The sequence below is a fragment of the Phacochoerus africanus genome, chromosome 2 (genome assembly GCF_016906955.1).
Source record: "Phacochoerus africanus isolate WHEZ1 chromosome 2, ROS_Pafr_v1, whole genome shotgun sequence".
In the NCBI taxonomy this organism is placed as follows: domain Eukaryota; kingdom Metazoa; phylum Chordata; class Mammalia; order Artiodactyla; family Suidae; genus Phacochoerus; species Phacochoerus africanus.
This window is the reverse complement of record NC_062545.1, coordinates 56,245,749-56,301,845: the sequence shown is the minus strand read 5'-3', so window position 1 is coordinate 56,301,845 and position 56,097 is coordinate 56,245,749. Positions and strand designations below refer to the sequence as shown.

Sequence of the window (56,097 nt, the reverse complement as noted above, 5' to 3'; positions counted from 1 at the left end):
CTAGTAAAGAAAAAAAGAGAGGACACAAATAACTAATATCAGAAAAGAAAGAGGGGCTATCACTATTGATCCCATAGGCATTAAAAAGATAAGAAAGGAATATTATGGACAACTCTATGCCAACAAATTGACAACCTCGGTGAAATGGACCAACTCCTTGAAAGACCCAAACTACCAAAATTTGCACAAGAAGAAATAGACAATCTGAACAGAGATTTATCTATTAATAGTTAAATGAATAGTTAATAACCTGCCAAATCCCAAAGCACCTGACTTAGATGGGTTTATTGGAGATTCCTACCAAACATTTAAGGAAGAAATTATATCAATTTGCTACAATCTCTTCCATAAAATAGAAGCAGAGAGAATAGTGCCTCTCATTCTATGAGACTGGAATTGCTATAATACTAAAATCAGACAAAGACATTACAAGAAAGGGAAACTACAGACCAATAACTTTCATTAATAGAGATGCAAAAACTTTCAACAAAATATTAATAAATCAAATCATGCAATGTATAAAGAGAATTATACACCACTGTGCTCAAATGGGATTTAATCCAGGAATGCAAGGTTAGTTCAGCATTCAAAAATCAATCAATATAATCTGTCATATCAATAGGGTAAAAAAGAAAAATCACAATCATATCAATAGATACAGAAAAGTCATGTGACAGTCCAACACCCATTCATGATAAAAACTCTGAGCAAACTAGGAATAGAGAGGAACTTCCTCAACTTGATATAGCACATCTATAAAAACTTCCTAGCTAATATATTACACTTAATGGTGAAACTCTAGATACTTTCTCCCTAAGATCAGGAAGAAGGTGAATGTATCTACTTTCACCACTCCTAGTCAACATTGTATTGAAACTCCTAGCTAATGCAACAAGACAGAAAAAGGAAATAAAAAGTATACAGACTGGGAAAGAAGAAATAAACTATTTTTGTTCACAGATGATGTGACTGTCTATATAAAAAATGTAAAAGAATCAACAATAAAAACTTTGGGGAGTAATGAGCAATTATAAGAAGATTGTTGGAGACAAAGTTAATACACAGAAGTCAATTGCTTTCTTATATACCAGCAATGAAAAACTGGGATTTGAAATAACACAGTATCATTTATATCAGCACCAAAAAAAAAAAAAAAAACCCACTTCAGTATAAATCTAACAAAATGTGAGATAAACTACAAAACTCTGATGAGAGAAATTAAGTAATATCTAAATATATGGAGAGATATTTCATGTACACAAATAGGAAGACTCAATATTTTCAAGTTGTCAGTTCTTCCCAGCTTGAGCTATAAATGTAGCACAATCCCAATCAAGATCTTAGTTTGTGGATGTTAACAATCTTAATCTCAAGTTTACATGGAAATGTAAAAGAATCAGAAAAGCCAAAAAAAAATATTTAAAGGAGAAGAAAAAATTCAGAACACTATCTGACTTTGAGATTTAATATAAAGCTACAGTGATCAAGGCAATGTGATATTGCATTGCCTTCCCCACTGCAAAAAAAAAAAAAAAAAAAGGATACGTAGTTCAGAGGAACAGCAGAGATCCCAGAAATAGACCCAGTCAACAGATCTCTGATATCGGAACAAAGGCAATCCAGTGGAGAAAGGATAATCTTTTCAACAGATGGTGCTATAATAACAGGTCTTCACATGCAAAAATATTAATTCAAAGAGTATCTTAGATTTATGTAAAATGCAAACTATAAAAGTGCTAGAGGATTAATAGGAGAAAATCTAGGGGAGCTTGGGATTGGCAATAATTTCTTAGATACAATGCTTAACCATTTTTTTTTCTTTCAGATCAATGAAAAAAAATAGGTAAGTAGGACTCCATTAAGATAAAAAAAAATTCTGATCTGTGAAAAGTATGTTAACAGAATGAAAAGACAAGCCACAGCCCGAGAGAAAATATTTGCCAAACACATATGTGATAAAGGGCCAGTATCCAAAATATACAAAGAACTCTTAAAACTCAACAGTAAGACAAGCAACCTGATTTTAAAAGGGGCAAAAGATTTGGAACAGACACCTTATCAAAGAAGTTACATAAGTGGCAAATAAGCTTAGGAAAATATGGTCAACATTAAATGTCATTAGAGAATTGTGAATTAAAATAATAATGATATACCACTACATACCTAAAATTCAAATGCCAAATACTGGTGAGGATGTGGAGCAACAGGAACTCTCACTTATTGGTGGTGGAGATACAAAGAAGATGATTTGGCAGTTTCTAAATCTAAATATACTCTTCCCCCTTGACAACCACAAGTCTGTTCTCCATGTCCATGATTTTCTTTTCTGTGGAAAAGTTCCTTTGTGCTGTATATTAGATTCCAGATATAAGTGATAGCATATGGTATTTGTCTTTTTCTTTCTGACTTACTTCACTTAGTATGAGAACCTGGCTGTACAGTAGAGAATTGACAGAACACTGTAACCCAGCTATAATGGAAAAAATAAAAATCATTATTAAAAAAATAAATAAGTAAAACACGGAAGCCTCATTAAATAAATAAATAAATAAATAAACTCTTCCCATTATTATCAAACAGGAGCAGTTGATCTCCTTGATATCTATTCAAAATGAGTTGAAAATCTAAGACCACACAGAAATATGCACACAAATCCTTAGAGTAGCTTTATTCATAAATTGCTAGAACTTGGAAGCAACAAAGAGGTAAATGGATAGGAGTTCTCTGGTGGCTTAGCGGGTTAAGGATCTGGCATTGTCACTGCTGTGGTGCAGGTTCCATCCCTGGTCCCAGAACTTCCTCATGCCATAGGCAAGGCCAGAAAAGCTCAAAAAAAAAAAAAAAAAAAAGATCAGAGAGGTGAATGGGTAAACAAATTATGGTGCATCTATACAACAGAATATTATTCAGCAGTTTTAAAGAAATGAGCTATCCAGCCATGAAAAAGCATCGAGGATCCTTAAATGCATATGGCTTAGTGAAAAAAGCCAACCTGAGAGGCTACATACTGTATGATTTCAACCAAATAACATTCTGGAAAAGGCAAAACTATGTATATAATAAAAATATTAATGATGCTAGAGGTTCAGGGGAAGGGGAAGATGAATAGGGAGAGCACAGGTGATTTTTTAGGGCAGGGGAACTGTTTTGTATGCTATTGTAACAGTAAATATTGTCAACTATTTGTCAAAACGAAGAACACCTCAAAGATTGAATCCTAATGTAAACTATGGGCTTTGGTTCATAATAATGTGTCAAGATTGGCTCCATCAGTTGTAACAAATGAACCACAGTGATGTAGGATGTTAATAATAGAAATAGGGGCAGGGGAAAGGGCAGAGGTTTTCATACTCTGTATAAGAATTCTCTACGTTCTACTCAGTTTTTCTATAAACCTAAAACTGCTCAAAAATAAAATATATTAATTTTTTAACTTAGAAAAAGGGTGAGAAAAAGAGTTCAAGCAGGGAAAATAGTGAGCATAAGACCACACTTACCAAACTTTTTTCAACCTGTTTCTGGTGTAGAGTGACCATCCTGCAGGGTTTAGCTACCTCCAGACCTACTCAGACAATTACAGAGCACAGCATATTAACACATCTGCAGCCCGTTTATGGCTTAGGCTGCAGAACACCTGTTGGGAAATTTTGCTCTAAGAAAACGAGAAAAAGCAAATTTTAATGATAGCTTGAATTATTTTCATTGTGAGAAATCATGAGCTGTATACCGACTAATTAGCAAATTGGAAATAATTATTTCTATTGCTGGCACAATGTGGTGAAATTGGAATGCTCTAACAATGCAGGTTTCAAAACAAATTGTTATAGACCTTTTCTAAAACTTTTAAGTTTTCAAAACCCAATAATATTACATATACTTGGATCAACAGTTCATTATTGGTGATTTATGCCATGGAAATGAATTTAATGAATTATTGTACAAGGCTGTTTATTATTACATTATTTATAATAACAAAACATGGAAACTATCTGAACAGCCATACAATAGGAGAATGATTAAATAATCGTTGTGCATCCACTCAATGGGGTATGATACAGCCATTATGAGTCATGATTAGGAAGTTTGATTATATTTTGAATTGTTAATAATCATGATTACAATTAGCTCAACATAGCACTGTACGAAAAAGAATGAATACAAAAGCTTAAAACACTACATTCTTTTAACCTGCACAAGTTTGTCCATGGGCTCTCCTGAACTAGGAATAAATGAGCCAGTGTTCAAAAACAACTATGTAAACATCATATGTGAATATACAGATTCTGGCAGGGCACTGAAATTAAAAAGCCACATGGTAAGATTTTGGACTTTCTTTTTTTAATCTTTACATTCCTACCATTGTTTGTATAATAAATAATTTCTCTTTCAGTGATGAGAACTCCTATGCTTCTTTTATTTCAATAGGGATTTAAGAGACTTGAGTGATCACTCTTGAACAGTCATTATGGCATTTCTTACACTGGCAGAAAAATTTGAGGATTGAGGTACTTATCCAGATAATTCAACATCCCAGCCATCCCCTTCTCTACTCCTCAAATAATAATTTTTTTAAAAAATCATACAGAAAATTTAAAACGGTCTTTTTCCTTTAGATAAAATGGTCTCCATTTAAATAAAGGAGGGTAATTCCCCCTGTGGCACATTGGGTTAAGAATCTGACTGCAGCTGCTTGGGTTGCTGCGAAGGTGTGGGTTCAACCCGAGGCCCAACACAGTGGGTTAAAGGATCTAGCATTGCCACAGCTGTGGCTCAGATTTAATCCCGTGACCTTCCATATGCTGTGGATACGGCCATAAAAATTAAAAAAAAAAAAATGGTCTCAACTCTCAATTCACTTTGCTGGTTACAGTCTATTACAGCAATGCTTCTGGAAGTTTAATTCTCTACAAATCACCTGGGGATCTTGTTAAAAGGCAGGCTTTGATTTGGTATATTTAGGGTGGGGCCTGAGATTCTTCATTTCTAACGAGCTTTCAGGTGATGCCTACGTGGCTGGTCCAAAGACCATACTTAAGTGACAAATCATATAGCACTTGAGTAATTTACTTATCTAGTGAATCTCAATAATTCTTGCACTTACGTATGTATGCATACATAGGCATACATATATACACATATTCAGTGTTCTGTCAAGTTTGGCCATCAACATCAAGTAGGTTTTAGAAATTGCCCAATTTACACTGTAATTCATGCTGTATAGACTGCCTAATGTCTTTAGTTTTCTGGTTTTGGAAACAAAGATAATAAACAATGGGTTACCTACTGTTCCTAAATTCTGTGGAAGAAAAAAAGAAATGTTGAGTTAGATCCTTCTTGGCAGAGGCTTGTTTGGTGATAAAAGCAAAATCCGGTTGTAAATGTTCAAAAACTATTGGTAGACTCTTGCAACTCTTGCCAATGAAATTGACATCTCGCACTCTTTCTTTCTCTTCTTTCTCATAGACCCAGTTCAATAAATATTTGTTCACCGAGTGCCACATGAACAAATTCATGAACACCTACAGCTCTATCTTTGTAATGCATCCTATGCAGCAATTTTCAGCTGCTGGCTGAAAAATATTATCTTTTTTTTTTATCATGGTGTTCTCAATGATAACCTGATCGGCTTCAACTATGATGAAAGTATTCATTTTGTGGAAAATCTTAAATCAGTGAGATGCTGTTTTCTATGACATAGTGCTTGAATTGATAATATCTTCCAGAGTCAGTGAGAACTAGCAACAAATTTTATTTTCCAGACACTGTCCTCAGCAAAAATAATGCTGAGAGGTCAGGGCACATCTGCAGGGTGTAAAAAGGCAGCATCTGAAATACTCTTCTCACTTCTTCTTTTGCATAGATAATGTACTGCTTTCCCCTACTGAATAGGAATTGTTGCCATAGTAATGTTTTAAAAACACTCCTAGATCAATATTAGAACTGCAGAAAGTATCTCAAATATGCTATGCAGTTGGTGCGTTTAAAGCTCTTGTTTATTTGCTCAACTGTGGAATAAAAATTTGAGCCTCTTATCATAACTGGTCAGTTCTGTGATGTGAAGAATTAGTAAGTTAACCAACAAGTGTCCTGTGAATGCTTCCCAAGCAGAGGACAACGAAAAGTGCCAAAAAACAACCAACAATGTCAAGTGCTCTGGCAATCAAGAAAAATGAAGTGCCGAGCGTACCAGGGGGCCAGGACCCCAGCTATTCCTTAAAATGCACTCTCTGATATTTACCTTATTATGTTTTTTAGAAGTCACCTAAGAAAATTAAATATCTTTCCTTTTTCCCTGTCCTAGTCTCTTCTAGCTTATCATCACAATTCCCAAACTGTCCACATAAATACCACAAAAGTACCACCACCTCCCTGCACAAAGTATGAGAGATGAGTTGCAATCCCTTGTATTACAGAACGTTTAGAAACTTTCACATGGTTTAGAATCAAGAGCTAGAAGAAAAAAATATACCAATGATGGGTCTACTTCCTTTTGTAACAAAGCTATACATACACAGGCAGTGCTTATTATGCCAAGATGTGGACATTTATTCCCAAAGAGCCCATTATCTTCAAGGGCTGTTCCACAAAGCCCCTCAAATTATCCCAATAATGAATGTGCTTCTGAAAGGCTTGGGTTCCAGCTACAGCCCCACCTCCAGCTGTGTGACCCTGAGCAAGTCATTTCACTTTTCCCGGGCCTGGCTTTCACATACGTAAAAAAGATAAAATTGTGTCTCACAATCTCTGAATCCCCATCTGACTATAAAACACTGGCTCCATGAGGCAGGGTAAAGTATGGGATGTGTTCATCATCCTTTGGTTTTTTGTTCCACTTTTATGTTCCCTGCTGACATAGTGGGGTACTAAGTATCTATTCTCATGGAGACTTGGCAGTACACACAACCTGTCTATCAAAAAGATTTAATTCAGTGTTTTCTCAGTCATGCATATTATAGGGATAAAATCAAAGATTCATTTTTGGAGCCACTACTTCAGAGAGGACATTTTTTTTTTAAATATATATTTGTGTGTGCATATGTACATGTATGTACATAAATATATATATAAAACACTATCGAGTGAACATTGTCAACTAATTGATCAAGTTGCCTTAATTTTTTATAGATCCAAATTCAGAAATAAAATAAAGTCCGGCTATATATGGCTTCTAGCCATTAGTCTTATATTATTCCCCCATTGTGGACATAACTGAAATTGTGTAGTTAGTCCATTAACCTGTAAAATAAGATTCAACCTTTAAAACGCAAGTTATTTTCAATATAAATCATTCTTTGACTAGTTTGACAGTTCTAGTTATGTGAAAAATGCTCAAAGTATGGGCTCAGAGTGCTAAATTGTAATTTAAACATTATTTGGCATAGAGTTGACTATGCCACTAAGTGAATTCTTTGTTATCTGCATTGTGGCAAAGTGCCTTCTGCCCAAGTAATTGAACATTGACTATTTTCATTAGTCTGAAATTTCTCTTGGCCTGTTCCTTTTCTCCCAGTCATCTCTGGCCACTTAATCTTAACCTTTCCTCACCAGGATCTATTTCTTTTCCTCTTCTTCTTTTTTTATTTTATTTTTATTTTTATTTTTTGCCTTTTTTTAGGGCCACACCTGAGGCCGTTCCTAGGCTAGGGTCGGATTGGAGCTACAGCCACCAGCCACAGCCACAGCAATTTGGGATCCAAGCCAAGCCTGTGATCCAACCAGATCCTTAACCCAACGAGCAAGGTCAGGGATCAAACCCTCATGCTCATAGGTACTAGTCGGGTTTGAAACCCACTGAGCCACAATGGGAACTTGTGGGATCTATTTCTTTAGATGGAAAAATTCAGAAACAATATTGTGTGGGACCCCCAGACATCTAGATTTAGAGATGTAGTGATATTACATAAGTAGCATATTCAGCATCTTCCTATTCTCTCAAACGAAATGAAATGAATAATCATGACCACTTCCAAAATTAAACGGAACTTCATATACTGCTCTGAGACCATCAGACAACATGGCAGAATGAGCTGGAGTGAGCAGGCTTCCCCCCAGCATCATTGTCCTTACACAAGGCTCCCAAAACACAGAGATACTAGATAACATAAGACAACACCACAATGCAAGCCTAGCACAAAAGAAAGGTAAAAATGTAGGAAGAAGACACAAAGAAACCAAAGCCAGAGCGGTATGCAGTGGCAGTGTGATGTAGCAGCAGCCCAAAGGGATTGGAAAGGATGCAAGCCTTAAGGACTGCCAGCTCAAGAACAGGAAGTTCAGCCTGGGCCCCATGATGTTGGGAACCTAACTCGACCTTGGTCGTGACAGAACTCTGAAGCACTGCCTGCTCCAGGGAAAGGGGGTCAGGAAAACTCCCCACTAGTCTAGATAAACCTTGAAGAAGCTTGCTGTCCTTCTGGATGTTGGGTTGGAAAACAGTCACCAGAAATCACAAGCCAAGTTCTGTGACACATTTGGGTGTGTCAGGTGTGTTTTATACTTCTCTGCATGGTGGGGAAGCCTCAGGCCAAGAAACAAGCTTAAAATTGGTCCAGGGCCATTGGAATCCTCGGGCCCAGAGGAAGGAGTTCTGACTGAGGGAATCTGGAAAGGTTTCTGAGTAAAGGTGTTTGAGTCAGGGCTTGAAAGCTGAACAATTTCAATCAGCAGAATTAGGAGAGAGCCATTCCAGGTGGGGACCTACCTGGGCAGAGGCACAGGAAGGGGTATGTGGCATAAGGTAGAGAGATGGTTGAAGATGGTTGAGTGAGGAAAAACCTGCTGCATGTGTACACTAGGGAGACCATAGGGTCAAAGTTTTTCAGTGTAAAAATAACTAGTGTTGTGTTCAAGTTGATTGCAGATGTCATAATATAGAATGCAAGTACACCACAGCGTGTTCCCTTCCACTGTATAATGAGCAGTGTGCATAGTGAATGATATGAATGAGGGAAATTTCGTGCTGGTTGACCTCCCTCTGAGGTTTTTTGGGCGGATTACTGCCTGTCATCAGGTAAATAAGTCCTTGGAGCTACAGCTCCCCACGCCTCTCTTCTTGCTGTGGAGAAGGCCAAAGGAAAAGCAGCTCAGTCTTCACATTAATTGGGAGCATTGATTCTTGGTATTTTCACTTGGGGGCTTGTATTTACAACCATTGTTTGTCTGGTGTGTCTCAATCATACATAATCTCTCACTGAGTCTTAGTTTTGGCTGCCTTGGGAGATCACTACCTAACTCCTGATATCATTCCCGGGATCTCCCTAAGGTGTATTTTATATAGTCTTCACAGCTCATACTTAAAGTCAAACTATACCAAAAACAGCCCTGGAAAGATATGACTTGTTTTCAGTGATGAGGTGGGTGTCACATAGAGAGAAACTTCATTAATCATATAGGTCAGGCATAGACAAGCTTTTTCAATTAAGAGCCTAGTAAATATGTTAGTTTCTGTGGCTACAGCCTCTCACATCTTCTGCTTTGTGTTTTGTTTGCTTTTACAATACTTAAAAAACGTAAAAATCAGTCTTAGCTTGCAGGCCATGCAAAAACAAGCCAAGACCAGATTTTGCCCACCAGCTGTAGTTTGCCAAGCCCTGATATAGATAAATCCAAGGAATGCAACATTTTTGGCACTTAATTACAAAGAAGTCTGGAGCTAGTATGAGTGAATGCCTGAGACCCTGAGGGATGATTGTTGGGAGTGCTGAGACCAGCTTAACAGAGAATCTTAAGAACACAAGACCATGCTTGCCTGAACAACAAGAGCATCCATCAAAAGGAAATCATTTTCAAAGTGAAATCATGCTTGCATGACGAACAGCAGAATATCAATCCAAACAGATGTGTAGGAGGCAATGGAAAGTCAAAACCACAGAAGAGTAGATTATTAAAAGCAAATGAAGTTAAGTACCAGAGAGGATGTATAAATGAGCCTAGAATGGAAGCTGACAAAAGCTTCTACATCAGAATGAAACTTCCTACTGCCTCACTCCCCAGCCTCAAGGCATTTAAGACCAGCTGACCACTTTTAGTCTATCTGTTGTAAATTTATCCCTAAAATATAAAGCTCTTCTTCTGGAGAAAGGGGGAAGAGCGATGGGAAAGAATAAGAGAGAGCCGGGAAAGGTAGGAAGGAAAAGGAAAGGAGAGGAAAGACAGCTAAACGGACAAAGGGAGGAACAAAAACATTCCATCTGGTAAAGCTTTCAATATGTACAACCATTGGCATTTGTCTGAAGCCTAAAGATAGTGATAACAACAATGAAATATTACCTGTTTTTCTTTCTCTTCATTAATTTCTCAAAGAAGGTGACAGCTTATTCTCCAGGGACTGGTCACAAGACCACACCCAGCTACAAGGAAGCTAAGCACATTGCCTCCTGTGTTGAATCGGATCAAAGGGACAGCGATGTTGGGGTAGGCTAAGACGGCCCTTGCCTCACACAGCTAATGTGACTTTCACCTCAGTGTGGTGAGCGAGTATTTTTCACCTAAGCCAGGGATCTGAAACCACAGGAAATTTAAGAAGCATTCACCACAAGTCGGTGACTGGCCAAAGTATTTTGGTAGATGGACATTGGTAAACACTAGTGCGTTAAATAGGAATGAATGTACATAAAATGCACTGCTCTTTTAAGAGACTCAAAAGAATGTGAGCATAACCTTGAAAGAATAGCGGTAGTCTTGACCTCAACAAAACAGAATTTATTAGAGGAGCTCTTTTGAAATGAAAACAACATAAAAAGTGCAGTTGGATTGGGAGAAGATACTCACAAGACATCCCTGACAAAGAAGTTGTACCCAGATTATCTAAAGAACTTTTGAACTCAATAATATAAAAGGCAAAAAAATCCAATTTAAAAATGGGCCAAAGAGGAATTCAATGCCCACCCTGACGCAGTGGGTTAAAGGATCCAGCATTGCCACAGCTGTGGCATAACAGCTGTGGCTTGGATTCAGTTCCTGGCTCGAGAAGTTCCATATGCCACCAGTGCAGCCATAAATTTTTTGTAAAATGTTGTTTTAAATGGGCAAAAGATTTGAACAGAGACCCATCCACAGAGTTATGTTTTACTTCCCTTCCCCACTGTATATCCTGCCCAAATTCCTTCAATTAGGACTTCATAGGACCATGACTTAGTTGCCTTTATCCAATAGAACTTCAATTTTCAAAGTCTTTCTCTCCCCAAAGTTTCCAAATGTACTCATGTGGGTATGAATGGCCTCCAGTCCCCCTTGGAGCAGGCAGACCTTGCTCTAGCCCCAAGCATCTTTCTTTTTAAAGCAGCTCAGTTCAGGATCAAAGGACAGGGAGGGCTTAGGGAGTGCAGATGGAGAAAGTGATTCTGAACCAGTAAATCAGGAAGTGCATTTACCTTCAGTTTCAAGCAGCCACCTGTGCAACCCAAATATATATTACCTTTGAATGGCTTTAGTCTATCTAAAACTCCCTGTCCTCATTGTTGATGCCATTTATTTCAGCTTCAGGGATTCATTAACTCAGTAGTTATATCCATGTTGTCCTTCAGTTCTGGCCACAGGACTTGCTGCCCCACTGTTACCACAATATTTCTTCTTCTTCCCACCCAAAGGCAGGAGAGTAACCAAAGCACCATTCATACAGCACTTAGCACACAGTAGAAGCTTAGTAAATGAATGTTGAACAAATAAATCTCTCACAATGGGGAGTTCCCACTGGGGTGCAGCAGAAATAAATCTGACTAGTTTCCTTCCATCCCTGGGTTCCATCCCTGGCCTTGCTGAGTGGATCTGGGATCCAGCGTTGCTGTGAGCTGTGGTGTAGGTTGTAGATGAGGCTCAGATCCCATGATGACATGGCTGTGACTTAGGCTGGCAGTTGTAGCTCCGATTCAACCCCCAGCCTGGAAACTTTCATATGCCATGGGTGTGGCCCTAAAAATCAAAAAGATAAAATACAAATAAAAATTAAAAATTAATCTCTCACAATCTAACTTGTCCTTCAAGACCTAGCTTAGACAACATGCCTTCAGAGATGTACCAGACCCCAGGAGTTGGGATTTAGTGTTTTGGCATGTGGGCTTTCATAATACTTCTTATCCTTTAAGCATGGCTCATGCAGTTGAAACTTTTCATGTTATAATTCTTTTTATTCATGTGTGTTTGACTAGACTGAAAACGTTTTGAAGGCAAAGATGGGGTCTCAGTTATAGGGCTTAGTCTGGGTTGAAGCAGTTCAAGCACTTCGGGTGGAAAACTTAAGGAGGCGCTCAATCTCGAGTTCATGCAAGTACCTCCAGGTACCTTGCCTCACCCTCATCCAGCCCTGATTATTTATCTTCATATCCTCAGAAGCCAATAGAGTGACTTTCACCTAGTGGATGAAATTTTTTTTTTCCATTGAAATGAGTAGAATTTAAAAGCTCACAGATAAGAAGTGTTTGAGACCTATGTGCTTAGGACCTGTACCTGATATTTGCCCTTGGCCCCTTCAGAGTCATGCTCCACCACTCTGTGTTTTACTTTTGTGCCACGGAAGCCTGACTTGTCTGAGCTGCACTGAAAGGCACTCCTGCCTCTGGCTTCCAGTTGGGCTTGGGCAGTGGGGACTCCCATTAGGAGTTGGAAGGGCAGGAGGGGAATGGCTTTGGGTATATACTCCCTGCAAGGTTGTCTTGGATTGACTTTGTCCCCAACAAAGACTACCTCTTGTCAGTCAGTCCTGTCGTAGTCAGTCAGTCATTCTCTTCAGGTTCCAAAGACTGCTTCCCCGCCTTGTTCCCTCCTGCCTAGGACTGTCTGGCTCTAGCTCAGAAGGCATTCCCATACTTTCCTGTTTGCTATGGCCCTGCCTGCACTCTTTTACGAGTCCATTTATTAAAACTCTTTGAATTACCTCATTTGAGTGTTATTCCCTCCTCCCCCCGGGGCCTCTAAAAGACTGCAGTATTGGATCTCAAGAGATATTTTATGATAACCATGGGGAAAAGCAAAGATATAAAAATATACCACTTGGGAGTTCTCTAATGGCACAGCAGGTTAAGGATCTAGCATTGTCACTGCAGCAGCTTGGGTCAGTGCTACGGCATGGGTTCGATCCCTGGCCCGGGAACCTCCACATGCTGCAGGCATGGCAAATGTGTGTGTGTGTGTGTGTGTGTGTGTGTGTGTGTATGTGTGTATAACAGTTAAAATTTTAATATAAAAGATGCCATTTTGAAAGAAAATCTGACAGCAGCTATATGACATTTTATTGATTTAAACCAAGTGGATTTAATTTCGATGGATCATGATACCTAAAATTGATGAAATAATGAAATTAGGCCAAAGGGGAACTTGTTTGCACTCCAGGAAGCTAGGTGATATATTATGGATGATGGATTCTGGGAGGGTAGGGGGATTTTTTTAATTCACCTTTATGTCATTAATAAGTTAATAGCAAATCTATATATCAAAATTAAAATGCTCATTTATAAGATTACATAGGGCTTTAGATGATGCCAAGAATTATTAGGCTATAAAGACTTTAAAGAGTCTGAAAACTGAAACATGCTATTCAAAAATTTTTAATTATTTTAATGATTAACATTATAAGCACAGATGGTCAATACAGAATGGCATAAAGAGTCCTGGCTAGTAAAAGGAAAGCTTTACTTGAATAGAAAAGGGTTAAAGTTGATATACTCTTTCATCTAGGAAACCCAATTACCAAAAAATAGAAGAGCAAATTGATTAGTAGATGGCTTTAACAATGGTTTTATGCTTTGGTCACTGCAAATAGAGTGAGAGGTGATAGAAATTCTACTAATTAAATTCATAACATCTTAATAAACCCAGAGAATTTTGGATAATAATAGCAGGTTTATTTTGATGTGGGGCTGACATGTTACTTTAGATTCTAATAGAGTCATTTAAAAAAAAAAATCTTTGGATAAAATAGGAAAGGCAGTCCTTAACCCCTTTTTCCCTGCAAGTATTTTCCTATGGAGAGAATGTGATTGCCCATTAAATTTTAAGCTTGTTTATAAGATAGAGAGCAGAATTGAATAATTATGCAGCTAATTGAATCCTGAGACTTTCTCTTCATGCAAGGAATCCAAATAATTGATTCAAGGATGAATTACCCAGATTATGATTTCATTTCTGGACTTCACTTTAATAATTGCAGATTAAATGCAACTGACATTTATTGAATAGCAACTGATCCCAAGGTATCCCAAATGCTGTCTCAGTTTGTCTTCCTAACACCTGTGTGACAGAGGTATTAGTTGCTCCTCACAGATGAGGAAACTCATGTTCAGAGAGGTTTATAACTCGCCATGGAGTTGGATTTGAACCCATACCCCATTACCTTACATTCTCACAGTTTTCTCTAAAGGATACAGACAAGTAAATGAGAAAAGAAACTTGAACATGGAGGTCAAAGCCACAAACTCCAGGGAAACACCAGCAGCCCAGGAATGCATTTGTGTCTCCAAAGTTCAAGCTGAAAATGCCTTGAACTTTGCAAGGAGCCTCTCCTTGGGCTCTTAGAGCAGAGAGGAGAGTAAGTTTACATAAAACCCCTTGATTTTCCTCATCTGCTACCTGTCAGTTTCTCTGGAAAGTATTTACCTTTTTTTCCTTGATTGTTTGAGAAATAGAGGAAATATTATGACATTCAATGGTCAGCAGTTAAAAAGTGATTCATCGTTTATCTAAGGAACATAGAAAATCTTTCCGGAAGGCTACATTTGCCTTTGCCAGTAGTACAGACAAACATTTTATTTTACATATAGAAGATCAAGAGTCTGAAAGGGAACAAACAACAATTTAAAATTCCAATGCCTGAGGGGGGAAAAAAATGTATCCGAAGAGCTAATTCCTCAGGCGTTTACTCTCTCCTATTCATAGAGAAAAGAATGCATACGATTGAAAATATATGAGAAAACTGAAAGAAGCAGGAGGTGGAGAGAGACTGAACAGAATAGCTGTTGTCTAGAAAAGAGCAGATGGTTCTCAGTCGGTAAGAATACCAATTGCATTCCAGTAGTGTGTGACTTAGTAGAACTAAAATAAATGACATATTGGTCCAGAGAGAAAACTGCCGTTTAAGTATAAGCTGGCCAGAGAAATGAAGAGCTATAGAATGTGTTCAAGGAAACGTGATCTTCATTTGCATTTTCCCCTTGGTTTGACTTGTCCCCCACATCCCTAGCCTCCTGCACACCAAACAGTTAGATGAGCTTCTTTCTAGACCCTCTCAGCAACCCTCCCGAATACTGTCTCATAAGTGCCCAAGAGACACCAATCTATATAAAAGCCCCCCACCCCAATCCCAGAAAGATTCATTATTTTCTTTTCATTATGGGTTATTTCTTATCCCACTGTCTTGCCTTTCTTGGTCCATAAATTGCCATGACCTTCATTAGAAATGGTCTGGAAGGAAACTCATACTTTTTTTCCCCTTTTTGCTTTTTCTCTAAGAAATGAGTAGAGTAAAACTCTTACAAAGAAGGACCAACTAGTCTTTCTGGGGAAATCTATTAGAAAGAAGGCAGTTTGTCTGTTTATTCATTGCTCAATTGTTTATCCAGTGCCTAGTCATTTCCATATACCCCATCAGGTGCTGGGGATTCCAAGGACTGGTGTGATCTGGCTCTCACCCCAGCTGGGAAGACAGGACACACAATACACTATAGTGAGGGGGCCTCACAGAACATCAGTGTAAGACAGCACAAGCGTGGAAGTTTGTAAACTTTATAATAACTTAAAATATGCTGTGTTCATGATTTGATGGTGGTGATGTTTCTTGCAAAGACATGTTGCAGATCCAAACTGGGCTCTGGCTACAGAGCATTGCCTGCAACCCTCCGCTGTCTATGATTCTGAGGTCACTTCTGGACAGAATGAAAGCCTTTGTCACGGGGGTGGCTTTGGTAAGCAGTGCCCCTTGGCAGTGAAGAGAAACTAGCCCTCATCTGAGCAGTTTCCAAGTAAGACAACACTTGACTCTGTTGTCACAGCCTCTTACTGAGTCTCTTTAAATGTAATGAGTTCTTTTTTTTTTTAATTTCCCCAATACATTATTTTTTTTCCTACTGTACAGCAAGGTGCCCCAGTTACTCATACATGTATACATTCTTTTTTCTTACATTATCATGCACCATCATAGGTGACTAGACATAGTTCCCAGTGCTACATAGCAGGATCTCATTGCTAATCCATTCCAAAGGCAATCGTCTGCATCTATTAACCCCAAGCTCCCCATCCATCCCACTCCCTCCCCCTCCCCCTTGGCAACCACAAGTCTATTCTCCAAGTCCATGATTTTCTTTTCTGTGGAAAGGTTCATTTGTGCCGTACATTAGAGTTCTTTTTTTATCTTTATTTTTTTTTTCTGGCAGAGTGGAGTGGATACTCTCATGAGAAAAATGCCCACAGTATTGAACACAAAATGTACCCTAACTGGTATCATGTCTGTGTCACAGAAGGTACCACAGGCAAGAACGAGGTCTGAGTCCTGAAAATGGCAACTCCTGAACCCAGAGGAGAGATTTGCCTTCTTTCCCTAAATGGTTTCTCCTTCTGTAAGCTCTCAAAGTGGATACAGTCCCTTGCTACTAGCACAGCCCCCAATTCCAGTGTCACCAACAGCTTCCCTGAAGGGAGGGAGCGGCCGTGAAGGGCTGGGAGGGGGAAGCAGGAGGAAGAGGGAGTCTTACTCAACATCTCCTTCCAGAACTTTCCTCCCACTGCAGGCATGGCAAATAGGAGTATCCCCCTCTGCCTATTTGCCACCCATCATTCTACTTTCCCTGCCCTGCAAAAAGTCCAGAAGGTCATCAAGTATATCATCCATCATGGCATTTTGACAGAATACCCTCCACCCTGCTGAGGGAAGACACAGGGTCACTAAGGGCTTTCAACACAGAGGAGATTATATATGAGCCAAATGACTCCTCCTGGCCATGAGGGAAATTGATATTGAAATGGATTTCCTAGAGTTTGTTGCAGGATCGTCCAGCCTGGATACCTTGAAGAAGAGAATTAATACCTCCATGTCTAAGGCTAGATGGGGGAGGCGAGGACAGAGGTAAACACCCAAGCCCCCAAAGTTTCTTTCCACTTTAGACCTCTATTAAACATCTCTTAGACATCAGTCACAAGGGCTTTTGAGAAAGTATTAGATATGAAGTGAAACAAACTGCTGATCATTTACCTGCACTTAGATCACCTTTGGGTATATATCATTTGTTGATAAGAAATAGCAAAATTAATGGAAACTGTCTACTGAAGAGAAATGGCTACATACCTCTCTGCTCCCTGTAGGCGTTTATGAGCAGGAGAATCAGTTACCAGAAAGCCTGCCAGGGAAAATAAAGTTAAGGGACAAAAATAAGAAGAAATGATCTCTAAGTCAGTGACCCCACTTTATCCCCTTCTAAACAACCACAGCCGCCCTCAACATTTCTATCGACTTCAGTGAAAATGTGAATTGGGCCCCTAGTTCCCATTGATTAATCACAGTGAGAGACAAATCAGCCAAGAACCCAATTGAATTAAAAGGCTTCTATATTTGCTGAACCAGATAAGTAAAACCTAGGAACAATCCTTTAACACAGACAGTTATGACTCAGTTGTGAACACTCAGCACAAAACGATCCTGCGACTATGGGGAAAAATGACAGGTATCATTATCGTTACGATCATTAGTTACTATTATTACCACATTTTATAAAAAGCTCATGGTAAAAAATAGATGTACCGCTGTCAAACTGATCTCGAGAATTTGCAATATAATTAGAGAGAAAAATCAGGCTTCCAGTATTGGGCTTCTGTTAAATTAATGTTTAATACATTCGGCTAACATAATTCTTTGCCCTATAACTGTAACTAAAAGGCTAAAGGGACTCCTGCATTTTCAGAGAAGGAAAAGGAGATTAAAAAAAAAATAATAAAAGGATGCTGCAGCAAAAGAAATACCATTCTGGCTGATAATTATCTATCACACAATACAGTAACTCTCAATTAACTTGGTCACAGTTTAATTAAAACCTAAGTTTTCTTTGATCGGATCTCCAGGAAGCTAGTAATTTGCATTTACTTTGTGCTTAGGCTGTGTATTTTGTTCCCCCCCAGTTGTTATTACCAGGTAATTCAATAATGATTGCTTGAGACTAGGCTCTGATAGTAACAGAATTTATCACTTCACTATGGAATGACCTCTGCTCCAGCTCCTTAGATTCTTTAACTTGTTTTATTCATGAGGCGCTCTTTTTCCGGGAGGCCAAATACAGTTATCAATGGCAAAGGATGGCGCCTGTCTTTAGATAGCTCATAAGTTAGTGGTCCTACAAGGGGTTATTACATTGCATTGTACATTCTGCACTGAGTGTATCAGAAAAGCAAACAAGGAAACAAATGAAAGGCAAGATACTTGTCCTATCCCTGAGCGACTCTGAGATCTGGTGTAGGAAGGCATGCAGCTGTTTCAGCCCCTCACAAGGGCCTCCCAGCCAGTCTTGCTTCCTCCAGCCTCTGCTCCCTGCCACAGATCCATCTGATGCTCTTCCATCTGATCAATCTTCCTGAGAGCACTCTAATGCTGTTACTCTCCCCAGGATGACTGAGTCCAAATTCTTCAATCCTCAGAATCTACAAATCATCGTCCCAGTTACATAAATCTCTTCTCCCATCTCCCCTTCAACACCCCATGATGATGCTGGCTCCTGCCTTTGTCCCCACCTGAGCCAACAGCTCCTCCTCCTTTGTTTAGTTCTGTTCTATCTATACTTCAAGTTTTCAAGCTCTCCTCCTTTGCAAACTTGTCAGAAATCCTTGCTTGCTCACTCTCTCTCCCTTTCCCATGCTTGGGACTTTCTGCTTTGGCAGAGACTCATTTAGCAATCAATCTGCCAAATTAAATCATTGGTTTCCTGTGTAGAGGCTAGAATTTACACCTTCTTGATATTCCAGGGCCCTATCCCAGCACTATTTTCCCCTACCTAGCACTCCTCAATGAAGGAGAGTAAATCATGATGGATGATGATAAAAATGGTAGATAATTAATGATGTGATGCCTGAAAACATTCTTAATATGTTAGCACATACAGCCATTATATTTAAAACCTATTTATGTCTTGCTTCTCCCAACTATGCTATATTTTCTCTGAGAAGCTAGACCCTGTTTTCTACTTTTTTGTGTTTTATTCCAAGTTTTTACTGTGCAAACTGTAGAAATGTACTAAATAATTGCTGGTTTAATTTAATTAACTGGGTGCAGCTGACACAGCTATCTACAAGATGAAATACAAATATCTGTGTCACTGCTAAAGATAAATTAATTACCATTCTCCAACAATGTTAGTAGGCTGTCCTTGTATTGACATTTCCTTTCTCAGTCTAATGGGTTATTTATTTAATTAATAGCTACTTGCCCATTAGAATCCATTAGCATATCAAAATTGTTTTTTCTGAGACATACCTAAAAGAATAAAGTGTATGTGCATTTACTCTACAACTTTTTTTTTTTTGGTCTTTTTTTAGGGCTGCATCCATGGCATATGGAGGTTCCCAGGCAAGTGGTCAAATCACAGCTGTAGCCACTGGCCTATGTCAGAGCCACAGCAACACGGGATCCTTAACCTACTGAGCGAGGCCAGGGATCAAACCTGCATCCTCATGGATGCTAGTCAGATTCGTTTCTGCTGAGTCACAACAGGAACTCCCTACTCTACAACTCTTAATGATATTACTTTAAGAAGTATTTTTTGATGATCTAGGTGTCCCTAATCAGATAACAAAATACACAGAACAGTTTATAATGCCTGTGTAAAAATAAGCATAATGCATGAATTTGCTGCAGTTCTAAATCTCTTCTGAAGTAAATCAAGATAAAATAAATCTAGTTGATTCTATAGGACTTTGTCTTGCTTAGGATAATAAATATAAAAATGCAGGAAGACACCCTTGGGTCAATGTTAGTTGTGTCTGCAGGAGTTTCCATGGTTTAGTTCCATGTTGTTTACTTTTTCTTAGAGTTTTTGCTGTTTCTTGCTTCAGGTACATCAGAGGAAGAAGACTTCAATTAATATGTCATTCTTGACTGTCATTCTTTGGTTAATTTAAAGTTCTGTGTTGCACTCATCTTGGCGTCTACTGCCTACACACAGTCCATTTTCTATTGAAATGAGGGCCTGCTAAGAAAAAAGAAAGCAGCAGGCAAAATGGATCAATGTTCAAGTCTACCTCTGAAGCAAAAGAACCAAGCTGTTGCCTTGAATTTGGGCAGATACAGCTTAAAACGGCTCCTCCAAGACACACTGAAGAACTGATGTCACTTGCCCTATTTCTCAGAATTCATCCACGGAAAGACTCACTTTGTCTTGAAGCCAACAACATACATAAACAAGAACAAGGAAACCAGGGTCTTCTCTTTCACACAAGACTTCAGTGCAGTCCATAGTCGGGCCTCGGTCCACTTCTGTTTCACTTAGGACTGGCTCTTTTAATGAAATTATTGAATTATTAAAGAAGCACTTTTCACCAGCCCATCAGTCACTGTTGAGGGATTTATATCTTGCAAACAAAATCAATAGTCTCGTGAGGCCACTGCTGCTTCTATTGCAGAGCGGCACCATCTGTCAACACTGAAACTTGGGAAATTCTTTGTATGACATGCTACGGAACCGTCTTATATGCAGAGACCTTAAGAAAATGCCTATGAGTGCCTCTTTAACTACACCAAATCTGACACATTTAACAGTCGAAGAAAAGGGCATGGTTAGTAAAACTCAACGATAACATTCTCAGCAGTCAAAGCCATCGTGAATGCAGAGTCTGCTCACCCCCTGGGTCAGCCAAGCACAGGACAACCACAGTGCAGTTTCAAATTCTGCCAAGGGCCAGCCCCCAGTCCTCCACCCACCTACACAAGCAGGCATGCCCACAAGTGTGCACATGCATGTTCTGTGTGCAAGGCTCTAAATCAAAGGTCCAGAAGTATATAATCACAACACTCAATACCAGATGCTTTTTTTACTCCAGTACCATAAATCAGGAGGAGATGAATCTTCCTCAGAGGGTGAAGAGAAGGTGCCTCAGGAGACAGGATTTTTACCACAAAAGTCATGTGCAAGGTGGAGGCCAGTTGTAATTGTAGAATTTCTCAAAATGGTAAAGATCACCTTCAGAGACAGTTTCCTCAAGAGCCACTCGATGAGTTGTTTAAATTCTGCGTTATTCAAGGTAAAAGTGCTGCAGCAGATGTCTTTGGATACTGTGTTATAAAGAGTTGGTATGGAACCCACATGAAAATGTTTTCTACTTTTTCAACTCAAGGACCTGGAACAAAGTGTGCAACTGACTGAATGTTTGGGTCTCTACAAAATTTCTATGTTGGGGAGTTTCCTGGAGGCCTAATGGTTAAGGATCCAGTGTTGTCACTGCTGTGGCTCATGTCTCCACTGTGGCACAGGTTGGACCCTTGGCCCAGGAACTTCTGCACGCTGTGGGCATAGCCAAAAAAAAAAAGACCAAATTTATATGTTGAAACCTAAACCCCAATGTGATTTGGGATAATGGGAGGCAAGGGTTTTGGAAGGTGATTAGGTCATGAGGGTGGAGCCGTCATGGTTGGGATGAATGCCCTTATAAAAGAGGCTCCAGAGAGCTCTGTTGTTCCTTCCACTATGTGAGGACACAGTGAAAAGGACCCACAAACCAGGAAGCAGGCTCTCAGCAGACACTGAATCTGCAGACACCTTAATCTTGGACTTCCAAACCTCCAGAAGTGTGAGACATAAATATTTGTTTAAGCCACCCTGTCTATGGTATTCTGTTAAAGCAGCCCAAGTGAACTAAGTCTGAAGGATTCTTGGGAAAGCATTTTACTCCTCTGAGAATTTGTGGAAATCACTCCAACCATTAGAACCTGGCAGCTTCAGATGGGTTTCAACAGATAGCCCCAAATCTCTTCTAAGAAAACAAAAGTGTACAAGGGGAGCTCATGTCCATTCTTCTGAACTCAGTCATTAGAATTATGTTCTTAGAGGAAAAAGGATGTAATGTCCTCAGACCACTCAGACTTATTCAGTGCACTGAACTAATGTTGGCTGGCTGTAGATTACTCATTCTTTATGGATGCCTACAGTGAGTCAAGCATATTTCAGGTCCAATAGTTGTAATCAAAGCAGACTAGATCCATGCCTTATGGACCTTCACTTTGGTTGGGGAAATTGACAATAAGCATGTAAATAAATAAATACAGTTCTATCCAATACTCATAAATACCATAAATAAAATAGAGTAATAAGGTAATCCAAAGGCATTCTAAATTAAAAGAACCTAAAAAGACAAAGCAATAAAAGTTTATTGAAAGTAAAAACCCATGTCCTATTTATCGTAAGACCCCTAGAGTCTAATGCTATGTTTGGTACTTAGTAGGTATGCACTTTTTTTTTCTTTAGCCAGCATCAAATTAATTCAAAGTGCATAAAAAGTCAGACATCTACTGAAGCAGGAACTTTGAAAGAAAGGATTAGAAATTCATGGACAAAGCTTAAAATCCTTGGCAATCAGAATTCTAAAGCAAATGGCAATAAGCACAGGGAAAGCATTTAGAGATGCTCTATGCCAGAGGATGGAGCCTCCAGTCTTCCTCCAATCAGGGCACTGCACAAAAACTTCCTCATCTGTCTGAACCCCAGTACACTCTGTACTCACTGAAGGGAAAGGAGCATTGGCTTTACTTTGACTCAGATTTATTATGGCAGGATTCACAATTGCTTCATTACTGATAGACGTGAGAGAGATTCTAGGATGAAACGTAGGATGAAACTTTCAGCCTCAAATGACCTCCTGAAGGGTCAACAGAGACACCAAGAGGGGAAAGACGTCATCCTCCCACACACAGCAGGCTGGTGAACCAGTGTCCCGTCCAGCTCACCAACTGATAGCACATTACAGGAACAGGCAGAAAGGGGCCACAGGTTCAAGGAGGAGGTGTTAGGTCATTGATTTATTTCTTTGGATTGTTAGTATTAGCTCCTATAAACATGCTTACTAGAGGGTATGGTTGGTTTTGTAGTTCTTAGATATCAGATCCTGTGTTTGGGTCAGGTTAGTCTTTATCCATTTATAATTATAATTAAAAAAAAAACCCCACAGTATCCATAGAGTGAATATAAATTTTTGCAATCTCATTAACTAGGGAAATATTTATATTGCACTGGTAGTAGAAATTGTTTATTACAATTCATGTTTCTTGTTTATTAGGGTCGTTAGCAGGAAATAATATCCTCACTTTTATAGGGCAACCCTCTGTCATAGACAGAGCACTGGACCTGGGGTCCTTTAAGTTCCCACTCATGCATTGACTCTGTGACTACTGACTTCACGGTTACATCCGAATTCCTCTTATCATTTATTTATATTAAAAATCAAACAAAAATATGGTAAAAATGGTGACAGTTGTATGTGAATGAGCGGTGTGTGGGAAACCCTGGTTCCCAGAATATGTTTTCAATAGTGTATATTACATAGATTTATCTTTCCTAACGTGGGTTTTCTCATTCATCATTTTTACACATTAGCAATATGAAGACAACAGAATTTGCTTTGATAACAAATTACTGTCCCTCACATTCAGACCACAGTATTCCACTGGGGGCCTGGGTAATTGGTTTGGTTTAGCGGTCTGCAGTAACATCTGAAGTCTCCAATTCATTCTGAGTTTTATAGACCTAATTTCAGTTACACAACAAATAATGTTACTTGATGACATAGAGAGAGAGAACATTACTCACCTATTCTCTGACTTTAATCTCATCCTCAAGATTGGTCAACCTCTGGGCTTCACCTGAACCAGGAGACACCCCAAACTCATGTTTCGTGGCCACTGACTGATACCTCCCTTCACTTTCTAACTCCGTGGACAGTGGCTTGGAGCCAGTCTTGAGACACAGGAAGGTCTAGGGGGCAGAGTGCCAGTGTCTAGACCTGCATTCTTTCCCTGATCCTGACCCGATTTTGTCCTGAGGCCCTGGACAAGTCAAACTTTCCAGACCTGACTTTCTCTCTCTCTAAAACAAAGGGTTGAACTAAATGATTTTCCAGTTTGAACAGCCTGACTCAGATAAGGACAAGCAATAGCTTCTGGGGGAGTCCCCTTTGTCTCGGGGACTCTGGAGGATGGACACTTCCACCTCCACTGAGGTCCCACTCAGGCCGCTGAATGCTGGGCTTTGCCTTTACAGACTGGACTGCATTTCCATTCACACTGTGTGATTTTTATCTTAATCTGTGACTCTGCACTGGCACCAAAACTTAATATAATTAAAGGAAGGGGGCGGACACATCAGACGGGCAACAAGGCCTGGCTGCCTGAGCCCCAGGAACTGTGAATTCTAATCTTGGCTCTGCTGCTGTCTGAGGACACATCGTGTACCCTTTCTAAAACCCAGACAGTTTCCAGACAACAGCACTAGCCGGTCTCCTAGGACTATCGTGAGAAATAATTTATAAAAATAACAACGTAAAAGAGTTTGCAAAATGAAGTGCTAAACTGAAACTTGGGATACATGCTGAGTATTCTTATCCCATTGCGCTAACTAATAAATATAAATTTGCTGTTAGTTGAAAAGTCCATAAGAATAGAACTGCTCAATCAATATACCACAAGCAGCCTGGCAAATTAGCAAGAAGCCACAGGCCTGAGACCTGAAAGAAATTAAATTGGTGCTTAATAGGAATTGGACTGTGAGCAGGAGGATTTCTGGAAATTTAAAATCTAGTCCATGAAAACTAGAACCACATTCTACACCTTGGGGACTAGGTGCATATGATGATCAGGTCCACATGGTGACACATGTTGCTCATACTCTAGTAAATGTGAGAAGACTAGCAAAGACGTCTTGGGGAGGCCATGAAATTTTAACATCTCTCTGCAAGACTGACATATCTCTGGGGAGAGGGGGGAGGGAATGGGATGTGGGCAGTTTGGGGTTTTGGGATGCAAACCGTTATATTTGGAATGGATGAGCAAAGGGGCCCTACTGTACAGCACAGGGAAGTGTGTGTGATTGGGTCACTTTGTTGTACAACGGAGACTGAAGAAACATTGTAAATCAACTATCCTATAAGAAAAAAAATTTTTTTTTAAAGACTGACATATACAATGTGTTTTTTTGTTTGTTTTTAATTTTTTAATTGATTAATTATTATTAAAGTATAGCTGATTTACAGTGTTTCATCAAGTTCTGTTGTACAACAAAGTGACCTAATAACATACATTTCTCTGTGCTTTACAGTAGGATCCTATTGCCCATCCATTCCGAATATAACAGTTTGCACCCAAAAAACCCCCAAAATGCCCATCCATCCTACTCCCTCCCCTTCCCCCCTTGGGAATCCAAAGTCTGCTCTTCTTGGCCATGATTTGTTTGTTTGTTTGTTATTTTTAGGTAGGATCTTCTATTCCATATTTTAGATTCCACAGATAAGTGATATCATATGGTATTTGTCTTTTTCTTTCTGGCTTACCTCACTTAGAATGACAGTCTCTAGATCTACCCATGTTGCTGCAAAGGCATTAGTTTGTATTTTTTTATGGTTAATACTCCATCTTATATATGTACCACATCTTATTCACCCATGGATGGACATTTAGGTTGTTTCCATGTCTTGGCTATTGTGAATAGTGCTGCTATGAACATGAGGAGGTGACTGTATTCTTTTCAATGAAAGTTTTGTCTGGATATATGCCCAGCAGTGGAATTGCTGGATCATATGATAGCTCTATATTTAGTTTCCTGAGGTACAGTACCTCCATATTGTTTTTCATAGTGGTTGTACCAATTTACATTCCCACCAACAGTGGAAGAGGGTACCTTTTACTCCACACCCTCTCCAGCATTTGTCATTTGTTGACTTGTTAATGATGGCCATTCTGACAGGTGTGAGGTGGTCCCTCATTTTAGTTTTGATTTGCATTTCTCTAATAACTAGTGATATTGAGCATTTTTTCTCATATGCTAAAATGTGCTTCTATAATGGACTTGAGAAGATATTTTACCAATGGAAAAAAAAGTTTTGCTGTTATTACACTAAATAAGTTTACCTTTTAAAGTGAGTTCCTTCAAACTAGGCCATTTAAGAATTAACTAGAGGGAGGGAGGTAAGAAGGGAGGATGGGGAGAGAGAGAGCTCAGTTTATTTGGAGACATTTTTTTTCCTTCTAAGTCCTGTGTGAGGCAACTTAGCAGAACTGTAATACCTATAGGATGAAGAAGTGTGTGTGTGTGTGTGTGTGTGTGTGTGTTTCTGCGCACGCATAAAACACCCACACAGAAATCAGACAAGGAAAACAGCTAGAAGAGTCAACTGAGCTAATTCTCTTTGGAGAGTTGTAGTCATGCCTCCAGGGGCTGGTGGGTCAGTTTTTCTGTTTTCCTTTCCTTGGTGATGAAAGCTAGCCACAGCTGTCTTTGGGGAAGCTTCCTTAAAGGAAGTGCTTCAGTTCTGGCACAAGGAAAGGCCTGAATGAAGGAATTGTAAGAGTTTTGTCACCTCTGTGCTCCTGTGTACTCCCTTTCTCCCTGCCTAGCACATCTCATAAACCCAGCAACAGTCTGTCTTCCTAGGACAACAGCAGCCCACCTTGATTGCCCTGTGTTCTTTTGCCGGATATGAAGGTTTAGTCATGGTCAGATTCCCTTGCCTCATTTCCATGGAGTTAAACTAAATGACAATCTGGCACTCCGTCGTGCCTCTTGGAGTCAGCTGGAAATGGCAGCTCTGCTGAGACCTGTCTGAAGGGAAAAGACACTTTTTGCTAGAACCAGCCTACCCAAACATTTCTTATTCCACAGGCAGTTGATAAAGTATTAATGACTTAAGAGATGTAAAAGCCCCAGAACAAAGACCCTATTCCAGGCTTTGCCTCCCAGGTTTACCCTTTAGAGTACTTTGCATTGTCAGGCAAATGTAACTCAGGAAACAGACTCCAAATTAAGTTATCCCAAAGTCTGGGCCACCTGAGCTCATGAGCAACATCTGAGCTCCTTTCCAACATCTGCTCTGCCCACCCAATGAAGGACCAAAGCTGACCATCTAGTTGATTTGTTGATAGGGTACATTCCTCTTGTTTATTATTCCACTGCAAAGAGCTGAAAAACAGCAGTTCTTTGCCACTTGCAAGTCTGAAATAAAACTCAGAGGGAAGAGAAGGAGAAAGAGAGAAAAGAGAATCAGATTTTCTGCTTATCAGCCAGGTATGAACACAAAGCTCTCTGTGGAAAGCTTCGTTCCTTTATGGGAATTAAATAAGAATCATTTTAACAGTTGTTACCCTGACACTACTTGTTGACATCTAAAAATATGTCAGAAGCTGTAATACAGACCAGGGATGAAACTTCCATTTTTCCCATGTCTTCTATTTTGAAAACTAGTGACCCACAAGTGATAACAATTCTTTGAGCAATGGAAATTAAGAAAAGAAGATAAGGTAGAATTAATGTTCAGTTCACTTAAATGCATCAAATGACTAAAAATGTGATGCAAAATTGTCAGAATTTAGAGAAATAATATATATAATTTTTGAAATGAGACAAAGTACTATTTCCAAGAAGTTCCACCCTAGGCACATTTAGGGAGTTTTGTTAGAGGGGTGGAGGCAGAGGCGGCAAACAGGTCACCATGGAATTTTTGTCTGTTTTTAGTCGGATGGTCTCTCTAATATAGTATAGTACCTTGATCAAACAGTCACCCTTCCAAGAAAGAAAGAAAGAAAGAAAGAAAGAAAGAAAGAAAGAAAGAAAGAAAGAAAGAAAGAAAGAAAGAAAGAAGGAAGGAAGGAAGGAAGGAAGGAAGGAAGGAAGGAAGGAAGGAAGGAAGGAAGGAAGGAAGGAAGGAAGGAAGAAGGGGAGTCAAAACTAAAGGAAGAATTCCTAAAAGTTAGGAAATCGAGTGTTTATTTTTGCTATTGTTTTCATACTAAATAGGAACATGAAAGAAATCTTTCACTCAGCAGCTGCATCTAATTTAATATGAAGCTCCCCAAAGAGGAGTGAACAGGATGTGATGAGGAGCAGTTAAACGTGGATGCTAATATTTTGCAAGGCATCTGGTACTGTTCTACCACCTAGAAATCGAAGAATCAAATTAGCAGATTCAATTCTGCCAGATATATCAAATTATTGTCAAAAGGATTTTGCAAAGCAGGCTCCTCCTTCCCAACATCTGCTCTACCTACCCATCCAATGAAGGACCAAACTGACCATCTAGTTGATTGTTTGAGAGGAATGCATTTTAATAGTTGCTGGGCCAGCTAAATCCTGCACCTTTTATCATAAGAGTCTTCGGGTTATTGAATCTGTCAGCAGAGAACACAAACTAGTGCATCTGTAGGTCCATATAGAGGTGATTTAAATCTTTTCTTTGATTCATAAAATACTGTATCATAAAATATTTACATATTTTATAAATATGTTAAAAGTGTGTCAAGATTTTAAATGAACACCCAAGTAGCCCCATCAACAAATAAAAGAAGTTCTCTTGTTTATTATTTATTTATTTATTTATTGGCCATGAAAGGAAGTGTTATAAAGGCTATCCTGATGTTCTACTCAGAGCCTTTTAATCTGCTTGAGAAGTATAACTTAATTCTAAAAATTTGCAGAGGTTACTACCAAGGACTGCTGCTCATCCTTGCTGTACTATTGGAATCAGATGACAGATTGCTGGGCAAAATCTGTTAGGCAAGAAAGCTAAAATGAAAAGTTGCCAGGGACTTGACTTGCCAATGTCTTGAGAGAGGTACGGCATGAAAGAGTATTTATTTGTCTGGGATGGGATATGTGTGTTTGACCTTTCACAGAGTAATTGCTCTTTCCTCCAACCAAAATGCAAGCTGGAGTTCCAGTGTGCACCAACCATACTGGATTCGAAGACAACTGACTGGAACCTGACCAGTGAGGATGTGGCTTGTGTAGCTCAAATTTATGACGGTGCATCTGCTGTGAGTGGTGTCTTGACTGGAAGCCAGGAACTCTTCCGTCAGCTGCATCCATATGCTCTGCATGTGTTCACTGCTACGCACATTTTTTAAATTTAGCTCTTGTGGGTACATGTTCTACACTTTCCCCCCTGTACGTGATTTTCTAAAATATGCTTTAGAAAATATACACAATCTTTTCAAAGTCTTTGCTGACTCACTGGGGGTTCTTTTGAATGTTTTCCTTTTGAAAGCCTTGAGTTAAGTCGTCAAAAGTGTACAACTAAAGCAACTCTTCGTCTGCTAAGATCAAAACCGACTGCTTAGTCTAAGACAGCTATTTTGTGATGACCCTTTAGAAAATCTCTCTCTCTCTCTCTCTCTTTTTTTCTATCTAAAAGTAAACTAGAGTTCCTTTTTGGTGGACTGTACATTGGTGAGAAAGGAGTCTGTATGTCATCCTGGAAATGTAGGGGCCAGCTTATTTGTTAGTCTTCCAAACATGTTTTGTCTTAAAGTTTAGACAGAGGACAGCACTCAATCCTGTATTTGTCAGTACTGCCTAGGAAGTATCTCCTTTAAGTCCATGATGCTGGAAATGGAGACTCAGATGTTTCTGGCTGAAAATTCCATCAACTAAGTTATCCAGCAGATTAACTTCTATTGCTCTTTTTTTTTCCAAATGGCTGAGTGGTGAATCAAAGTTATCACCTGAGTCAGACGTTCCTGGGCCAAGATTGGGAAATCTAAGCTCCATTGGTTGGCTGCAGTGTTCCTGGAGGCCTGGGCTTTTATCCTGCTGACATGTAGTGATTACATTTTATCATCTTTTTGTACCTTGGGAAACAATAAGTTGTCATTCCCTTGGATGTTTATAAATATGTTCTTATTTGGCATTTAAATGAGTACTTTCAAAACATTCGATCTATATTTCACCTGACCCTGAAATCAAAGTTCTGTTTTCCTTCTCCTATATAAGCAGATAAGATACCTAGCCCTTCATCTTCCTGTTAATAAATCCTTGAGGGCCAGACTATGCTTTCTTTTATTTTGATTTTTTCTTTCTTCTTCCATTTATCTTACTTTGTCCCTAGCATCTACAATCCTGTACATACAGAAAGCGTTCTTAATTAGTTGTGTTTCTTCTCTCAGTACCAAGCTTACGATTTGGGAAACAGTATCGAGAGCTTCTGAATTAGTTTTCCTCTAACATTTCAAATCATTTGAGAAATGCATCTAACAATGTAACATGAAATTCGGAATCTACATTTTCAGTATGTATTTGCCTTCCTAACTGCTCTGAGGCACACTTTAAAAGACAGACTACATCAAATTTGTCAAAGGAATTAGGAGTATTTGAAAAGTTGATATTTTTATTTTATTTTTTTATTTATTTTTTGTCTTTTTGCCTTTTCTAGGGCCGCACCTGCAGCATATGGAGGTTCCCAGGCTAGGGGTCTAATCGGCGCTATAGCTGCCAGCCTATGCCAGAGCCACAGCAATGTGGGATCTGAGTCGTGTCTGTGACCTACACCATAGTTCACGGCAACTCCGGATCCTTAACCCACTGAGCAAGGCCAGGGATTGAAGCCACAACCTCATGGTTCCTAGTGGGATTCGTTAACCACTGAGCCACAACAGGAACTCCCAAGTTTCTATTTTTAGAATGAGTGACAGCAAACTGATTGGATGACAGCAACATAATTGATTAAGTCAATGCATTCAGACTCTAAAATAAGCCAGTTTGGACTATTATATGGAACAAATATCTAAATATTTCACGTTCAGCCAGTCATCTTATCATCATATGGCCAGCCATGAATTAAAGAAGAAAAACAACCCCCGAGAAATGGTTTTGTAAAGCATATTTCTAAATGTCTTCCCTGAGGAAGAATAACCCTGTATTCAATCTAGCTGATATCTTTAGGGTCACTGCATTTGTTGAAATGATAAAGGGAAAAGCCATTACGGGATCTTACCCAAGGCTGGGAGCCACTGAGAACTGCATTCTGAGACTGGAGAACATGAGTTACTTCATGAATCTTCCTTAAGGCTACCCTATAAACTCAACAATTTTCAAAGAAGCACTCAGAATAGTCTGAAACATCAATGCCTGACTAGTAGTGCATTCTTATAGGGCCTAGTGACTCCCTCCTACTCTTCCCAAGTCAGGCATAAATCCAGGGGCACACATTAACAGCCTGGCCATCTCCTTGCTCTTGAAAGAGGTAGGAACACTGAGTATTTCCTTGTGATGAAGGATGAGAGACCCAGTTAAAGTTCACTCGAAAATCTTTTCTAGCTAGCAGGAAGTCATTCAACTTCTCTAAACACTCACCAACATTTGGCCTTATTCCACATCCACCTAAAAATGTGCCTTTCTTTGTCCTATCAGGGAAGGAACATTGCCACTTAATGCCCGCCTTGTCCCTGGAATGGCTCTATGTCCAACCCATCCAGTCAGTCCCTGAGTCCTGCCTCGACTGGCTCCTAATTTCAGACCCTCCTCAACCTGGATTATTGTTACAACCCCGCCAGCCTACTTCTCTACTTAATCCTCCACACTGCTGCCAGAAAGATATTTTTAACGTTCAAGCTGGAAGTAATTTTAGATTTACGGAGAAGTTGTGAAGTCAGTACCAAGTTTCTATATACCAGCCAGTCAGCGTTCCCCAGTACTAATCTCCTAGATGACCATAGTACAATTACCAAAGAAATTTTTTTAACCAGTATCTAATTCTGTCATTTTGTAGCTTAGAATCTTCCTCTGGGTCCTCAGGGAGGATCTTTATCCTTCAAGATAATGTCATCCCCTAGACGTGACTATAGCACCCTCCACAGTCTGATCTGCTCAGCTTCACTGCTTTTCTACCTGTGATGGTTGATATTATGGTGACTTGACTGGGTCATGGAATGCCAAGATATCTGGCTAAACACTATCTCTGTGCTGTATATTAGATTCCAGGTATAAGTGATATCATAGGGTATTTGTCTTTTTCTGACTTATTTCACTCAGTATGAGAGTCTCTAGTTCCATCCATGTTGCTGCAAATGGCATTATTTTGTTCTTTTTTATGGCTGAGTAGTACTCCATTTTGTATATATATATTCCATTGTGTATATATACCACATCTTCCTAATCCAATCATCTGTCAATGGACATTTGGGTTGTTTCCATGTCTTGGCTATTGTGAATAGTGCTGCAATTTCCACAGAAAAGAAAATTATGGACTTGGAGAATAGACTTGTGGTTGCCAAGGGGAAAGGGGAGGGAGTGGGGTGGATTGGAAGCTTGGGGTTAATAGATGCAGACTCTTGCCTTTGGAATGGATTAGCAATGAGATCCTGCTGTGTAGCACTGGGAACTATGTCTAGTCACCTATGATGGAGCATGATAATGTGAGAAAAAAGAATGTGTACATGTATGTATAACTGGGTCACCATGCTGTACAGTAGGAAATTGACAGAACACTGTAAACCAGCCATAATGGAAAAAAATAAAAATCATTGTATATAATAAAAGAAAAACCCACTATCTCTGGGTATGCCTGTGAAGGAGTTTCCAGGAGATCATCACATTTAAAGCTGCAGACTGAATAAAGGAGACTGCCTTTCCCTCTGTGGGTAGGCATCAGCCAATCTGTTGAAGGCCTGCTTTGAACAAAAAGGCAAAAGAAAGGAATATTTACTGTCTCTGCCTGAATGCTTGAGATGTGACACTGACCTTCTTCTGGCCTCAGACTGGGACTAAAACCATTGGCACACCTGAGGCTTTGGACTCAGACTGGAGCTATACCATGGGCTTCCTGGGTCTCCAGCTCAAGACTACAGACTATTAGACTTCTTAGCCTCCATAATCAGTTGAGACAATTTTTCATAATAACCCCCCCCCCCCCATGCATTTACCTCTACGGTTCTATTTCTCTGCAGAATTCACCTGACTAATATACTACCTGAATTCTGCACACCTTCTGTTAGGAAACTACTTGTAGTTTCTGATTCTTCTGGGCCTTTGCACACGCTGTTTTCTCGCCCTTGGATGCCTTTCATTCCACTCTCCACCCCCACATTCCAAACCTTCCTGCTTTCATTTGACTAACACTGACTGGGCCTTCAAGACTCAGCTCTGTTCTGTTCTCTGACTCAGCACCTAGGTATTTGTATCATAGTATTGACATACTCTGTTATCATTTCTGCTACCAGATCCTCTCCTACATTTTTTAGGACTGTAGCTGCTAACCCATAATGAATTTTCAATATGTCTAGAGCAGGGGCCAGCTGATTCTAGCCCCTGTGCCAAATCCCACCCTCCTCCCATTTTGTAAATAAGGATTTGTTGGAACACAGCCATGCTCATTGATTTCTGTATTATCTGTGGCTGCCTTTGCACCCCAATGGCAGAGATGAGTGGCTGTGACAGAGATCATATGGCCCACACATGTAAAATATTTACTAACTGGTAACATAAAAAAATTGTCAACCACTAATCCAGTGGAAAAACCAAGAATCAATGATACTTTATTTTTGATTATCAAGGGCAGTGTTTGCTAGAAGTCAATGAATTTGTTTAAAAGACATTTTTTCTGTGTGTTAACCATCATCATTATGTATTAAGTGGAAATTGGCAAAGATGTCTTTAAATAACAATTTCCAGTGGTGGCAAGTGTGCAGGAAACAGTCACTCTCACCCACGGCTGCTGTGAGTGTAAATTAGCACATTATTTCTGAAGGGCGATTTGACAAGATGTTTCAAAAGCATTAAAATACTGCATGACCTTTGTTCCAAAAATTTCACTTCTAGGAATTTGCCCTAAGGAATAATCAGAGATGTGCACAAAGATTTGTGTAGTACCTGACTCAGCAGAGCATTATTTACAATATGGATAAATTATACCAACTAAATACCACCTTAAGAGATAACAGAAGAAAAAAATGGTTAAATAAATTATATCTACAGCTTGGGCAATTAATGTAGCCATTTCAAATCATAGGAGAACCTATATTAATATAGAGAAATGTTCATAATATACTGTTAGCTGGGTAAAGACAGTTTTAAAACTAAATAAAGTATGATGCCATTTTGATTTTTAAAATAGTCTATGTAATAGATGCACAGAAATAAGCAAAAAGCTTAAAAGGAAGTTTTAACATGAAGGTTAACAGAAATTGTCTCTATTATGTCTGATATTGCTCTGTTTTTCTCATCTGAATTTTCTACTTATGTTATTTTGGCAATTATCTTTTTTTTTTTTTTTTAAGAAAGAAAAATGTGCAGATCTCCCATTGAGGGAGGCTTGGAAGGCGTTTCACTTTTTAAAATTACATAATTTCAAATAAAGAAGGTAAATTTCAAGACGCTCTGTTTGAATAGAGGTCGGGAGCTGAGACATGCCTTCTCCCCAACCCATCCCCACATAAGAGAATCCACACAACTCAGCTGGAACACTGACCAGGAGAAGGAAAAGTACTCCCAGGGGGCACGTCAGTATTGGGGTAATTTGTGGCCTAAGGTCAACTCTTATGAAGTGTAAACAAAGATCAGTGGCCAAAAAAGGCTGAAATCTGTAACCCGTGAGGGGTACAAGGAATGGGGTGAGCTGTTCACCTAAATTTCAAGGAACGAGTCTCGTTGATTTTTTTTTTCTCATTTTCAGCTAGATTTGAAGTATTATGTAGGTACAGTATTTAAGAATAACCTCACACATAGCTGACCCTTCAAAGGACAAGAAAAATTAGAATTTAATGAGACAAACAACTGCAGTGAACGCTCTGTGTGTGTGTGTGTGTGTGTGTGTGTGTGTGTGTGTGGTGGGAGTACTGTGGAGGCAAGTGGAATTTTCTAGTTAATAAATCCATGGACTCAAGCTTTTTGTCTGTGGGTGATTTGTATAGCCTTTATTTTAAAATCTGGTTGAATAAATGCTCACTGTTTTCCAAACTCTCAAGTGGTTCCTTATTTGCCCTAAATCACCCTCCGCCAGTCCAGTCAGACTCTCCACATTGCCTCCTAGTCCCTGTTCCTGGCCATACCCTCCCTACTTCTCCACGTCTCTCCTTTCTCTTTCTAAAATATGTTGACAACCATGTTCTGTTGAGTCAAGGGCAGGGTTTCTCAAAATGTGGTCCAGGTATGAGATTCACTTAAAGAGCTTATTTTTGTTTTGTTTTGTTTTGTTTTGTTTTTTTAAAACAAATCCCTAGACCCCACCAGGGGACATACTGAGTCAGAATCACTGAGCCTGGGCCCAAGGATCTGTACCAGCATCAAGCTCTCCAGGCAGTTTTCCTGCTTGTTAAAGCCTGAGAACCCCTAGGTCAATGAGGGTAGCATTTCTGGGTAGATCCATTTTTACTGAGACTTTGGAGAGAAAATGACACAAAACATAAAGGGAAAGACTAAAGTTTCAAGGACTGATGAGGAATCTCTTTTAGGGAGCAGGTGGTATTTTTTGGCTTATTCTTTCCCCCCTCACCTGCCCCCGCCCCCCAAAAGCCACATCAGTTCTGCCTTCAGATAAGAGAACAGGGCTGGCCCAAGGGGAAATTAAATACTAAAACCATATTAATCATTCATGTCTTTAAGAATTTTGCATTCTTGGAGTACTTGATATTTAAAATATTTCCTATTTTTAAGCCCTAAGATGATCAATTCCAAGTCCTAGGGGGGTTATTTTTTACTTTACTATCCTCCCTCTTTATTTGTATTTATAAACTCATCTTTTAATCAGCCCGCCCTTCAAAAAAAATTTTTGATTGAAGTAATACCTTGACTGGGATTGCTGATTGGAGTTTTGTCTTTAAAACTTAATTTGAAGGGATGTATTACTAGCTGGATACGGTATGGCATTAAGTTTGGTGAAGAAATATCCTTATTTCTTCACTCTGATGTGGAGTGGTGGGTAAAAAGGAATCTCTTCGGGGGAGAAAAAAATCTTGCATTTTCCTTTTATTTGCATTCATATCCACATTAAGTGTAGTAACTATAACTCTGCAACTATATTCTCAACCTCAGACTACATTTCTGGGGGAAAAGTTTAACATATTATTTTAAATTTCCAGTCAATTCCATTATATATTTGAATCCTCTGCAATAGCTTTATCTAGCCACCATCTTTCTTAATCTCCATGGTTTCAAAGGTGAGCTCTTGCTGTTGATGAATATGACAATTGACAAGGTACAGACTGTGGAGTTTGATCTTAATAAGAGCTGAAAGATATTTGTCAGACTCTTGCCTCTCTACGGTTCCGCAGCAGATAACAAAATTGCGAAATGCTACATTTGAAAGACTGAAGATTGACAAGCTTCCAGCTATTCCCATTTTCTCCATTGAGAGGTCATTTTGGTATTGCTCTGACGGAAACATCTCTGCAAATAAGGGTGTCGTAAAAGCTTTGCCTAATAAACTGTAATGCCTCCAGACCCCCAGGTCAGACTGACGCGCTACAGTTTCTGTTGCCATGTAAATGTGATGAACTGTGATGGGACCTTTTAGCCGTTCATATATTCATCTTTGCTGGAGATGCTGCCTGAATAGGGTTCTGCTTGTGCGTATGTACGAGTGTATGTTCTGTGTGTGTATAATCATTAAAAGGATGGTTTTAAAAAGGGATGGAGGTACCAAACACTGTTTAAATCAAAGGTTGTAACATACAGAAACTTTAAAACATTAGTGTGTGTGTGTGTGTGTGTGTGTGTGTGTGTGTGTGTGTGTGTGAAGGTGTTGAAAAATCCAGACATCTGGAGTTCCCATCGTGGCTCAGTGGTTAACGAATCTGACTAGGAATCATGAGGTTGCAGGTTCGATCCCTGGCCTTGCTCAATGGGTTAAGGATCCAGCATTGCTGTGAGCTGTGATGTAGGTTGCAGACGTGGCTCGGATCTGGCATTGCTGTGGCTCTGGCGTAGGCCAGTGGCTACAGCTCCGATTCGACCCCTAACCTGGGAACCTCCATATGCCACGGGAGTAGCCCTAGAAAAGGCAAAAAGACAAAAAAAGAAAGAAAGAAAAATCCAGACTTCTGATGTGAACAATTGCTTTTCTGGTCCTCCAAAAGGAAAACAAAAAGACAATTTTCTGATTGCTTTGTCCCTGGATATACATATACATACACAGTGGAGTTTGGGGGCGGGGGGGGGGGGAGGATTTGTTTTAAATTTCAAGCCTTTTATACAGAGCCATCAAATCTTAGAAAATTCTGGTGAAGGGGGGGCAGTTAGTGCTCTGATATGTATATTCAATCAAAAATGAGATTAAACTGAGTTTCTAAATTGAGATGAGGAAATACCCCGAGATCATTAGGATGGATCCTAAATGCATCACAATGGTTCACGTAAGAGACGAGCATAGGGAGATTAGGCACCAAACACACACACACACACACACACACACACACACACACACACACACACGGTAAAATGAAAACAAAGGGGAGAGAGATGCAACCACAAGTCAAGGAACGCCAATCGCCCCCACCAGCAGGAAGGTCAAAGAAGTGTTCTCTCCCAGAACCTCTGGAGGTAGTACAGCCTGGCCAAGAACTTGATTTCAAACTCTGACCTCCAGAACTATAGGAAATACATTTCTGTTGTAGAAAGCCACCCGGTTTGTGATAATTTGTTACAGCAGCTCAAGGAAACTAATACAGTGGTGGTGGTGAAGATAAAACCCATAGTTACTAGACTCTAAAATCCACGTTCTTGGTATTTTGGAGATCCTAAAGAAAGAAGATGGTGGGAGTGAGAGGAAGATTGAGAAAGAGGGACAAGGCTAGAGACTGTCTTAAGGAGGATATCTAGGGCAGAAATAGAATGTTAATTATAATAGAATGTGCTGATGTAGTCAAAGGTGCCATGAATGCAGGGACCCATAGAGAGGAATGAAAACATCACTGCAAAGAGACTCACTGCAACAACATAGAACTAGTCATGCCTTAGAGGAATCAGCACAGCCACCTATGCAGAGCAAAATTACACATGGATGCTAACACAGGAAAGGATGACAGACTTAAAGAATTATTTCAGCATAGAAAGAAGCCCAAGCTGAGACACATGATTAGACTTGTTCTGTTTATTTCTAGAGGTCTCAACCACACTAATGAGAGGGAAATTATGAGAGCCACTTTGACTCAATGAAAGGAAGAAATTCTAAACAACCAGAACTTCTCCACAATGAAATAAACCCCTTTGTATGACAGTGACCTCCCCATTATAAGAAGCATGATAGCGGAGGCTGGGTGACCATCTGTCAGAGATGCTGAAGATGAGATTTCAGCATCTCTAAATTGTAATGTCTCCTCCAACTCTAGGAAACTATGATTTTTTTAAAAAAACATAAATTATTTTAAAAATTCACAAAAGTGTTTAAAGGACAACTGACTGTGATGATGTTTAACATTTCTCTAAAGAGAATCAAGATGTAATTTAAATTTAAATCTAAATGTTTAATTTACCTTAAAACACAATAGTGGCTAATCAAAGTTCTCAAATGGATATAGTTAACATGTTTCAATGAAATTTAATATGTAAGTAGAGGTTAAATAGCTATTCAACTACACTAATGGAATATACATTTGGCAGAAGCATTAGAAGTCATCTTATGGAGTTCCCGTCGTGGCTCAGTGGTTAACGAATCTGACTAGGAACCATGAGATTGTGGGTTCGATCCTTGGCCTCGCTCAGTGGGTTAAGGATCCAGCATTGCCATGAGCTGTGGTGTAGGTCACAAGTGCGGCTCAGATCTGGCATTGCTATGGCTGTGGTGTAGGCCAGTGGCTACAGCTCCAATTAGACCTCTAGCCTGGGAACCTCCTTATGCCATGGGTGCAGCCATAAAAAGACAAAAAAAAAAAGTCATCTTATAAGCCTTTGGCTAGCAGCACCTGAGAATATAGAGAAGAGTTGGAAGCCGGTGGCCATTTGGAGACAGGTCTGAATTAAAGGCCAGAGGCCCAACTTCCCAGCTCTTAACAAGGCATTTAAACCTACAGAGCTTCAGTGTCCTCCACATTCAACCGGAATACATAATAGCCATCATAACCCATCAGTGATTGTGAGAATCTAATGAGAAAATGAGTATGGAAGTACTTTGTAACATAACTGATGGTTATTATTAGGACTTCAAAGCCTCACTATCTTCTGATGTCCTTATAACTCAAAGCTATAAACCTTAGGTTAGGCTGGCCTGGAAGCAGACCCTGAGATAGGGATTTGGGGCAAATGGTTTATTTGGACAGCGATCCCTGAACGCTCAAATAGGAGTGCTGGGAAGTGAGACAGGAAAGGGAAGATAATGTGGCTGCTCAGTTACCAAACACATTACTGTGGCTGCTGGTAACCGAGGTGCACCTCTGGTGAGGACCTCTGGGAGGCAGCATAGAACACACCTGAGTGGTAAAGAAGGTACTTTCTTGCTTCAGTTCACATCAGTCTTGGCTTGAGGTCTACTCTCAGGGCACTATCGCTCCAGGTTTCTGACCGGGTCAGAGAAGGCCTGCAGGCAAAGAGTCACAAGTGCATGCAGTTGGAGTCATTGGGTCTGCAGGCTCCTGTATAGAAGGGGAATATGGGCAAAGCATCAACAGCATTCTCTCCACGCTCTTATCTTCATTTGGAAATAACTAAGGCACAAAAAAGTTTTAAGACTTGGCTGAAAATATAGCATTGCAAATCAAAAGCATGTATCCTAACCTAGTGAGCTACTCAATTACAGACTGTCAGATTTCACCTTATGTGAACCAATTCATCAGAGACTGTGGTCTTCTTAAAGGCCATATGCATAGGAGTTGACAGTATGACAATATTTTGGCATATTTTTAGACCAAAAGAGCATCAGCTTGAGAAATATGAAGCTAGGAAGAAGTATAATAAGACAATTAAAATTGAAACTGAATGGTAAAGAAGAATGCAAGTATTTGTAAGGAAGGTAAGGGCATCATAGTTCAGATTTAAGACGCTTGTCAACCAAAGGCTATACCTAGCCTGCCTGTCTCCACTGGCATTCCACCTCCCATCTTGGTAAATAAAGGTCTTTGGAAATTCACAGAGAGATCTCACCCATGTCTGGTTCTACTCTTCCTTTTATACGTCACATGGTCTTGCAGAGCATCGTTTTCTCTCTCTCTTTCCAGGGGCCAGCCCTGACCTGCATGAGACCGCATGCTAATCCTCACTTATCTCAGCTGTAAAGGATGATCTATTACAGCACTGGCCTGTCATTCAGGCTTCTTAATGGTGCTAGGAGAGGGATTCGGTTCAGCAATCTACTGTGAGGTGTGGGACCTGGGAGCACCTTCGTTCTGAGCGTTTGATGTCATTGACTTCTAGTGTGGCCTCTGAGCACGTCATTTAACCTCCTTGGCTCAGTTAACCATATGGAAAATGAACATGATAATATCTCACAAGGGCACTGTGAGATTACTCCATGTTTATCAAGTGCTTGGGAAATGGAAGGCCCTGGATGTGCCTCACAAAGTCATTAGTCATGTGGCCAGTTGCATTCTGACAGCTGGATGCTTATAGAACTCTCTGCTTCCCAAATAATTTCACTGCAATACCTCACAAATCGTGAAGCTTAAATCTATGAGAATTCGGATGATGAATTTCACACCGTAGTGGAGGACTCAGAATTTTTCAAGTGTTCACATTTGCACTGTCCTTTCATAGACTCTGTTTTTTCCTTTCTCAAGAGCAGAAAAGTATTCAGACACTCAGTCTTTTATTTGGGGAGCTATACTTTTTTGTCAAGTACAATGGGCTTTTTCTTGTCTTCACCTTCTCCGTTGCTTTGGAGGGTTTGGGGTTGTTGTTTGTTTGTTTTTGGTTGTGCCCACAGCGTGTGGAAGTTGCCCGGTCAGGAACTGAACCCACACCACAGCAGGAACCAGATCCACAGCAGTAACACCAGATCCTTAACTCACTGAGTCACCAGGGAACTCTGTGGCACTTTGCTTTTTTACTCAGTCATATAACAAATACACACAGAGCCCTAACTCTGTTCCAGGTACTCTGCTAAGTTTTAGAGATAAAAACACAAGGAGGACAAGTTTCCACCTCAGAGGAGCTCTCAGTCTGGAAAGGGGAAACAGAACTACATGCAAAGAATTACAAACGAAGCTCCAAAGAGCTATAGAAACTCAGATAAGTCTCTAACCTATGTGTCAGGAAGTGATTGAGCCCAAGTTCCCCTCCAGGAAGGATTTCCTCCTTCTTGAAACCGCATTTTTGAAATCCATGGTATTGTACTTTGAACCGGGTTCTATTATCACCATTTCTCTCCTTCACCAGCCTCTCTTTCCCCTTCAGTTTCTCAAAGGCAGCCCATTCTCTAAGCTTCTACATTTGGTTTTCTCCCCTCTCTATCTTCCTTTCCTCAATACATCATCTCCCCCACCCCCATGTCAATGACTGTTAGAAGTACACGGCTCTCACTCTGACCTCTCTCCTCAGTGTCAGACTTATCTGGAGGTCCTCGAACTCGACGTGGCCCCTCCAGACTCATCATTTTGCTCACAAAGTAACTTCCCTCACATGATTTATGAAGTTCTCATTACAGAACAAACATTGCCTTTCACACTCAGGCGTTAAAACTGAGCATCACATGGGACTCTTTCTCCTCACTCATCCTCACATCAAAACGGTTGCCATGGCCTCTTCATTTTGATTCTGCAAAGCCTCCTAGACACTCTGTCCCTGGGCCAGCCCCTCCCATTTACACGCCTGCAGTGCTCTCATCTCCTGTATCTGTGGCTAAGTTCTCCTTCTCAAAGGCAGTCCACATACACTGACAATCAGAATTTTCTTAAGCATTCTTCTGTTTATATCATTCTACTGCTCAAAAATATCGATTGCTTCCCCATGCCTACTGAATTAAGTTAGGTTTCCCCATTCTGGGCCTTAAGAACCTTTATAGAACATCTATAAGCTTGCTTTTTAGTCTTTTCTCCTACCACACGTCTACACTGAGCATAAGATGGAGCCAGGTAGATGGTTGCTGCTCTCCAAGTAGACAAGCCATTAGTCCCCTCTTGGTCTTTACAGACACTGTCCCTCCTACCTGGGACATACTTCTGGCCTGTGTTGGCCTAGCACTCCGTGTGCATATCAAAGCCAACCTCCAGTGTTGCTATTTCCACATGACACCTCCTTCTAATCCCCAACTGCCTTGGCTGATTCCCCTTCAAACCTCCAGAACTCTTTTTGGTTCCTCTCAAATGGCATGAATTTTGCTCTGGGCTTCTACTCTAGTCCCTTATCCCCTTTTGTTCCTTCTTATCTGCTTCCAGATAGAAAAGCTCCTTGAGGAAATAGACTCTATCTTATTCCATCTCCATTATTTCCCATTGGAGTTACAGCAACACTTGTTGAAGTGAACAAAAGTAGACACCTAGCCTTGCTGTAGCTTCAGCTGCTCTTCATTTAGATAAATGTGCCTTCTTCTACAAAATATTTTAAAAGTAATAGCTGGACTTATCATTGAAAAGAAAAAAAATCCACAAAAAATTTTTAAAAAAACAAACCTGTGCAGTGTCTGCTTGAGCAATGTAAATATTTACTCTCTATTTCAATTTAACCATGAAGCAAACATTTTTTTGAGTCACAAACAGCCTATGCTATTTGTTCAGTGTTGGCATATAGATAATAAGATCTCATCCTCACCCTCAAGAAACTCATCATCAAATGTGGGAGACTAATAAGTAAGTATATTGCAATGCCAGGTAATACGTACAAGACTAAAAATATGGCCAAGATATAGGAGGTAGAGGCAATAACTTAATGCAAGGGAACATAAGTAAATATGAGAAAACTCACCATAGGTGAAGGCAGAAAGAGTTGCCCCAGAAAGCAAAGAGTGGGAAACAGCAATCCACGCAGAGAGCAAAGGGCCAGGGACGTGAAATAAGACAGCAGTGTAGCAGAACCGGGGCCAGTTCAATAGTGCTGCTGCATAAAATACAGATAAAGCGGTGCCTAGTGGGATGTCAAAAGCCAGCTGATCAGTAGTCACATTGCAAAGAGCCTTCGATAGCTTGCTCTGGAGTTTGGATTTTTTCCTATAAATGACAGGGGGCTAGTAAAGAGTTTTAGGCAAAGTAAAGGGTCTGATTTCTTAGATTGAACTCTCTTATAATGGGCTCCATTCTGATTGAACAAAATAAAATACTGGCTCTGACTTGAAAAAGGAAGTCAGGCCAAGATCTGGAGAAAAAGCACTGCATTTCCTGAGGTGTGTTTATGCTTAAATCTACAAGAAAATTTACAAGAGAACCTGCAGGTGGAGGACCCATTCGCCATCAGTGCTGCCTTCTGGAACAGCAGCAGCAGAATTGAGAGCTTATATGCACCAGGTAGTAGCTAAGGATTTTTAATGGATTATCTTATTTAATTTGCCCAACAATCATACAAAGTCCACCATACTGAGAGGGAAACTGAGGCCCAGAGGGGTCAAGCTGCTCATCCAATGTCCAGCTGGTGAGAAGGACCCCCAGGGACCCCACACAGTCTTTCAACCTCTGGGCATCACACCCCCACCTCCCTGCACATACACAAACACGCACACAGTGGTGCGAAAACTCTTGCATAGATCTGCGCCTCTATTTGTTTTCCTCCTCTTTTGGAACGTGAGAAAAACTATGTTTCTACGTTTACTACATACTTCAGGATCTGGTTTTGTTAGACATGGCCTCACACCGGAGAGAATGCGGCGGGAAGGGCACCAGCGTGTCTCACTCTGCAAAAGAACCCCGGTTGTGATTCAAAACAAAAACACTCTGAGCAGCACTGGAAACTCCATTTACAAGTGAAGCGTAGGTTTTCTAAAAGGAGAGATGATTCCAGGCGGGGAGCAGCCTCTCATTGCCTATTCATAAGGGAGCCTGTCTCCCAGGGACTGTAATGTTTCCAACCAGGCTGTGCCCAGACCAGCAGCCACTGTGCAAACAGCCTGTCCCTGGACTCAAAATCTTGATGTAAACATATATGATACAGACTTCAAAGCGCACTTTTCATCATCTCACTGCAGCGGCTCTAATGTTAGAACTTTGAACCTTGTATTATGAGCTATGTGTCTGGGCACATGTATACTTCTATGCATAGGATTCCCACAGGCTGAGATATTAATGTAATAAGAAAGATTCCAAAAACCATCTGCAATCTGTTGCATTACTTTTAAGTCACGAGTCACAGTGTGCATGCACACACATGCACACACACACACACACTCACATGCGAGCAGTACTATATAATACAGCTCTATGGCTTTCTTTATTTTGGGGTGTGGAAGTCTAGGATAAATCTCACCTTTCTTCCTTGCACCTTCCCTCACACTGCCCCCAAATCTTTGTACTCTTGAAAAAAACTCTGGGTTGCCTCTGTGTTGTGTACCTTTTCAATTGAAAAAATATGTAACATGTGAATCGAACCACACTTGCTGACAAAAATGGACATGTGCATCACAGGACAGAATCCCTGGCTCTTTCCCAAACTTGAAATTTTGTTTAAATAGACTTTATTTTTAGGGAAGTTATAGGGTTTAAAGCAAAATTGAACAGAAAGTCCAGAGTTCCCATATACTACCTTTCCCCCACACAATCACAGCCTCTCCAACCATCAAGAGCCTGCACCAGGTAGAACATTTGTTACAACAGATGAACAAACATTGACAGATCATTATCACATAAAGTCCATAGATTATATTATGGTTCACTCTTGGTGTTTTATCTTCTATGGTTTTTGACAAATGAATAATGACATTTATCCACCATTGTAATATCATACAGAGTTAAACTTGAAATTTTGACTGCCTAAAATTGTTGACTAATGGACAAGAATTCTAGTGGTGCTAAGATGTCTACAAGGCCACTTCACTTTCATCCTGTTCTGTCTGAATGTACAAAAAGACAACACTCTTCTCTACTTGAAAGCTCCACAGATCCACTTCCTTTTATGAGTGTCAAAGTGAACTCAAGAAATGTGCCATATTTGAAGTCACAAATACACAGAAGGTATAGCTTCTTGCTCCCAAATGTGGTTTGACAGGGCAAGGACATGCACTGAACTGTGGAATTTTGAGGCTAGTACCTTTTTGAATGGGATCTGGAAGTGGGGTTCTAAAGCATGCCCAAGATGCTAATTCGAAAGCTATTCCAGGTTACACGAAATGCGATGAGCAAAATTATACCATCTAGATTTGGAGACGACGGATGAAGCTGGGGAGTAGGAAGGCGCCTTGGACACAGATGAAAGGAGCATGAGACCCTGCCAAGCTTTGAAGATGAGGAATGGCTAAATTCCATTAAAGACCGTGGGACTAGACTGAGATTTGCTAGAAGAAAAAGTATTCACTGCCTGAGTATTTTAAGAAAATGCAAGTTGCCTCATTGGACTAGACTAGAAAGAAGAAAAAAGGAGTCAAGAGGTGGAGGCGGAGGAGGCTGCCATAATCAGCACAGGAAATGGGAGAATGTCAGGAGGAAAACACCATTTGGGGATTTGAGGGCAGGGTCAGCTTTTCTAGGCTGCTCCTTGCTGATGCTGGAAAGTGTTAGTTTGAATTGCATTAAACATGACCTGGTGACAAGGATGCAAGTGGGCCTCCACATAAGCAAGAGGAGAAGGCATGGTTAGTTATGGGGATTAAGTGGCCAAGAGGGACCCAATTACCTTGCAAAGGGGCCCTTTTTCAGCAGATCATCCATTCTGCCTCTAGATGCCTCCTCCTCTGTCCTCTGAAATATTTCTGTCTCTGACAAGCCAGGCATCAGCCTAAACTCTTCACAAACATGCGTGTGCATACCAGAAGTTATGTCTCCACTGGAATAGGATGGAGGGAAATTCCAAAAGAACTGGTGACCCCCATGCAGTGGCTGAAGGGGCTTAGCAACCCCAGAGGTCAGGAGTACAGATTATGTCAGACATTTGGCTCACTTCATAGTCTCCTTCAGTTTGAGGGTGTGTGTTCAAAGCCAACCACAGCAAGCAGAAGAGAAGGAATGTGTTTTATACCTTGGTACTGAAATGCCTTGTCTAATTTCCAAGGGGTACCGAATGTGATGGTGATCAGATTTGTCACTACCTAGAATTAAGTCTTGGTCATTTCCCAGAAACCGGGAAATAGCTCTGATAAATTAAATCCAGAGTTCATCTCAAGCCTTTTATAAGCCAGCAGTTATAAATACATGCCAACAAAATCCTTTACTAGAACTGTTTTGACAAAGGTGAGTCTCCTCCAGGGCGCCCCCCTCTTATTTTATTTCCTCCAAAATTGACTAATGAACTGGGCAAAGACTTTTTAAAGGATAGAAAATGAAGTGAGCCTCTGAAAAGTCAAGTGCTGGCTCTCACTGGAAGTAGAACTCTTTATTAAAACTTCCCTCCAGAACTTGAAAACCAGTGATGGCCATTTTTAAAGAGGGTCAATTAGTTAAAAATGAAGTCAATCAATTAAGAATGTACTGAGTCCCAGAGGGTGCCCAGCACTTGAGAAACAGGCCAACTCTTATGTCAGGCTGCTCCCTAGCACCTGAGCCAAGCCAGCTTCTACAGCAGATGATTTTCCAATACTTGGCCAGGGCCCATCTTGACAAATGATTGAGGCAGCAAAGTGTGTCTTTGGTCCCTCCCCAGACTCTCCTGAACTCGTGTTCTTGGCTGAATGTCAGTAAGTTTTTCCAAAGTCTTTTCTTTCCTTTTTTTTTTCCCCTTCCTTTTTTGGCCACCTGGTGGCATATGGATTTCCCAGTCCAAAGCAGATCTGAGCTGCAGTTGTGACCTATGCCATAGCTGCAGCAACACCAGATCCTTAACCCACTGTTCTGGTCCAGGGATTGAACCCACATCTTCCTGGATACTAATTGGGCTCTTATCCCACTGAGCCACAGTGGGGACTCCCCCAGAGTCTTTTCTTAACTAAGGTGATTCAAATTCAAGGTATGATTCCTCCTGGGAAGGAAAACTGTGAGATAGAAAACTATCAGGACCCAAATAAGGTGGAACCATGAACTAACAAGCAACAGAGTTGATATTTTGGAGTAGAGGCTTTTTTTTTTTTTTTTTTGCCACTCTTGTAGCATGCAGAAGTTTCCTGGGTCAGAGACTTAACCCATGCCATAGCAGTGACAATGCTGGATCCTTAACACTTTTTTTTTCCTATTGAAGTAAGTTGATTTACAATATAATGTTAATTTCTGCTGTACAACAAAGCGATTCAGTTATACACACATACATTTTAAATTATATTCTTTTCCATTATGGTTTATCATACGACACTGAGTATAGTTCTCTGTGCTATACAGTAGGGCCTTGTTGTTTATTCCCTCCATGTATAATAGTTTACATCCGCTAACACCAACCTCCCACTCCATCCCTCTTCCAACCCCCTCCCCCTTGGCAACCACAAGTCTCTTCTCCTTGCCTGTGGGTCTGTTTCTGTTTTGTAGATATATTCATTTCATGTCATATTTTAGATTCCACATATAAGTGATATATGAAATTTGACTTTTTCTGACTTACTTCACTTAGTATGATAATCTAGTTCCATCCACGTTGCTGCCACTGGCATCATTTCATTCTTTTTTATGGCTGAGTAGTATTTCACCGTATATATGTACTACATCTTCTTTATCCATTCATCTGTTGATGGACATTCAGGTTGTTTCCATGTCTTCGCTCTTGAAGGTGTGCTGTCATGAACATAGGGATGCATGTATCTTTTTGAATTATAGTTTTGTCTGGATATATACCCAGGAGTGGGATTGCTGGATCATATGGTAACTCTATCCTTAGTTTCCTGAGGAGCCTCCATACTTTTTCTCCACAGTAGCTGCACCAATTTACATTCCCACCCACAGTGTAGGAGAGTTCCCTTTTTGGAGCAGAGGCATGAGGTTAGCATGGCCCCAGTGGCTAGATTTGAAGGGAGAAAACTCAGCAAGAATAGACATGTTACTAGAAGCTCACTCCACCTTCTCCTCTATATCAAGATCATGGGGGTTTTTTAGAGGAGAGAGGTTGATGGCAGTGGGCAGACATTGCCCTGGACCCACTCAGCACCATGCCCTCCCCCTCCCCTGGTCTTTTTGCGAAATCGTCCTCTTAGTCTCAAGGCATATACATATTAGATTCAATGTTAAAATCATTTCAGATTGATCAAGGACACACTCAATTGACAATGTTCTCTGTAACAGCTTTGTGTTGCTAGGTGTCAGACTGCATTTCCTGCCCATTTCAACACCAAACCCCAGGTGTGGTTGCCACTACTTCCACCGAATTCCAATTAGTTCATTTTGAAGGATGCCACCCATGGATAGGTACATAGGGAACCTAACTTTGAAGTTAGGACTTCTCTAAACCATGCTGGTTTAAAATCCCAGGGAATTCCTTTTTGCAGCAAACCTCCTAGGGTGTTTTTACACAAGGAAATGAAAAACTAAAATTACAGTATAAGGTATTCAGCTGATTTCCCTGGGGGGTTTTGGTTGGGAAGAAATGTACTACTGTGAAAATTTCATCTATCACAGGCTTGTAAAATTCATCTCTTTCACTCCTAAACCTACATAGACTAGTTGAAAACCTCAGATTCGGGGCATCTTATTTGTTATTTATTATTCGGGAAGAATATATGTAATTAAATTCTCTATCCGTGTTTTTAAAAGGTCGTTTCAAATATGTATTCATAACATGCTTTTTTTACTCTGATCTAAATTTTAGCTTAATTATTTTTTTATGGCTGCGCCTAAGGCATAAAAAAGTTCCCAGGCCAGGGATTGAATCTGAGCCTCACCTGCAACCTTATGCTGTAGCTGCAGCAACACCAGATTCTTCAGCCCACTGCACCAGGCTGGGGATTGAACCTGCACCTCTGAGGCAACCCAAGTCTCTGCAGTCGGATTCTTAACCCACTGCACCACAGCAGGAACTCCTAATTTTAATAAATGGATAATATATGTCCTTGGTATAAAATATGAAAAGTGTGAAATGATGTATGGAGAAAAGTCTTTTTATACCACTGGCCCCCAGTCATCCAGTCTCAGAGGCGACGACTGCTACTAAGTTCTAGTTGTGCTTCTAGATACATTCCAGGCAGATTTGTGAAGTGGATATTTTTTTTCACACAAATGGTAGAATATCATACTGGCCCTTCTATACCTTTTATCATTTAACAATATATCTTAGAGAGTCTTCCATATCAGTGTGTTCTTTTTAACTGCTATGGAACATTCCATTTAGCTATACCCCAATTTTTTTTTCTTTACTGATAAAAACAAAAACAACCTAAAAATGTAGGTTGCTAACCATATAAAAAATACTGGAATAAATAAATCATTACACAGAAGCTGAGTATAACTGTAAGATAAATACTTAGAAGCAAACTGCTGGGTCAAACAGTGCATTTTGTTTTTAATTCTAGTAAATACTGCAATTGCTTTCCATAAAGGTTGTAACAACATGAGCAATGTATGATAGTGCCTGTTATCTACCCCTTGACCACAGAGTGTATGATCAATTTTTTTTTAATGTTTGCTAATGTGATAAGTGGAAAATGACACATTTCATTGTAATTTTATTTTGATTTTTTTCTTATCATAACTGAAGCTGAGCTTTTTTTTCATATATTGTAGAGCCATTTGTATTTGCTTTTCAGTCAACTGTCTTCATATCTTTTGCTAGTTTTCTAATAGGCTTGGACCTTTCTATTTTTAAAAATTTATTTCATTATTTCATAGTTAATTTACAATGTTGTATTAGTTTCTGGTGTCCAGCAAAGTGATTCAGTCATATATATATATTTTTTTTCATATTATTATATATACATATTTTTTCAGGCTAGGGGTCAAATTGGAGCTACCGCCATCAGCCTATGCACAGCCACCGCAACACAGGATCCGAGCCATGTATGCAACCTACACCACAGCTCACGGCAATGCTGGATGCTTAACCCACTGAGTGAGGTCAGGGATCAAACCTACAACCTCGTGGTTCCTAGTCGGATTCGTTTCCACTGCGCCACAACAGGAACTCAGTTTATATTATGATTTATCATAGGATATTGCATATAATTCCCTGTGTTCTACAGTAAAGACCTTGTTGTTTATCCATTCTATATATAATAGTTTGCATCTGCTAGTCCCAAACTCCCAATCCATCTCTCCCCCACCCTGCCTTTCCCTTGGCAACCACAAGTCTGTTCTCTATGTCTGAGTCCATTTCTGTTTCATAGATAAGTTCATTTGTGCCATGTTTTAAATTCCACAAATAAATGATATCACATGGTACTTGTCTTTCTCTTTCCTTCTTATTTCACTTAGTATGATAATCTCTAGGTCCATCCGTGTTGCTGTACATGGCATTATTTCATTGTTTTTTATGGCTGAGTTGTGTCCCATTTTGTGTGTGTGTGTGTGTGTGTGTACATATATATATACTATACATATATCACATCTTCTTTATCCATTCATCTGTCAGTGGACATTTAGGTTGCTTCTATGCCTTGGCTATTGTAAATAGAGCTGCTATGAACATAGGGATGCATGTATCTTTTCTAATTATAGTTTTGTCCAGATATGCTAAGGAGTGGGACTGCTGGACCATATGGCAACTCTATTTTTAGTTTTTGTTTGTTTGAATTGTTTGTTTGTTTGTTTTATTTTTAGGGCCAGACCTGCTGCATATGAAAGTTCCCAGGCTAGGGGTCGAATCAGAGCAGTATTTGCCAGCCTATGCTACAGTGACAACAAAACAGGATTCAAGCCTCATGTGCAACTTACACCATGGCTTGCAGGATTCTTAACCTACTGAGCCAGGTCAGGGATCAAACCTGCATCCTTGTAGGTACCAATCAAGTTCTTTACCCCCTGTGCCACAATGGGAACTCCCCTTTATTTTTAGTTTTTTGAGGAACCTCCATACGGTTTTCCACAGTGGCTGCACCAATTTACATTCCCAGCGGCAATGCATGAGAGATCTCTTGTCTTGGACTTAGAGCTTTCTTTTGCTTATCAGTTAGTTCTTTCCATCAGGAAAATCATGCTTTTGCTGTGATAGGCTTTTAAATGTTCTCCCAGGCTCTTATCTTCCTTTTTACTTCTATAAAAACCAACCTCTACTATTTTTTGCCATACATAAATATTTGATATTTTTCAATAGGACTTTAGAATTATCTTAAATGCTTTTAAAATTACTTAATAATAATTTTTAAATATAACAATTCATGCCTGTCCTCTTAGACCAAGGAGAGTTAAAATTTTACATTATACCAGTCTTAGTTTTCTTTGCTGCACAACAAATTACCACAAATTTAGCAGCTTTAAACACTGTTCATATATTATCTCATATTTCCTCTGAGTCCGGAATCTGAATATGGTATAGCTGAGTCCTCTGCATAGGGTCTCACTAGACTGCAGGTAAGATGTTGGCCATGGCTGGGGTCTCATCTGGAAGCTTAACTGAGGAAGGGTCTGCTTCTCACCTCACTCAGGTTTTTGGAGAAGTTATTTCCTTGAGGCTATAGGCTTCATGACAACTGTCTTCTTCAAAGCCAACAATGGAAAGAGACACTAGAACCAGAATGGAATTTTTATAATGTAACATAATCATGGGAGTGACATCTCATCACCTTTGCTATATTTCTCTTGTTTAGAAGCAAGGCGTAAGTCCTGCCTACACTTGAGGGGTTTGGGTACACGGACATGAGTACCAGAAGTCAGGGGTCTTTAGGGGTTACTTTAAGATCTGTCTGTCCCATGCATAACATGAAGCTCTAGGGAAAGTATAGAGATGAAATCACTGGGGAGTATGTTCTTAAGAACATAAAGTATAGAAGGAAAAATTAAAAGAAATTTTTTTTTGTCTTTTTTTTTTTTTTTTTTTTTTTTTGCTATTTCTTGGGCCGCTCCCGCGGCATATGGAGGTTCCCAGGCTAGGGGTCCAATCGGAGCTGTGGCCACTGGCCTGCGCCAGAGCCACAGTAACGCGTGATCCGAGCTACGTCTGCAACCTACACCACAGCTCACGGCAACGCCGGATCGTCAACCCACTGAGCAAGTGCAGGGATCGAACCCGCAACCTCATGGTTCCCAGTCGGATTCGTTAACCACTGCGCCACGACGGGAACTCCTAAAATAAATTTAATAAAACACATGATGAGGAAAGGTCCACTAAAAGTGATACAAAATAAAATATTACAACTTTAGAAAAGGAGGAGGGAATCTGAGAAGTCTCCTTGAAGAAGACAGCATTTGAGTTGAGTTTTTTGGGGTCATTGTGGTTATTACTATTGGGATTGAAGAGTTAGCATTACTGAGTGCTAAGTCTACCCCAGGCAAGACACTGTGCAGTTAGGAGTTCTCAGCTTTGTTCCAGCCAGAGCAGCCCCATTTTAAAATCTATCTTACGCATTACACTTTCATTTAAGATATTTATCTTATTAAGGGGTTCTCATGGCTGAAAAACAAATATGAAACCATAGGTTGGGATTGTGCAGGAACTTCAAAGAAGGTCAACGCAATGGCAGAGCTAAGGTTCCAAATTGAGTTCAAAATCTACCAAAACAGGGCCAAACAGATAAAACCAGAGGTGTACACAATGACAATCATATCTTAGGGAACTGTGACTGGAGAGTGGGAATTCTGACTTTCATCCAATCCTGGCCTCCACTGGGGTCAGGGTGGGAAAAGGATTGTCCAAAAGTTAATGGGACTGGGAGCAGAACTGAATCACTGCCATGCCCTTGAACTAAGTGCTTGGGGCAGAGGGCATGGACTGGGTTCCACAGCCTGACATGAGGTTTGTGGTGACAGGAGTGGAGGAGGCTAGAAAGGAGGTAAGAGGTGTCACCTATGAAGATTAGGAGTCTGCAGTGGCAGCCCGTATGTGTAAACTGTGGTGAATTTAGCTGCTCTGGATGGCTATCTTGAAAGCCTTCTTTATGTTATAATTACAGAGAAAAACTCACTTGTGACTTGGAAGTCAAATCTTGAATCTCCTCCTACTTCTTCTGATTCAGACAAGACTTTGATAATAGCCATTCACTGCTTGTCATGACTGTAGGTGACCTGACTAGATCTATTTTTTAGATTGTATCTCCAACCTGCCATCATTTCAAGCAATGGTTTTCTAGCTGTATTCTCCTGTGGAATGTCAAGTGTATCTCAGGAATGTGGGAAGCTTTGAGAAGAGACACATCAAGCTCCCCACAGCATCTTAACCAGAGCAGCCCTTATTTCATTTCCTTAAAATTCCATATAAGCTTTGTTTCAAGAAAGGGTATCTCTGTTTAAAAAAAAAAATGATTATTGGAGTGTCTGTTTTCTTATCTTTAACAAGAAAAATCAGTTTAATTTCTTTTTCATCACATTTCTTTTCTGACCACAAATGGTATTACTGAATTTGACTCCCCTCTTTAATCATTAGATTTAACTCTAAATGATTTTGGCTGCTAACAAAAAAGTCAAATCTTTGCTCAAAGAATAAAGATCGGTCACTAATTTGAAGATTCAACAGAATGTGCTGTGGTCTCTGAAGAAGATTCCCGAGGATGTAGTCTGCAAATATCTTGAGCAAAGCTATCATTTTTGAAATAAGACATAGCTCCTCAAGATGACTACTCTGAAAGATATAGTGCTCAATAATAAACATGCAGAAGCTCTTCATTATTCACTCTCACGTTCATATTGTTTTTCATCGGAAAGAAGTTCCAAATGTCTGAAATCTAAGGTTCAAATCTGCACTCAAAACTCTGTAACACTGGTCTATGGGGAGTGAACCATCCTGACCCAACTTCGTCATCCTGTAAAAAGTAACTTTCTTGAAGGACCCACTTATGCTTTTGCATGAAGGAGTCACTTACACTTTTCAGTTATAACTCACTCTATTTGGTAAGGAAAACACATGCTCTAAAGTTGTTCTGACATACACTCAGCAGTCTTCACTACGTTTTGGTATACTCATTTAAAACTCAAGTCAATTGCTTTGCAATCAGACCAAAACAAGCCTGATGGTTACCCTACTGTGAGATTTTGACCTGAGAGTAAATGTGTAATGGGTAAAAATTTTAGTGCACAAACATAGGTACAAAAAAACATCTATTTTTCTAAAATTCAGTTTCTATTTCAGACTAATCCCAGTCAGTTCAGGTCCTCTCCTCCATAATGACCTCACCACCCTCAACTCCTGCACTATCCTTAACGGTAACATTTATGTTTCAGCAGACATTGTGAGGTCAAGACATGGTGAAGGGACAATTGGTTCTTGATTTTTGTCACTTATCATGGCTAGATTCCATAGAAATATTATGTCCTATCAGGCACCTATACAATTATGGTCTACACAATTGTTGCTGAACTGGCCCAAACATGAGATCTCTCCAGGTCTGGATTTTTTTCATCTATACCAACACTCCTCTTGGATATCTGATGAGTATTTTGTACTTGTACCATTCTAGGCATGGAAAAATTCTGCAAGATGGTCTCAGGATGGTCTATCTATATCCTCTGAGTAGTGATCTTTACTCTACTTCTGTTCTTTCAGGCAGTTCACAAGGTTTGCATCTCCTTGCATTCCATCCAGGAAAAAACATGCAAGTTCATTCTTGTTCTGAATCCTTGTAAGCCTAACTGAGGTTTCTATCATGTGCATGCTTCCTTTACATATTATACCACTGCTGACTCAGTTTTGAGGGTAGGGTGGGGTAGAAGTAGAGGACAAAGTGTAAGGCCTCTTTTTAGAGACATTCACCAGCATATAATGCTCTTCCTCCCATCTAATTATCTTTATCCCTCCTACATGGGTATTCTTAACTTATCTTGGAAAGGAAATCTGACTAACACAATTAAGCACACTCCCAAATCCACACTTTGGACTTTATTCCCTGAGTCTTTGGGGGCTTAGCATTTGAAAGTCAAACATCAGGGTTTTTTTAATGAAAAGCCTTGGCTCTTAAACTTCCACTTCTGCTCAAGATGAAATAACAGAAACAGATCTATTTTCCTTTCTGAAACAACTGAAAAATTGCACAGGATTTATGAGACAATGGTTTCTAAAATACCGGACATCAAGAAAAAAAGAAAAGTAATTCTTGAGATATGGAAAACTGACTACTAGAATTACACTAGCTTGCTGCCTGGAGAGTTTCCATGCTGTAACTCATGGGGATGCAAGTGGAGTCCAAGGGTTTCAGAACTTGAGGAGATGGAGCTAGAAGTTCAGGAAGGCCAAATGTTAGGATTCACAGGGCTACACACTACAGAGGAGAGTTCTATACAGAGTAAGAACTCAAGAGGTGTAAAGAGTCCCAGCTGAGTACTGTGTAAATGGGTGTGAGGCAACTACTTGAAGCCAGGAAGAGCCATCCAAAAGAAGCAAGGGAAACAACCCCACAGCTCACATAGAATAGAGAATAGTTCCTGTTCCCACCAGCCATAGAGGAAAACTTTCTAATTTGTGATGCATGGGTACTTGGAAGGGTTTGGCCTCAGGAGAAAAATTAGCCACATTAATCAGGCAGCTTTGGTTCTACCTTAAAAAGCTTAAAAGTGAGACTCAAAAGCATTAAACTGTTTCCAAGTAACTCAACCAGCTCCCAGAAAAAAAGTTCAATAATATTTATAGGAATAAAAATATCTGTCACCTAACAAGGTAAAATTTACAACTTCTGGCATCTAATCAAAATTACCAGGCATGTAAGCAAACAAACAGGAAAATACAACTGATAACAATAGATTAAAAACAACCACCACAACAATCTAAACTGACTCAGTAATAAACAGATGACAGTACATAAAATTTTTAAACATTATTATAATGAATTTCCATATGTTCAAGAAACTAGAAAAATGATTAAACATGTTAAGTAGAAACCTGGAAAATATTAAAAAAGACATAAAATTTCCAGAGATGAAAATTATAATGTCAGATGAAAAATACACTGGATGAGATTAATGGGAGATTAACCATTACAGATGTAAAGCTTAGTGAACTTGAAGATACAGTAATAGAACCTATCCAAATATAAAACACAGGAATAAAAAAAGACTGAAAGAAATGAAGCAAGCACTGGGGACTTGTGGATAACTTCAAGCACCCCCATTATACATGAAATTGGAGTCCCCAAAGGAGAGAAGTGGATAAGAGGGACAGAAAAAAAAATTGATTAAGTAAT

At 39.8% G+C, this 56,097-nt stretch overlaps 1 long non-coding RNA gene across 1 annotated transcript; it reads right to left on the bottom strand.

Annotated features, from left to right (window-relative positions):
* Positions 1 to 3,412: 3,412 nt before the first annotated feature.
* On the bottom strand, positions 3,413 to 39,489 carry LOC125121025 (uncharacterized). The gene is made up of 3 exons (XR_007133377.1): positions 39,332 to 39,489; positions 17,270 to 17,321; positions 3,413 to 3,652 (listed from the first exon to the last, which is right to left on the bottom strand). It is a non-coding gene; the product is annotated as an uncharacterized LOC125121025 (long non-coding RNA).
* Between the last annotated feature and the right edge of the window lie 16,608 nt (positions 39,490 to 56,097).